Source organism: Patiria miniata, unplaced genomic scaffold (genome assembly GCF_015706575.1).
Source record: "Patiria miniata isolate m_02_andy unplaced genomic scaffold, ASM1570657v1 HiC_scaffold_29, whole genome shotgun sequence".
Taxonomy (NCBI): Eukaryota; Metazoa; Echinodermata; class Asteroidea; order Valvatida; family Asterinidae; genus Patiria; species Patiria miniata.
Window position 1 is genome coordinate 24,803,030 of NW_024037068.1, and position 71,628 is coordinate 24,874,657.

The 71,628-nt window shown below is 41.8% G+C and overlaps 5 protein-coding genes across 5 annotated transcripts in view; 2 read left to right on the top strand and 3 right to left on the bottom strand.

Annotated features, from left to right (window-relative positions):
* The first annotated feature begins 345 nt into the window (after positions 1-345).
* LOC119736088 lies at positions 346-11,313 on the top strand. The gene is made up of 10 exons (XM_038210094.1): positions 346-454; positions 1,281-1,598; positions 2,710-3,036; positions 3,297-3,587; positions 4,513-4,533; positions 5,570-5,821; positions 6,791-6,985; positions 7,491-7,527; positions 9,204-9,262; positions 9,907-11,313. Exons 1-10 carry the CDS (start codon positions 397-399, stop codon positions 9,999-10,001), a joined length of 1,653 nt encoding a protein of 550 aa, XP_038066022.1. The 5' UTR covers positions 346-396; the 3' UTR covers positions 10,002-11,313.
* A 264-nt stretch (positions 11,314-11,577) lies between these two features.
* Positions 11,578-19,368, bottom strand: LOC119735305. Its single transcript, XM_038209004.1, has 7 exons — positions 19,302-19,368; positions 17,396-17,412; positions 16,338-16,614; positions 14,833-15,006; positions 13,050-13,083; positions 12,842-12,891; positions 11,578-12,322 (listed from the first exon to the last, which is right to left on the bottom strand). Exons 1-7 carry the CDS (start codon positions 19,366-19,368, stop codon positions 12,204-12,206), a joined length of 738 nt encoding a protein of 245 aa, XP_038064932.1. The 3' UTR covers positions 11,578-12,203.
* Positions 19,369-21,546: 2,178 nt separating this feature from the next.
* Positions 21,547-31,567, bottom strand: LOC119735364. The gene is made up of 11 exons (XM_038209064.1): positions 31,390-31,567; positions 29,905-30,240; positions 28,746-29,054; positions 27,655-27,978; positions 26,374-26,655; positions 25,838-25,858; positions 25,200-25,445; positions 24,396-24,578; positions 23,527-23,572; positions 23,092-23,153; positions 21,547-22,871 (listed from the first exon to the last, which is right to left on the bottom strand). Exons 1-11 carry the CDS (start codon positions 31,460-31,462, stop codon positions 22,711-22,713), a joined length of 2,043 nt encoding a protein of 680 aa, XP_038064992.1. The 5' UTR covers positions 31,463-31,567; the 3' UTR covers positions 21,547-22,710.
* An 8,937-nt stretch (positions 31,568-40,504) lies between these two features.
* LOC119735306 (lactadherin-like) lies at positions 40,505-46,370 on the top strand. Its single transcript, XM_038209005.1, has 3 exons — positions 40,505-40,593; positions 43,577-43,751; positions 45,949-46,370. Exons 1-3 carry the CDS (start codon positions 40,505-40,507, stop codon positions 46,096-46,098), a joined length of 414 nt encoding a protein of 137 aa, XP_038064933.1. The 3' UTR covers positions 46,099-46,370.
* Positions 46,371-51,298: 4,928 nt separating this feature from the next.
* Positions 51,299-71,628, bottom strand: part of LOC119735591 — a 26,328-nt gene continuing 5,998 nt past the window's right edge. The window contains 19 exon segments of the mRNA XM_038209353.1: positions 51,299-52,893; positions 53,350-53,419; positions 53,638-53,723; positions 54,188-54,432; positions 55,681-55,831; positions 57,032-57,126; positions 58,867-59,062; positions 60,698-60,867; positions 61,799-62,155; positions 62,679-62,910; positions 63,812-64,092; positions 65,068-65,292; positions 66,039-66,211; positions 66,733-68,066; positions 68,829-69,170; positions 69,746-69,800; positions 70,484-70,606; positions 71,191-71,246; positions 71,417-71,597. Of these exon segments, the coding sequence (XP_038065281.1) occupies positions 52,822-52,893; positions 53,350-53,419; positions 53,638-53,723; positions 54,188-54,432; positions 55,681-55,831; positions 57,032-57,126; positions 58,867-59,062; positions 60,698-60,867; positions 61,799-62,155; positions 62,679-62,910; positions 63,812-64,092; positions 65,068-65,292; positions 66,039-66,211; positions 66,733-68,066; positions 68,829-69,170; positions 69,746-69,800; positions 70,484-70,606; positions 71,191-71,246; positions 71,417-71,597 (4,444 nt within the window). The 3' untranslated portion in view covers positions 51,299-52,821.

Here is a 71,628-nt window from a genome sequence, read left to right on the forward strand (position 1 = left end):
AGCTGTTCATACTTTTTAGCGTCGAGCCTTGCGCATCTTTTGATACCAAAAACATAAAAATCGGACCACGGGTAGCCACGCAGCGAATTTCCCTATATACGTAGTGTACACGGAGCAGGATTACCATTCGTGCATATGAATAATTAATTAGCAATAATTTCAAAGCCCTTTGACCTTTAGTCATGAAATTTCTTAGGTATGTTCATGATACGTTGTTCTATGCATGTGGTGAGTTTCATAATTTTTCGTGGCTCGATGGCCGAGATCTTAGAGGGGGGCCGAATCCCCCCCCCCTCCCGGCTGAGAGCTTGTCAAAATAGCCCGGCCCGGTTAATAGAGTCCAAACTCCACAATGACGTTTGTGTCGACAAACACTCGACCAACGTTAGTGGAAAGATGGCGCACGCCATTTACGCAGTAGTAGTGTTGTCACTGGTTCAAATCTCCAAACAAGGTTAGTCTGACAGTTTAAAACGGCAAATGCCTTGACACGGGAAATACGAACACATAGACGGATTAACTGTAATGTTAACCTGACACGACCTATTAGCTGAAGCGCAGACAGTGTAACCATCGAGAAAAAGAAAGGCAATTAAATTTACGCGAGAATTTCGCATTGTCACGGTAATATAATATGGGTGTATTGTGTAAACACAAGCAGACCATGGATTCAAAGGTCACATACAATTGTTAACACATTCGTGAGACAGGCATGGAATATTAGCACACCACCCTTATATGACCTATATGACCTTGTATTAAATGTCAGATAGTGTTAGAGGTTTATATTTTTTTGCACAGCGGTACATCACACGTCGCGTATACGCGTTACAATTGAAAAGAGGGAAATCACACCTCAGTACCCGAGCAACAGAGGATGAACACTCACCGTGGATGCTTTTTGTCACAGTTCATTTTAATAGCGAACTGACTAGTGATTGACCAGTGATTGATTTGTGCAGGCTTGAGACGATTTGTTATGACTTGTGATGCGACTTTCATTAACAAAACTATAACCATGCATAGGCCTACATATATATTATGTATGTTTTATGTGACCTCATGCCGACAGGCGACCGCCAGGCAACAGAAACATTTCAGCATTGTTTGCGTGTCATTTTGTCCAACGTTATGCCAACATTTTCAAACCATCCATATTTCAACACATATACAGTTTGCTGAAAATTGGCGTCACGCATACATGATCACAACTTCCAATTTCTGAATTAAACAAATGTGACATGTTTCTCAAGATGCCTTAACTTACTCATTTTGATTAGTTACTCGTGGAGACTGGGAGCTCTCCGTTACTACATCTCCATCGGAATCCATCCTCGAAGGAAGTGACGTCACGCTCACGTGCCTCATCACGAGCAACCAAGCCTCCACTGGATGGGTTCAGTGGCAGCACAGTCCGAATGGAGCTTCCTTTTTCCCTCTCACTGAACCAACATATACAGTTTCAAGCAACAACTTGACGCTGACAGGGGTGTCCAGGAACCAGACTGGCTGGTACCGATGTGTGGGGACCAGCGTCTGGACATCAAACTATTGGAATCCAAACACATTTTCCGACTCGACTGCTGTGGAAGTCTTATGTGAGTAGCCCCATAGTGTTTTTCACTTTTGTCCAAAGGAGTATTTCATTGACGATACAATTCAGTCAAATACATCAAGAACCCTGCCAAATCCTAAAGGCTGTAGACCTTCTTTTCTTGGTCATTCATTTGAAGAATTATTTTAAATGGTGAAAAGCAAATAAGAAAGAGGCTAATTCAAGACTTAAAATGTACTGAATAGATTTGAATATTGATGGCAACTCAACAAGCAATCGAGCTGAGTAATAATATGCCAGAGTTTAGGCAATTAATGGTTCATTTCACCTATACCAGGAGTACACTCTTAAGATACCGGATCACATTTGCCATGGAAGCCTGGTCATGTTTGACCTAATGTCAAAATGACACTTCAATTCCATTTTCGATTATATGTGACCTGGAATCCTTGCCAAAAGTGTCATTTGACTCAGAAAGAGTCCTTGTGATTCAGTTTCAAGTCAAATATGAATCAGGTTCCGGATCAAATTAAACGTGTATATGGGGCCCTCTTGTTCAGTTGGATCTGATTTTATGTATGTATTTTGTCAATTGACTGCTCAAACTTAGTGTGAGGTCGTCAACACACTTTGATAGGGCTACGGCTACGATCGATTAGCCTTGTGTAAAGCATGTCATATGACATAAAGTTTGGAAGACAGAAGGGCAAACCATGTCATAAAGAAACATCTATTATGTTGGTGTGCATGTTGTGAGATGAGAGCTCAAACTGAAATTAGTGAGGTCACCAACATATTTCGGGCTGTAGCTACGAGTAGTTAGCCTTGTGGTATAAGGTTTGAAAGACAGTACCTTCTCTAATATTGTAACATGGGAGTGGATTTCAAAAGCTTTTTGTTAACAGGATTGGATTCTGATCCTGTTCATGCCATGTTGGTGGATATTAGTGGGCACAGCAACTGTTATTACATCGTTCACTGTAATCACCTTTAATGAAGTCATCAAAAATGAGATAACCTCTATTTCCTTTTTAAAGTCAAGTTTTGAAGTGTTGCATTTAAATGCCATTGTAATGCTGTCACCATCAACACCTGAAAGATTACATTGATGATTGTCCTTCTCCCATTCGATTTCTCCAATTTGCGTCAATTAGATCCTCCTGAAATTACCAACAAGGACAGGACGTGGACTGGTGCCAACGACAACTACACAGCAACCTTGGAATGCATCGTCCGAAGTAATCCCCTCCCCAGGGTCACTTGGTACGGTCCAAATGACACCATTATTACCCATTATACCAACCCTGACCGGATCTTCCTGGAAGACACCATTACTGGTAGTGGGGCTGTGGGCTATCTCATCGTCAGTCACTTGATCATTACTCCAGTGGCGAACAGCACCGATTATGGGATGTACAGGTGTAGAGCTGCCAACAACATCAGCACATACGACGAACATGAAATAGAGCTGACAGAAACAGGTAAAATTCAGGTTAATGTCAGCACATATTTGACGCAGTGTTCTGAGCCCAGTGTTTTTGAGATGGATGATTTATTTTGATACCTGGTAGTCCCAGGTACGTTTATGTTACCCATAGGTGCAACCAAAAAGCTCACTGAAAGCCAACAGGTGTATGTTTACACATAGAGCAAGGAACATGCTCTATACATGGTTTACAAGCGATACAGCCTGTTGCTTAATTGGATACTGAACTTTAGTGTATTCGCTGTTCTTTTGAAGGAAAGCCAGAGCCGCCAAGAGACCTCCAAGTATATTATTCAACAGAGAACGACGTCTGGGTGACATGGGAGCCAGGCTACGACGGGGGCGAGGAGCTGTATGCACACTATATCAACATTCGCAAGATTCCGTGGGATTTCGACGCCGGTGGCTGGATCGAACGCTGGCCTCCGACGATCACCAAAGGCTTTTTCTCTTACCTGGAACAAGGCACGCTTTACCAAGTGGCCGTGTATGCACTCAATACGCACGGGGCCAGTTCATACGCTACAGTGGACGTGCGCACGAAGCGTAAGTACACTCGGACGCGTGCCCCAATGGTGTAAATCGAGTAAATGCATTTTTATTTTTAGGAAACCCTTTTTCTATTTAAAGACATGCGCTGTGAGGACGGTCTTGGATGTAAACAAGCGTATAAAACGAATGACATGTTCTACAGAATGCTTGATTACAAACAAAAGATGAACAACGAAATATCCTCGATTCACAATTATGTTGATACTTGCGCTGTGTGGCTGGGGTTGTGACCACAAAATACCCATTTTGTAATTATGTGTTCATATTATGTCTTTCTGGTAAGGAAACCAAGGGTTCCTCAAAAATGCCCTAGACTCTGCAGCTCGAAAGCCTGAAGGAACCTGTAGAGGGAAGACATTGTACAGAAATTACGGTTTTAGAGATAGGAGAAAAAGTTCAGATTCTGAGGGAAACCCGCGGAATCAGGTGGGGACTGAAAACCCAATCCACATGTTGCACAGGCAGGAATCGAACCCGGGTCACAGCGGTGGAATATGAGGCAGATTTTTTTTCGTGGTTACCCGAACGTCTGATGTTCAGAGCGCGGAGGGGAATTCATGATATGTAACACATGGGACGAGGTCGTTTTTTGTTTTCTTGATTTCAGACGTCATTTTTGTCAGTGGACATTTAATGCGAAAGTTTTCGTCTAAAACCGAGTCTTCGAAACATGAAGAAACCAAGTTTCATTCTTACAATTTCTGTTTCACTGATACTATTCTCGACCTTAAAAATTGTTTTAAGCAGCTATCGGCAGAAAAAGTCCATCTAGAAATGAAGCATTAAGCAAATATTATACGTCGGTGAAGGGCAAAACCTAATTTGATTTATATCACCCCGACGCTAAAAATACCCAACAATGTTGTGAATAATTTCTGTTTGCAAATTTTTTTTCTCTTCCGTGGTTCTTACGATTCAGCTGCATCACCGGATAAATTAGGTAAGTGTAATAACTGTATTGTTCCTCATCTCCTTGCCCAGTTACTTCATATTTAAATTGTCCATGATCAAACTTCTCGCTGATACTATTCTCGACCTAAGAAATTGTTTTAAACAGCTATCAGCAGTAAAATTCCATCTAGAAATGGTACATGTACTTAAATCATTTGGCAAACATTCAAAATTCAAAAGTTTACCTGATGCACGCCAAGTGTCTCCCTGATGTGAAATAAATTTCTACAAAGTGTCCCCAAAGGAATGAATGTATGTCGACGCAATACATGTTATCATCATTTTGACATCAGTCTAAAAACATTTTATTGCGCTTACTCCTTTCAACAACATTAACGACCTGATCATTGCAAATGTAGGGATTCTTTCATAAGGGAATAAATGTGTGTTCGGGAGGTATTATAGCACTCTGTTTAAGACCGGTGGGAGTCTAGATGGGTGATAATTACCCGAGGCGAATCACCCATCCAGACTCCCACCGGTCTTAAACAGAGTGTTTAATACCGACCAAACGCATATTTATTCCCATTCATAAATACCTTGTCGGTCAAAAATCAAATCTTTTCGGTCCAAAAAATTAAAGTTAAAAACTAGACGTTGCCAACCATTTTGTTTAAACAAAATTATTTCGTGTTTTACGAAACACCCCTCTGAAAATAATATGGAATGCCCCTCCACAACTCTTTACTTTATAAGGACATTGGCATGGGCGTCGTGCGTACTGCGCGATGGCGCGCAAAAATCAGCTGGGCTGTGTAGTGTGAATTTCGGACCATGAAATACTGAATCACTGGCAGTATTGCGCATGCATACGTGAGCAATGTGAACGTTCAACCAATGAAATGTTAAAAGGCATGGGAGTCCAAATTTCATGTGACACTGGAAAAGTATTTAAGACCAGCTAGCCATGTCTTTATCATCTGTTAAAGACCGGCCACGTGACGGGCTCTCGACCAATAGGAATGCGTAAACTGTCTTAGGTATTTATGAATAACAATTCTTCATGGGCTCTGCACCGCTTTCAGGTATAAGAGTGACATATAACCAGGCACACCGTATAATTATGGTCACCGGCATGCCAAAGGACAACTACGACGGGACCTGCCTGCGTCTCATAGGGTATGATACCAGCCAGGGTGAGTGGGTGAGTCTGAGACCAGACCTAGACTGCATTCAGCGAGACGGCGAGTTCGAGTACTCCGGTCCGAATTCCGGTCACATCCACTCTCGATACTGCCATGATGGGTTATGCAGTTCGCAGTCACACGTGACAGAGGGTAAGCTATTCCTCGATTGTGTGTGCGGGCTGTCACCGCATTATGGGGAAGTTTTTATTTTTAGGGTAATTAGGACCGAGTTGTTGGGACTTTCTGCTATCCCCATGGTGTCTTTGGTCCCACGGGCAAAAATGTATGCGTACATGTTTACACATTACAATTGCGGACGTTGAACAATAAAGGACAATAAGGTTAATATATAATTCCCGAGGGTCCGCGATTGACGACCGTGTACGAAATATATGGAAGGTCTTCCTTAAAGTGTACAAACAAAAGAGGGACATGAATAGGGGGTCACTATTGAAGGTGTTTACACACTTGTGTGGGTGGTTAAATACATGTAGATCCATCTGGGCACGCTATCACTTCCGTCACGGAGAGGCCCCCTTCAATGGTGGCGGCTATTTTTTTTTTTCAGATGACCGCCACGGGACAGTTGCATGACTGTGTGCCAAATGTCATGCTAGTATCATCAAGGGCACAATCCCATCACCTATAACTGCCGTACTGTTAACCAAGAGTAGCAATTGCAAAAAGGCACAAACAAAAGCTGGTGGAGGGTTACCAGGAAGAAGCTTTAGTAGGGACAATACAAATACACTAAGAAATATCATCCAAGTTTGAACTATGATCCAGACCGCGCAGCTCCAAATAGGCATCGTTCTCAATGGACCGATCCAGTAAGCACCGCCCCATGGTGTTCTGACCAATCACAGCCGTGATTTATGTCCGACGTGCGTGCGCGTAAGTCCGACATGCGTATGATGCGCGCGGCAGGAAAATGCAGTGTGGCATTGGAGAGGAGCACGTGTAAATTTGCCCAGTGCGCGGTGGGCGAGGCTTACTGGATCGGTCCATTAAACGGCAGTAAATCCCAGCCGTATCCGTGCCAAAATAAACCACCAAAAACGCTATATATAAGACACCAACCTTAATATCTTGCAATGACTTCTAATTTATCTTGCACAGACTATCCTACTACTGCCCGTCCACCTCTGCCCACCTGGCCCAAGCATGGGGGGAACACAGCCGACAATGTCGGGGTGATTATTGGCGTCAGCCTATCTGTCGGCATAGTCCTGCTGCTTCTTAGCCTTGGAGTCTGCCGGTACCTTGGGTGTTTCAGGGACTGTAATAAACCCATCTCTCTCCCTTCAGCTTCAGGTAAAGCCAAATGGAAAGCAAATTAATTTGTTTCTAAATATTTGCCCTTATTTTAAATTTTGTACTTAAAGGAAAAGTAACTATAGTTTCTGCCGAAGCTACTTTTTCCACATTTTGATCGAAGATTTCCAAATTATGGTGTTTCCTGGCTTTTTTTAAAGATTTTTTTTTTCATTCAAATTCAACAACACTAGCATTCAATGTCGTCCGAGAAAAATTTAACACGCTTCGAACAAAACAAATTTACTCATGTGCCATTCAATTAACTTTATCGAATTAACGAGGGCTATAGCGAGATTTCTCCGAATATTAATAGATTATAAAGAGGACTGGGCGAGATGCAACTAACAAAACTATTTTTTTGTGAGTCAAACGTATGATCACTCAATGTCAAAACAAAAGTCCATGGGGAAATGTTATAAGGGACACACTCTCTAACCCATTTTCTTTTAAGAAAAAAAAATGTGATGTGGAGGTTCTTTTTTTTTTCTTCTTTTTTTTACAGACAATGTTGAGCTAACGAGACACGCACCCCTGGCATCGTAAGTACTGAGCATAATGTGAGCGAAAATATATGTTCACATCAAGCAAAAACATGCAAACTTGTAATGGCTGACACACCATGTTATTAATCTAAGGCAAACAAAAGGAGTATTGATTGAAAACTAAGATCATTGATTAAAAACTAACCATAATTTACTGCCAAAAACATTTGTAAGGAAAAACTTTAGGAATGACTGAAAGGTAATTAAACGCATGCACAGGTGATGTTGGGCTAAATGATTACACGTCTGTGTATGGTGTGTTGACTTTAGCCTAACTTGTTAATTCAAAGATTGATCCCACCCCGTCCTCCTTCCCTAATTGAAGGGAGGGGAAAAAGTAACAAGAACGGGTTAGTCCCGACGGCTGTTTGAGCATTTTAATGATAGTAATATAAAAATAGAAGCTGCCTTGAACGATGTAAAAAGCGGGTACGTGCCTAAAAGAGCCTGTCACACTCACATTATTATGCGCTCTCATAAGAGACCTAACATAACAATCGCAGCGTGGACGCAAGAAAATACCATTTTCTGAATAAAGTGGCCAGAAAGTAGCTCAAGCTATGCTCATACTGCGTTCATCCTGCGCTAATGATGCGCTCAACTCGCTCTCTGTGTGCTCCTGTCAAGCCCAATTACTCGATTTAGTCGCTGCCGCTGCGCTACCACTGCGCTCACACTTCGCTCTGCTCGCTGTTGATACTTCCTAGTAGCCTCGCGTCACGCTCTCTATCCGACCAAAATACGCTCACGTGACGTCACTTGTGCTGTATAAATACCACGACATAACAGTCAATCCGCAGTCCAGTTTAATTTTTTCCCTACACTTCCATCGCAGTCGAATTACTTTCTTATGGAGACTACATCGACTGCCTTGCGCCTAGGCTGCGTCAATGCCACGTCATCGCACGATGCACATTCGCAGAACGCCCGAGTTGCGTCATTACGGCGCCCTGCCAGAGTGCAGAGGTGTTGCGATTGTTTTGGGCATGCTCAAAAACTTTGCGCTCATCGGAGACCATAAAGACCCTCAGTCGCCCATCAGACAACCTATGTAGTTGTCGTTGCGATCTAGTAGTTGTTGTTGCGCCCCAGCCATTTTTCAAGGACGCAGTGAGAGCGCATATATGATCGCAGACAGTGTGACAGGGCTTAACTATATAGAAAACACTTAATAATGTGCAAAATGAACAGCGCCACCAAGTGTCGGAAGATCCTACAATGCATTTCCCTTTTTTCATTTTCGGTGTCATTTGAATTTTTGACTTCTACAAAATCCGGACATTTTGACATTACGTGGACTCTTGGCGTCAAGTGCGTTAGTGAGCTGTTGTGGTTCTGTTCGCTGAGCCATGTACAATACAGTCGACAAGTCTGTATTTCATAGGAGTCCAAATTTCACACCAAACCGGCTGTCGATAGAAAATTTATCTTTCGCTATAGGCTGTCTGGACAAGGGCGGATCCAGTATAAAAAAATTTTTTGGGGGGGGGGCAAAAGTTGTTGGATTTTAAATGCTCTGGGTTTCCTCAATTACAGTTGGAATATGGTATAGATCATTAAAATGGCTCTATGGTCAAACGATGTATGCTTGTTTGCTTACTTCAGTTCAGTTGTTTTTAATGTTCTTGGTGGGGTCTTTAAGGTGTATTTACCTTTTCCCCTCCCAAACACAGGGGAGCAGAGCCGTACCAACATGGGAACGACTCACCTCCAACCTACACTGAAGCACTCGGTAAGAATGAATGACATTGCATAAAACCAAACCACCAGTATCGTGAGTATCGGGAGTCTTTAATTTATTCCTAAGGCAAGACTATGTTATGTTACACAAACGAGCAAGGCTTCGTAATAAAAAAGTTCCTCACAGGCAACAGTGCAGGTATAAAACACTTTTGAAGCAAACAAACATTACTCGTGGATTAGCAAATATACTGAACATTAATGAATGAACACTGTTAACTTTAATGAAATACCATACATTGTACCATCACGCATCATTACGACTTGTACAAAGCCTAACGATAGAACATAAGACATCTGAATGTTAAGCAGGGCATAGGTCATGACATCCAAGCTCACGATGTGGGGGCGCTGCTCCATTGTTATTACTGTTAACACATATGCCTACCTTCAGACGCTCCTTCCAAAATGTTTTGTCAAAGTCATGTAAAGAGAATGAATGTCGACCTTCAAATGTCATTGTTTTAATAACAATTTACTTTAAAATAAAGAACAACATTACTTCCAATAAAATTGTCCCTAGAGTTGCTATTGCTATTGAATGAACAAAAAATACTTACCCCCAGACCTTTAAAAACTCCAGCCCAACATAAAACCCAAATAATGAAGGTCCTTGATCTTTATCGTCCTGTGTAGAAATGATTGTCACTGCTGGCAATAGTGATAATCCCCCACCGGCGTACGAATATGTATCATCACTCACGACCGACAGGCCGGAGTATTTCGTGTAAGAAACATACAACCAGAAGCAACCAACTACCACGTGATGAATAATGAAGACATGCAACGCATCCTATGTAATCACTGTTAAAGGAACACAGATCATCTGCTTTTCCTGTGTTTTGTTCTTTCCAATAGTAAAACCACTCAAAGTCCAAAGAACCTTCAAAACCTAGCTTCTTGAAGTTTCAGCTGAGTGGATATTTAACACATTTCAAGAAAACAGTGAAAATCCATGCTGAACCTTTTGATCACAAGACAGAATTTCGTAAATAAAAACTCCGCATTCCAAAATTTCAGTCAATTAACGTTTGAAATCACCTACACTTCTTGATTTCTTTGAAAGGACAGCAAGCCAGACGGAATGATTTCATGGGGTGTTTAGTACCAAACAAGCCTTTCCATAATAATTTTGAAGGTTAGTTTTTGTGGATAAGAGCAAATGATCGCATATGCCTGTGTTATCGCTTTCTTTTCATATACAGTAGAAACTGCATAGCGTAGTAATTTACTCCTGTTGACATATGACTTATTTTAACATTTTATATGTACTCAGTTTAACATTTGACGGTATGCAGATATTATGTTGGTTAAAGTTGTTAAAGTGGGTCTACTACTCAAAAAAATGTCGGTCGACTTTCTACTCATCTTGTTGCGTACAGTCATTAAAACCGACGTGGGATTAAGCGCTGCTCCTGAAAAAAACACCCCTCCGAACCTCAAGTCGCCATTCTTACGAAAGAGCAAACGAAATCCTCTGAGATTTCGTTAGGTATAATGATAAAAAGTCCAGTTTTATCTAAAATATAAAGATAAAAAAGTCCAGTTTTTTATAAATTATCAAAGCAGTTATAACCCAAACACCGAGAACTTTAACTAGTAATAACTATTTGAGATATTCTTTTAGAAAAGGTGTAACACTTTAAAATCAATATCGTAAGAAATACTGGCGGGCTACATCTGTAAAAAGACCTAAATATATTTTTGTACATCTGTTTTAATGAATGGTTTGATTTATTCTCGTGTAAAAAAAATGTAATCATGATAGTTAACTCGTAACAGCTTTTTATGTGTGTAAAGGATGAGTTAGCGACGTGCGGACAACTTAACTCTATGTAAACAAATAAGTAAACAAACCTGTTATATAGTTTAGTATATGAATTAAAAAAAACAAAATACCATTTTCCAAGGTAGGCTTTCAATTTATTTTATGTCAACTTAGCATAATGGCATGTTGATTTTCAATGAAAACAAAACACCTGTCAGTACGTTTAAAAGTTGTCAAATGTATGACAGTACGAGATCATAGAAAATGTTAACAAACTAATAAAAGTTATGCTCGTTCTTACGAGTGTCATGTTTGTAATTTTGTAAACCCCTACATAGCTATAACGGGAAACTATATCGCCATGTAAATAGATTGATTACAAAATACTTATAATTTTGTGTCCATATTGCTATATAAATGCAATGTGGTTAGATTTCACCTCAAGTGCCATTTTTTTAATATGTCTTTTTATTAAAACCTTTAAAGGCAATTTTTTTTTGACAAAGAGTAAAGTTGACAAGAAAAAAGAGGTCAGCGTGTGCATATTCTTTTGCGTTTAATGTGTAGCTGTCACTTATCATTATTGATTCTACGCGGCGTCCTTTATATCTCATGTTGCAGGATTTTGACATTTTAACTTGAGCACTATCATCTTGAATCCATTAGTCAGAGTAGTCAAGAAATCTGAGTATCAAAAGATAATGGTACATATTACAGTACATCGTTTGTCAAATATACAGATTATGTACATGTCCATGGATAATTTTGTACACGTTGAAAATTAGTGCTAAGATTTTAAAATAAAAACAAAAAGAACATAAATTAAATATGTGAAGGTTACGCTGTAGACATATACATCAATAACAAAGCGGCTTGGACTGAAGTGATGTCACCTAAACAAACAACCAAGCAAAAAAAAAACCACTTTATATCAAAGTAAGTGCATTTGAAAGCAAACCTCATTGTGAACACCTTTAATAATAAATGCGGAATCTAAAGCTATTCGCGCAATCTGCGAATATATAAAATATTAAAAAATGTGCTTTTCAAGGACAGTCTATAGGCCTTTTGAGTTTAACGTAGCCTCTAGTAACTGCACACAATTCACGAATATGTTTAAGAAAGGCCCCTTTACAGTTTGGTACTGTTGGTAGAAAAATGAATTTTAGACACAATGTTCGTCCTCTTGTATCTCGTCTGTACATAAGCCAGCCGTTGGGGGCTCTCTAAGCAGTTCGTACTCTGGAGGGAAATCATCCATGTCGCCAATGTCGGAATCCATTTCTAGACGTAAAAATCATAGAAATGCGTCAATATCAACACTAATTAAAACTGACGCAATTGCGGGTCACGCCGTGTGGAAAGAAATCTCTTCTTGGAAGAAGTGTGGTTCTGAAAAGAACCAGTTGGTTGAGTGTAGAACTGGACTTTTTGGACAGTGTGCTCTGTCTGTCCTCAGGAGGGTGAGTACGCCACGTAAAAGGATGGACAGAGCACACCGTCCGAAACGTCGAGTTCTACACTCAACCAACCGGTTCTTTTCAGAACCACACTTCATCCAAGAAGAGATTTCTTTCTACATTGTGATACACATTTTATGTCATCCGCCATGCAAAGCTTCAAGTCATATGCATCACTAATTGTTGCGTTTGTTGTAGATCGTTCAACGTTTGTTTAAACAACTTTTTTAGCTGGTTAACCCTCTGCAAACAATTTCCACAAAATTAAGGGAAATGTAAAGTAAGAACTGTTTCTCTTTTTGAATTTGAATTTTTTATCTTATAAAAATTCAATCCTGCCTACCTATAACTTCTTCATAAGATGGTGGGGCGTCATTATCGAAACTGTCGTCTCTAAAAGAAAAGCAGAATAAAGAGATGTATCGATACTTAGGAAGATGTCAATATCGCACATTCCCCTTAATGAAATTTCAAGTAAAGGGCAAATAAAGCAAAAGTGGGCAGATTCAAAAGAGGGGGCAAGGAGGGTTCAAAACCGCAGCCGTACTTACAAGCTCGGTTCAGTCGAAGTTGGTCTCGACTCTCCTGCAAAAGAATAAAAAAGGTATATCTGTAAAAAATGTAAAGAGATACATTAGTTGTGGAAAGTATGGCCTACATCTTTTTATACACCACAATTCAGCGAAAAGCACTGCCACTCTCTGAATTGTAATTAACCCTGCGCAGCGTTTACAAAAAAACTTTACAACAACTCGTCAACTGCTGTCCTTTGGGCAGCAGGTACTTTCCCGCACTAGTACGCAAGACCCTATTCATAGCAATACAACAAAAAGCCACGTGCCAGACAGTGTCCAGACAGTTGCCAGACAGTGCGCTGGAAGGATAATTAACTGGCGGCTGTGGTATGCAGTTGTATGCAGTTATGAAGGGAGATGACTGTGTCAAATTACAGGTCTTTGTTGATGTTTCAATGAGACTTGGCAGGAGGCCTGGTCGAAAGTTTGTTGACACGGCCTGGGTGTAGCCCTGGCTGCAAAGTTTATTAAACCAGCTTATTTGGCAAGGGTCGAATGAGGATAAGATGGAAGGTGACCGTCATTGGCCCTCAATTTTTTTTTTCAAAAAAATTGGTTACCTGGGGCCCAAAGGGCAACAGGTCACTCTGCGCAAGGTTCAATCAGTTTGCTTGTATTTTTTTATCATCCCCAACCAACATTTCAAATCGAATTCGCTTTTTTTAAATGGAACTTAAATCCGAGAACCATTCCGTCTCCAACTGACGCATGCGCATTGTAAATGATTATAATTAATTGGAAGACATCACTGTAAAAGAATAACACAGTCCTTATTTTACATCCAAGTAAAACGATTCCATGTCGGTATAAAGTCAATACAATATTTAAGCTCCAGTATTGTTATAGATTTACATTATATTATGCTGGAGTTTACTATGCGACGCCCAAGACTGAATTTTGGACTTAATCCGCGACTAGTTATTGAGTTTGGCTTCGGACAACTGTCTAAATTCAACATAGGCGGGTCACGTAACAATAACAATAATTATTCATAAGATGCATTTACGTCGGGTTGATATAAATCAATATTAGGTTTTGCCCTTCATCAAAGTCACCGACGACGCTTTGCCCTTCACCCGCTGCTACTTGTAGGCCAGCTACATATGTACATCAGATTCGAACCAGCCAACCGATCGAGTGGTAAGACGTCTGCACTAGAAAGAAGGAGGCCATGGGTTCGAAGTATCTTTAGTTTTACCAACTTTTCACTCGGGAGGTAACACACTGAGTATACAGTGCCCATCGATGAAGGGCAAAACCTTACATTGAATAACAACAACAATGTGGTACTCATGCATCGCTTACACCAAAGGTCTCAAAGCACTCCACAATATTATTACCCCTGTTCATCAGGCCATTACACCAGTTTTTAGCACATGCTCGAGATCAGCTCAACCTGTTGTCTACCTTCTCATGTACCCATTCATGCTCCTAGAGAGAGAGAGGCAATAGAGGAATTTCAATTTGGCAATGAAACCGAAGGCTTCGGTACTGTGTTTTGTTGAGAAGATTTTAAAACGAAAAAAAAAAAGTCCTCAATTCATACATACAATGGCTTGGCACTGAGAGCCTCAGCTCAGTTTCAATGCGAATTTGAAATTCGTCTATTGTAGTTAAGTGTCTTGCTCAAGAACACATGCACCATGGTCCCAGTGGGGGTGGGAGCCCACGTACCGTGGCACAATGCTCCACATAACCTTCCAAGGAAAATGGGAGGTTTGTTATACCAAGCAATTTTCGAAATCATGCTATACATCACCTCGCACATTACGTTTAGCGCAGCCGAGCCGATGCCAGCAGCAGCAGACAGCCACCAGCGTTAGCACCAGGGCACCTCCGATGGTTGCTGCCAGCACCACCCGTGCGCTGACGTCCTGAAACAGACCGCTGGAGTCTACGGGGTAGGGAGAAGGTGTCACCAAGTATATTTCCTCTATCAGAAAACAAACAAACAAGCAGAGTTGTAGTCGAGTACTTTATCAGAGTACCGAGTGCTGCCGAGTACTTAGGTTACTGAGTACGAGTACAAAAACGATTACTTGTCCTTCCGAGTACAAGTACAGGTCTCCGAGCACGAGTACTTGGACTTCCGAGTACGAGTGCGAGTACGAGTACGTTATATTCCTGAATACGGCCATACGGCAAATGGTTCATTGTGCGCAATTGGCCCGGGCCCAGTCAGACCGATATACAGACCCACTCACGGCTAGCTGTTAATTGTGTTTGTCCGGACGTGTACAGAGGAAAATCAGGAAACTTCAATTTCTCTACAAGCCAATCAATCATTTCTAACTGAAAGTATCGATAAAATGAGGCCGTGGTAAGTCAAGCTATACCAATTCCCCCCGAGTACTGCTATTCCAGTACGAGTACTTTGATGATCGAGTACAATTTTGACATGTCGAGGACGAGTAATTTGCTGCCCGAGTACGAGTACCGTCATTTCGAGCACGAGTACTTTGACATGGAGTACGAGTACGAGTTCTCCAAAAAAGTACTCGAGTAGTACTCGAGTACGAGTACGAACACTACAACACTGTAAACAAGCAACGTTAAATCGCTGTATAGGCGAGCGCGGACATCCGGGAGCTTGTTATTAGGCCTTGTCTAGTTCCCAGACCCATTTTCTCAAAACTGAATGCCTCTGAATTGCTGAATGGTAAATTATAGCAATTGGTGAAAAAGCACTTGCTAATGAAAACACGTTTTCGCTGCCCTGTGATGATTTGGTGCGCACACTCAGATGACATTAATACGGAGGAGAGGTCTCATTGAACAGGTTATCCTTTACGACTGAGCTGAGGACTAGGAACGAGCTGTTATCTGATATAACGATAACCACGAGGACCGGGCCCAATCCCTCGGATTTTATTTATTCATTTATTTTTGGCATGCAGGTCTTATGAGACATGTCTTGAAAGATTTAGAGTCCAAAACAAGAGGAACAAAAAAAACCTCCGAAAAATAGTCTACGATGTTGGCAAAAGTGTGTCGCTGTTGGATAATCAGCAACGACAATATTGATTGATGATAAATTTTATGCAATTGGCCATCCACTGTAACATTTTAACAAATCCGTGATTAACCATTTCTATTCCCATAATTACTTTATGATAGTTTTCTAGCTGAAGCTGGTCAGAAAACACAACATTTTTGGAAAAACGCAATCGCACACCGTGAAATTTCTGTTAAAACTGTTGTTCTTCTTGAAAAACCTCGCTGCCATATGTCACTCGTAGAATTTCATTAGCTGAACGTTTTTACCTGTTTTAGTCAGCTGTATTTGATGGCCGTTAAACGTCCCCATGCTGTTGGTAGCGCTGAACCTGTACATCCCATAGCCGTTGCCTATCTGGCCCTGATCGATGGTCAGACGACTCTTGACAATGTATCCAACAACCCTTGCTCCAGTAATGGTATCTTCCAGCGATATCTGGCCAGTGCTCGAGTGATTTGTAACAGCGGTACCGTTTGGACCGTACCACGCCACTGCAGGGAGTGAGTTACCCTCGACGGCACATTCAACCAATCCGGATTTAGTCTTTTTTAATTATTTATCCACTGTCTGTGAAACAAACAAAAGCAGATGCTTTGTTAAATTATTAACCTATTGAAATCTGTACTAAACTTCGGACTCCACTTAATTATTCCTCATATCACTCTGGAAGCCATAAATGAAAACAAGATTCAACACAAGCGGCGATTATGTTCATTTTGTTTGGCTATTTTAGACGTTTGTGACGAATGTGTTTTTTTCCCCCATAATTTTGTTTATCTGATAGTTCAGGATAAAAATATTTTCTGGCATTCGGTAAAATCGCCCAGTTTTCAAGCAGTTTGTGGATCAAAAATTAAAAACCATGTAAATAACGTTTTTCCGCTCGTGTTCAAAGAATTTCGTCTTTCTGTTGAAAAGCATGCATAGGATATCCGAAATGACTAGGTAAAATGTTAATCCGGGAGACGTTACTGAATGAGATGTATGGACATGTTGCAGGTAACGCACACATTTTATTATTTGCATCACGGAGCCCTTACAGGTCTAATAAAGCAAAAACCTACAATGAACGATCGGGCAATTACATCTGAATATGTGTGGTTTCCTTCGTTAAATCTGAGGAGTACCGAACATAAGTACCACTCCGTCTGGTTCCTTGTGATGCTGAGAAAACGTAGTGTACGATCCGTATTGACATAAGCCGGTTCGACTAGTTCTGTCATGTCTAATAAACTAAGCCCGCAAAAGTCACATCATTATCCGCTTTACACGTCCGAATGACATCACTTCCTTCGAGGACGGGATTGGGTAGTCTCTAACCCACGGCAAACTTGGATGAACCTGTGGTTTGAGAATTCAGAGATATTCTTTCCAAATAAAATAGTTCCCCCCCCCCCCAGCTCACCTTTCCCAGACGACTAAAGTAATATATTTTTACCACATTCACAAAACCGTGCAGGGCATTGCAGGCTTTCAAACGCAGTTGTCGTCTAGCCTTTTTGATCCACGACACCTGTGAAACCTTTCAATTCAGCGAATCCTTATTCAGAAGTCCAATTTTCCTCATAATAGTCACAGGTGTATCTATAGCGACAGCGTTCATAAACATTCCCTTTTGTTCCTGTGTCTGGGTTGAATGTGTCACAGGTGTTCCAAATGGGTATCAAGAGACGCTTTCATTGCATTCTTCTCTCTCTTTTTGTTCGTTTTTGAAAGTCCCAAATATAACAACTTCATTCAGTACGTAAAAACGCATTCATTACAGAGCAAAATATGTTTTTCATTCACTCGCCCCGTATTTGAGTACATTGTCTTTTTCTTAGACAATAGACCAGAGTAGGATGATGCGTTATAAACAACATGATTTTGTGTGTGTGTAAAATCAAAGCCAAGGGGAAAACCGCTATAATTCGTATAGTTGTAAGTCAAAATGTCTATTACTTGCTTCATTATTTTTGAGTGAGACGATTCTGTGATCTGCCAATAAAATTACAGCCACTAACGTAACCCCTCTTTTTTTACTGAAATTAATATCTGAATAAATTAGGCTTAAGGTTTGGATGGTAGACATGAACATGAATGGGAGGTTTGCGCTAACACCATGTGAATGATATCTGCTTTGGGTTGTTGATTCTGGGAACTATCTCCTGCACAGAACCACACAACTCAAAACAAATATCATTCACATGCTGTTAGCGCAAACCTCCCATTCATAACATCTGGTTATTTCCCAATTGTTTCAGCCAGTCAGTGGCCGTGTCACGCACAGAGCCCCGTTTGACCTCAGTTTCTTGTCCAAATGTCACGCACGCATGGCCCAAACGCCTACGCGAGATTTTACGAGACTGTATTCGAGACTACAAAAAAACACGAAAAGTACCTAAATACATGCACTGTTTGGCCAAGATGGCTAGGTAAGTGAAAAGTTGAAATCCTGTGCTTTATTTTGATACCAAATATAACTGCATTTGACAAAAATAAAGTGTTGTTACGACGTGTCAAACAAAAATCATACTTTATAGCAACACAAAAGAGGGCCGATAGTTTTTAGGTGTTCATTCTATTTTTAAAAAAGGCCGAAAGAATTGGCCAGATTCATTAGAAAGATGATAGTCTACATTAGTCCAAAATTTCGGACTTATGAGGCGTCGGACCTATGAGGCGTCGGACTTATGATACGGTCCCCTAAGCAGATCCATTACCCCTTGTCATAACATCTCACATCCATAGTGTTTTGAAAAGTTCAGAGGTTCATTAATGTCAGTCCACTAATATATAACGTAATTTTAACATAATCGTTATGCGAACAAACGTGTTCAATCATTGTGTTTTTTGTCCTTTTTTCTGGTGAAAGGTAAGGGACACTTTTTAAAAACAAAAAATTCTTTCCCCGATTCAACGAACAAAAATTACTTATATATCGGAAGCAGGTTATTAATAACAAAACTTAAATGTCGAAAATTCAGCTCAGTTTATATTATCATACTGTTGAAAAAACTGTGAAAATGCATTTTCATTGTTTTCGACGCAGAGCCAAGTATCGTTATTCTCGCTATGATTCGATCCTAAATGAAGTGGTTGCTAATTGCTCCTTGTTCAAAATTGACCTCAAACTAGGCCCAATGATTTCGCGAATGCTATTATTAACTTGCAAGCAATAATATTACATAATATTTGGTATGTTTGCAAATGGTGTCAATTTCCTTTAAGTCTCGCCAATTGCTCCTTACCTTCCATCGCAGACACGATAGCTTGTAGCAATCCCCACACCACTGCGGTGCAGTCAGCGCACGCCATGTTGTCCTCTATTGTTGACTATCACGAGCAAGGAACACGATCATATTTTCAAAATAGGTTGACGTTTGGACTTTAGTCTGGTGCGTAAGTGCCCGCAGATTCATCGATTGTCATGTTGAAGTACGTTTGTTGTACAAATACTGAGCATGCACTGCGTCCATTGAGAGACAGATGTCATATAAAGCACCGTTGTATAAGGTTATAACACCAAACCAGGGTGACCGTTTTAGCCGAATTTTGACTAAATTTGACAGAAATTTTCGTAAAAAACGAGTTTGACAGAAAATTTGACAAATTGTTTTTTTTTCACAGATTTCTTGCAGAATTCTCCCAAAACGGTTATTTAACAGAAAAACATAGCAAATTTGAAAAAAAAGGTACATTTGTCTAAAAAGCTTCAATCTATTCAAGCAAACCCGTGCATAATGGGACAGGTTGCCTGGTCGAGCTGCTGAGGTTCACTGGGAACCGGATTTTGGCTAAAATTTACGCAACCACCATAACATCTTTATGTGACTACAGATTGTTTATAATGTAATTTGAACCTTAATAAAGGCAATACTACTACATCTGCATGTGATTTTAAGTGTTTGTAGTGTATTTCGAGTGCTTCTGGGGAATTTGGCGAATTTTTGATTAATCTGACAGATTTTCGAAGCGCATTTAGCAGAATTTGGGAACGACCTAACTGTCACCCTGATCAAAACACAATCCTGGACGATTTCGTTTCTTTGAAATGTTTTACTGCCCGGTATCAAAGGTCTGTGTCTTCATCACATAGAAAATGCTGCCTCCATTTGCCTCCGAACACATAAATCCGTCCTTAGTAAAGTGTGAGTGTAGCCTATAGAATAACACTGGCTCCTTGCACACGACCAGAGCCCCCCTTCAATGGCGAAAACCAGTGCACACGATACTGCACAAGGCAACTGCTCCGTGACGGTCTATCTCAACAACAGCTAGCACAATGCTTTGGCCATTGAAGGGGGCCATACGTGATAAATTTGCTCTTTTCACGCTCCGCCGTCAAGGGCGGATCCAGAACACAATTTTGGGGGGCCCAAAAAAAATTTGGTCCCCCAAAAAAGTGGGTCAAAAAATTACGGCGTGGGGGAAATTATTTTGGATTTTAGATGCTCTGTGGTGCGATCTGAGGCAATTTCTGACCACCTTAACCAATGTTTTTTTGAGGAAAAGATGGTGGTGTACTCATTGCCTGCCTTTATTGCGATGTCACATAAAAAAAAAAATTGGTTTCGGTTTTTTTGGGGGGGGATCCGCCCTTGTCCGCCATCAGCATGCAGAGCCTCGATCTGGCAACTTTACACAATGAAAATAGCCGCTTTAGTGATTCCCGTGTATCAGTGGCGGATCCAGAGAGGTTCGTGCCGGGGGGGGGGGGCGCAACGGCTCATTCGAGTGAAAAGTGGCCTTATTTTACAAAATGTTGGTCACTGCCGGGGGGCGCACGCCCCCGTAGCACCCCCCTGGATCCGCCAATGTGTATACACGGGAATCGCTGAACCCCGACACTGGAATCACTGAAGCGGCTATATTTATTGTGTAAAATTGCCATATCGAGGCTCTGCATGCTGATGGCGGAAGCGTGCAAAGAGCGAATTGTTTGCGGATTCGTTTTTAATGGCCTCATAAAATTGGGCGCCATCAAAAGAGGGCGCGTTCTTACCACTTTTGAGAGCCCAGTTGATGGGACATACACCGTGTGCGTACTGTACTGGTTCGTGCGCGAAGTACGCCCAACTTCCCGAATGTACCAAAGCTACTTGTTTGAATTTAACTTACTATGCCATGGTCTACTAGACTCATCCCGGCCCCCAATAACTTTGGATCATTCGACGTACGCAGTGGATGGACCTGGAACCAGTTTAGGTCTTCCGCAACTCTCCTTCTTTCGGCCGTTGAAGGAGTACTTATGCATGGAGCCCATAGACCCTGTGTATGGCGCGTTCCCTTTATTACAAAGGACAGTTTTGGTCATTAAATTTAATTTACATTGATAGTCCAGTGATAGTCTATTGATAGTCCAATGTGATTTTCGATGCAAATATTCTTTACTGGGCGCGACACATGTGCGTCGTTTGACTGTCGGTTCTTTGCCTTGGGTCTAGCAGTAGATGCGAGGGCAGTTTTTTTTTTGAAAATAGAGAGACGCACATGAGACAATCATGAGACTGACGTATTCTATATTTTGTTCAAAAATATACAAATCAAAATACGTTACCAAATTTATACATGGATAAAAAACAGACGTGAAATTTGCAAATTGTATAACTTTGAATGACTGTACCCTTATGGTCAACCTTAAAAAAAAAGCCAGAACAAATACTTCTCTGATTTCTTTTCAACAGCCTCAAAACCTTGCAACTTTACAACTAAGCATTTTTTGTTTTTAATTGGGGACATCATGATAACATAAAAGTCACCATCACAATTGTGTAAATACACGCTGAATGTCCCAAAAGATAATGTAACCATTCATGACTTTCGAATAATGGGGCACCCTATTTCCGACGCCACTATCATGCGATTCTGGGGGTTGTGTAAATTGGTGACTGTGAAAAAAAGTCTCATAGCGCTACGGACACTGCGCGAGCTGAGTTAGACATGGAATGAGGTCCAATTATGTCACAATAAAATACAGTGTTAATTTCCCCCACCGTTTTCACTCGTATCATGCCCCAAATTTGAAACTTTTTCTATCCCATTTTAGTTTTTCTTCATTAAATATTAGCTCATTTTTTTCGCAATGGTTCTGATAACATTCAAGCTGTTATCATCGTGAATGATTTTTGTGTAACTTTGTCTGCTGTTCTACTTTTGCTTTTGTCACGCTTAGGTTTGTTAAATCTAATTATTTGAAATAATTGTTTTGAATGTACTTAATACAGTAACAATATTGCTTTCACAGAAATTATTGCTTACAGTCGTTTATTATTGTCACGTTAAGCAAGCGTACTTGCATATTATATTTATTTTGCATTTTAATCTACGTGCTTTCCCTTGAATTGATGGAAATAAAATATATAGATAAATATAGCAATTTTGTTACAACACTGCCAAAATTAGGAGTAAAGGTTTATTGTGAATTTTAAAGCCCACGATGTATTCACTGAATAATTCTTTTGCATTTGTGAAATACTAGAAGCGCAAAGCTTGCAGCTCGGGATACACTGAATTGCAAACAGATATGAACTTTCCCAAAACGTATTTTGAAAAAAAAATTGAAGTAAAAAACACAGTGCAAATGGCACACACCCGCTTCCCACATTTATCATTTAAAAAACATGAATCAGTAGAAAAATGAAATGTGATCGTCTCTTGTCACTCATCGTCATCCTGTTCTTGAGACTCTCCATCCTCCTCCACTCCTCCTCCTTTTCCTTCTCCTAGTCCTACTATAGTGACCGCCTCAAAATCATCTTCTTGCTCTTCGTACGTCGGAGGTGGGTCCAGCTCAGTATCCCCATCGTTCTCTTCTATTTCTAAACCGAGAAAGGAGACAACAACTGAAATAAGTCCGCGGCTACTTCTTTCAATCCCTTGGCTTTAATTTACAGACGCGGTGGTGAGGCATTCAAATGTAAGCTTACATCTCATGAATTAAAGTCGATGCTGAGAAAGCTTAGGACAAAATAATTTGACCAGTAATAGGTCGTTAAAGTACTACATTTCCACATATTTAACCGAGGATTTCTACCTTACCTAATGCATCTTCGTAGTCTGGTGGAAATTCGATGGCACTTTCATTGTACACAAACGACCTTCTGTGTAATCAAAACGAGAGAGAGAAAACGTGCATATGAGTTGTAAGGGTCATTCTAATATCCATTACAAAGTAAATGGGAGAAATAATTGTTCTCAAAGGGTTTATACATGTACGTTTGATTCACCTTGTTTATACTAAAATACTAGAATTGTTTGGCTGAAGCTAATTGATACCAGTACAGTATTGTCTTCACAGCGTCTCCATGCAGTTACAATGCGTACGACTGGATAACGCGATACAATATTTATAAACTGCTACAAAACAAACACATTAATATTATAATGTGGTCAAAATGTAAACACCAGGTTTTACAGTGTATGGCCTGTCCAAGGCCGTCTGGCTATATTTCCGATAGCGTGACATTTACTTACGTGTTAGGCAGAACAACTGAAACAGTTCTGGCAATTGGTGGCAAGTCTGCAAGAAACATAAAGAAAATGTAATAATTATAGGCCTTGTTTTTGTTTTGTGGAAGATTAGGCCTATACAATGAGCAGTTGACGGCAAGACACTGAGATGTGCGCTAGGAAACAATTTGAACCTACGAGGCTCATTGATTTGCGTTTTGTTGTCCACATCGCGGGAGGGTGTGATTATTTGGCATGCAATTTACTGCCCCCAATAGACCTAAGACCTAATAACGTAATGGCTTTGTTTACACATGCGCTTGTATCATGATCGCCACATGAGACCAATAATTTGCCGAACTAGAACGAGTGAGAATGTTTGAATTATAGTGCACCTAAAATGAAACCCTTTTGTGGCTTTTTAGAATTGGAATGGAGCTTGAAGTAACGTTTAGTAAGGCCAAAAAAAAAGTCTCCGGTTTCTGGTATGGAGCTTGCCCAAAAAGTGGTGCGGCGACGCGACTTTTATTTTTTACCTGATTTTTTTGCTTCAAATGTCGGCTGATGACTGCAAATGGTGCCCGACTAAACTTAGTGCAAATATATGGGAGTCCAGAGAGGCAACATAAAGCTTATTCTCGACCATAACCCAATCTAAAAACACGTTAAAATTGTGCAGCAGCAGGATTCCAGTCAAACCAGTGAGTTTGGCGGTTTTTGAGACATCATCTTTCATTGAAAAAAAAAAAAAACTTTTTCAATTTGCCGACGCGCATGGCTACGGCGACGCGCGCGCATACCAGAAACCGGAGACTTTTTTTTGGCCTAATATCACTGCTCTACAGTATTTAAGCGTTGTCTGAATAGTGGGAGGTATTAGGGATGAAACTTACGTGGGGATGGAGCGGTTGTATGAGCCTGGTGCTCGACGGGACTATCACGTTTAAAGTAATGATAACAAGCTATGACTAAAGTCAGAAATGCCAACGTGCCAATTGTGGCTGCAACGAAGATCACGGTGTCATCTCGTGGGGCTGATGACGGCGCGTCGGTAGGCGATATGGTGGCAAGGGAACCTGTAGATAAGAATCGTAGCAGACTTTAAGTACGGTACAAGGCTGTGTAAAATCATCACAAGTCTATGTATAGGACTTGGTAGAGGTTAAAGAGGTAGGTCTCTGATCAGAGGATCCAAAGGCGTTAACTGCGAGCTACATCTCCCTATAGTGTGTCGAATGTGTTCTTTGAAGAGCCGGGGGCCGCCCGATAGTCCGAAGGTCTGCAAGTCCGAAGGTTCTTTAGTCCAAAGGTTTCATAGTCCGAATGCACCTAATTTCCACAAGAGGGAGTTCGTTAATCCGAAAATGAAATAAGGTTCGTTAGTCCGAACATTTGATGCAATAGGTTCGATAATCCAAAGGTTCATTTATCCGAAGGTTCAATAGTCCGAATTAAGAATAAGGTTATTATTTTTAAATTAATTTGCAGTTATTAAACGCTTTGAAAATCGGACCTCGTAACAACACGAATGTCATCTCTTGTAGTTGGCACTTTCTTGTATCTAGCTCTCGCACTGTCCGCGGCTCAGGGCATGTCCAATTACTGCTCCCAGCCGAATGGAATTTTAAGAGGGTAAACCTAAAGGGTATAAACCGAATTTCCATCTCTTTGTTTACCATTTTGGTATCTGCACTTACCTGTTTGGGCCAAAGTGGCCCTGCTACACCTGTCTGCCCGACAGTAACGAGACTGGATTCTCTCGTATGACCGAATGCTGTACACGTTGACTACAGTGTCGTGCTGCACGCATTGGAGCCCACTGATGTCGTGCACGTCTTCCAAAATCCAACCCTGGACACGCACACAGGTGTCAGGGTCGCCATCGTCTGGTATACCGGAGATACGAATCCAGTACTGTTGGTAGCTATGTTCGACTACGATATCTGTAGGAGAAACAGAGGCAGATGCTTTGAGCGTACTGGCCATTTTCAAGATATGATTCTGCTTAAATTCTTGGAAATTCTTCTCTTACCTAATTGTTAAGCCCACTTAAAAAAATGGCGGGAGAGGCCGGCCTCTCCACACAAAGCGGCCGGTAAAGTAAATACACGCCCTCTAGTTTTAAGGTTCTATGATCGACGCTTACTTTGAGGAAAATGAACTGTCATGTGGTGCTCAGCTAACTTTTCATCATTCAGATTAATCGCTGCTTTTGTGAAGCTGCATCTTTGTAAGAACATAACGAAGGGTAAGAAAAGGAAAGTAGAAGGTAATTTAGGATGAGGTAAATGATAACTAAATGAGATAACACACAGCGTCATGCGTCTGTACTTACGTAAATTTTGTGGCGTATCCGCTAAAATTTCACGAGGAGGAAAAGGGAAAAAATGGAAGATTAATGTCAAAAGATTTCAAAAGATCCCTGTAAGACCAATAGACATCATTATGATATTCAGAAATAAGACTCCGTGGAATTTGTGATGTCAATACATAAAACCCACTTCTGTCATTGGAAGAAGATTGTTCACTTATGTAAACCTTGCGTACATAATTATATGATGCTTTCAGCAACAATCAACTGAGCGCATCGAGGTATAATGCAATTTATGGTCATCCTGGTGTCCGCGTTGCTGAGTAAAGAGGTAAATATTGGTGGAGTGTCTCATTCAAGGCTTGCTTTCAGAAAAGTAATGATTTTGCATATGTCATTTTTTTATCAGCGTGAATACATGCGCTTCAAACAAAGCCAAAGCACGGATTCGGTCCAACGTTGTACCTGCTGCCTCCGCAGAAGAGGCTAATAGACCCCAAACAAGATAGAAGAAAACAGACAAGATAAAAGAATGAGGACAACAATAAAACAAATCTCACGTAGCGTTCTTGCCGCGATGGCTGCAGCTTGTCCTGGACCGATGGAGTTTTGGGGGAAGACCGACAGCTCGTATGACGTGTCCGGCCTCAGGCCACTGATTACCCTAGAGTGACCACGGCCAACGTGCACGTTCTTAAACCCTCCTTCTACATCACCACTAATTTGCAGGTAGAAATCCTGCGTCTCGCCCCCGTCATAGCCTGGCATCCATCGCAGTGCGATTGCCGACTCGGTGGTTTCGGCGACTATTATTTCCAGGTCGGTCGGCGCCAACGGTTTACCTGAAATTATAGTATTCCGACATTTTTATCGAATAAAGTCTTTGTGATCTCACAAATACCTGCAAACAATTCAGCCATCGGACTTCAACCAATCAGTTTGGAAATGTTTGCTCAACACTGGTAGGAAATCGCTGTATTGTTGAATAATTATGGTAACAATTGACCAACAATTGGGAAGAATTTACCCGAATGCCGGAAGTTGGTATGTTGACAAACATACCGGGCAATTCCAACCCATTTACCAAACATTTTCCCAGTGAGTACATATTGCACGATTTTTGTTTGTTTACCGCTTCTTGATGAGGAACTTGTGTGCCTAGTCTGAATTCAAGTACTTTTCATAGGCGTAGCCAGCGGCGGGGGGGGGGGTATTTACCCTCTACCCCCAATATTTTGTAAACACTGCCTTTTTCCATTCATATGCCCTTTTTTCAACGGACTTACCCCCCAATAATTTGTAAAGAATGCCCTTTTTTTACGAAGTGCCTCTTTTTCTGAACTAGTGCCCTTTTAAAAATAGAAGTGGTGCCCTTTTGTGTCGTCTACCGTTTTGGGTGCCTTTTTCAAAATTTCGCACATGTATCCGGCCTAAAAAGCACCATATATTGGCCGTTTGTGTGCATAATTGTCGGTTTTGAACAGCGCCCCCATCGAAAGATAGTACCAGCCCCCCACCCCGCTTTTTGATTTTACGGAGGCCAAGTGTCCGGAGAAAAAAACCTGTCTACATTTCACAACGAATGTGCAAGTGCCCTTTTCACACAAATTTACCCCCCTCCCCCCCCCCCCCCAATAAAAATGACCGTGCTACGCCCCTGTTTCTTGAAAGTTGCCTCTTGTGAAAAATATACCAAACCTTTTCAATTTCAACGACAGGACAAATCGAGTGGTTTTGCGTAGTAAATGACTTCGGTTCCCCGGATCCAAAATAGGAACTTGAATTTAATTTGGAGCAGTAATATGTTGTAATGAGCGAAGTACCACTACATAGTTATATACCTGTTTCTTTCAACTGGACTTGAAGCTGTTCAGACATTCCATTGTTGTTGTGGGACTCGCACCTGTAGACTCCGTAGTCGACAGAGGTCACTACGGGATGGAGGACGAGACGGCTGCTGACGCTGTATCCAACAACCCCATCCCCCGTAATGGTATTTCCCACAGACATCCTCCTGTCTGTATTATTGGTTAACACCTCATTCGTCGGACCGTACCATGTTACCACAGGGAGGGGATTCCCGTCGACGATGCATTCCAAGACAGCCGTGTAGCCCTCGTTCGCTCCAATCCAAGCCCTGTCTTTGTTGGTAATGTCGGGGCCATCTGTGGGCGAAAATTTACGCAAGAAGCTTCTGAGTGTTGAAAATGTGAAAGTAAACGTTGCTCGCCTAAATGCATCAGCTTACAGTCAGTGTAAATTGATGATTGACCATAGCTTGGGGAAAAATACATTCAAAATGAAATACGATTTACCACGAAGCAAGGGCCATTTGTACGGTTGGTTGACAGAGCGGCAACCCCGGCAAACTTCGGCCATCTGGATGCGTATCAGGTAAAAGCTTATTAAAACTACAAGTCAATTTTTTTGCAAGCGCACTCCTAACTTTGTTACCTATTACCTATCGCAATACAGATCACTGAGCTACAGTCGGGCCTACACGCATGTCATTGCCACAGTAAGCCTATCATTGTTTTATACATATCCTCGTCGGCTAAGCAAAATATTGTTTCTTTGTAACTGTCCCGCCCTAAACCGTGTCTCGGATACCGATTACCTATGCATTCGGGCGTTCCATTTGTAATTATAGAGCTTTAAAAAAATTGTTTTGCCTTTCAAACTTTACAATGTAATTGAATCTTCAAAAGGCAATTGGTTGAGTCAACATTCAATTATGTCTGAGATGACGACAAAATGTTCTTTGTAATCTAATAAATTTGTACGAAGGCAAGGAGGATGATTACACTTTCAGAAGATTATCTGCAAGAAAATGCATGCACCCAGGCAACAACATGTACCTTGCAAAAGCTGTTGGAGAATTATTTTATACCCAAAACCTACATAAACTATTCCAGAAACAGTTTCCACTTACAATGAACAATTACGGAAATCGCTGCAGACAAGGTCGGTGTCCAGTCTAACCAGGGATTCCAAAAGGTGTAGCCAGCGCACCGGTACCAGCCAGTCTGGTTCCGGGCGATTTTGGGCAGGACCAGTGTGCTATTGTTTGGCGTGTATGTCGGTTCACCTAGACTGACCAAGCTATCTGGCTCGAAACCGCTCCGCCATTCGATCCATCCGCTGAATGTGGGATTGGCGTCTGGAATACAGGCTAGCACGACGTCGTCTCCTTCTTGGAAGGGGCTCGGTTTCGACTGGGTTAAGGAAAACTCCGCTGGATCTAAAAAGATACAAATAACTCATTGGCTGAAGGGTTCATATTTTTTAACGTATGAAACAGCAGAGAGAAAAAAGTCGATTTCTCACAGGTCTCACTCGATGATCGAACACTTTTTTTGCAGGTATTGAGTTAAAGAAACTGATAACAATACGTAATGGACATTTTTTGCTGTGAAAATAAAAGGTACATTCACTACTTTTTGTGCATTTCATTTTGTTTGAAGCAACAGAATTGCCACAATTCTTAAGAAAGGTGCCTGACTGATTATATACTTGTTGATGTTTCAGCTCAGAGGACCATACATTTTGAGAAAACAGGAAAAACGTTCGAACAAGTCTTAAGGTCTGACATTCTAGCAATATTTGTTTCCTTTCAAATGATACATTTCAGGCGGAATGTTTTCACTGTACCTCTTGGCTGTCCTTGGACTAGCACAAGCAGTGGCGTAAGTTTGTGCCGGCAAAAGGGGGTGGGGGAATGACCAAAATACAAAAATTGCCCGGCCGTGAAAAACTGTAAAGCGTGGGGGAGGGGGGGGGGGGGCTGGACACCACATTACACTAGGGTCGCTCTTCAGGATATAGATTTATATCAATATGTATACTCTTGCTTTAAATACATTAAAACGCCTTTGTACTTTGTTTCTCTACTTGTCAGTGTTATTGAATACATTTTTTGTTGTTGGGATGTTCGAAACATACCGCGAAAACCGCATTTTTTTGTTTCTTATCACGAAAAAGTGGGGGCGGGGTTGATTCAATAGCCCACCCCCGGTCAAACAAGCGGGAGATATACACCCCCATCTCCCGGGATTTACGCCCCTGAGCACAAGTAATAACCATTAACTTACACAACACGTCCAGCCGACAGCTCGCACAGACATTCCCTCTACAATTCGTCTCATTGTCGGCAGAGGCACCACAGCATTCAAACACGGTGTCGTTCTTTGACGTGATAACAAAGTTCAAATGCGAAACCGTCATATGCAAGTTCTGTCCGTCGGGCGAGTTCGAAATCTGGTGTTTCGTGTTCTGCTCGACACCCCCGACAAACCACGTCAGGTTTGTCGACATGGAACTAGAGTGCGACACGCACTCTGCGACATATTGCGAGTTCAATTCTCCTTGCATTATTCCGTTGCTGCACGTTATGTTGCCGGGGCTGATAAACACATAACTTTGACAATCTGGCGCAAGAGTCAAACAAAATAGTGCATTAATGAGTTTTCAGTTATAATTTGCATTTCGATAGAGTTCCACAACCATTTATATAGGATATCAATTGAAAAAAAACACACAACTTATGTACTGTCTTAATTTCAGGTTATTAAAATGGAAAACGCTCAGACGACAGAGAAAATATGTCAGGAAATATGGTCAATTGTTTGCGTTTTTTCATCATTAGGGGCCGTCTAATTCAGACGGTTTAGGCCTAGTCGCCTTCTAACTTTGTGATAATTTATGTCATGTGAATCTGAGTTTGGCATAGCGTACTGCAATATAGAGAGTCAAACTTGTTACACTTTTTTTTTTAGATTGTGTCCTCTGTTAATTTCGGTCGACATCTCCAAGTGATGACGACTTCTTATAGTAAACAACGCATGGTAAGTTTTAAGCTATAACCTGACTGATCCTTTGAAGGTGAACCATTCAATTGAGACGCCCCGAAAACCACTGTTCTCATCCTTTCCTTATTTGATTCTCACAAAATACGCAACCTCAATTCCAGGGTTTTCAGCAGTGCTTTTTGACATCCGAAGAGGCGTGGGCGGGGTTACATCCGCTGTTAAAAATAGTTTTATTTGCATACCAGTTTTCATCGTTTTTTATGTGATGCAATTCAGCACTCTATAGACTCGTAAAACTATAGACTTATAAATCAGCAGCGACAGTAACTTCAGCGAAAGGAATGACAACATAAGATCAACGAATAGGCCTACAGCTACTGCAGCAGTATCAGCATTAAAACTGCATCATACGTAGCAACAGCCTCAGCATATAGTAAACTATCAACGACACTGTTAACGCTATCAACAGCAACAAGATGCAAAAAGAAGCAACTTCAACCCAAGAGTAAATTGGGAAGGTAAGGAGTATCGCCAGCCCCAATGTCGACAGCAGTAGTATTTATTTTCAAAACGTCAGCAACAGAAGGCCCAGACAACTGCAGTTCAAAAGCTTACCAGCAATGATATAATTTTGTAAACAGCTGGTTATTACATAAGCCCGACTCAATCCAAATACATGTATTATGCGGCCCTCAAACATGAACATCATTTACTGAAATATAATTACCCAGCAGTTAACATGCATATCCCCCTATTTTTTATACCTACCTTCTGCAGACGACCGTACATAAATCTGCAATATTCCTAGTACCAGTGTCGTGTAACGACTTAACTTCGCCATTTTTTTAGAGGTTCAATGCCACACGCACACCCTCGGCCATCAATGCTTACAATGTTTGTGTAGAGTTTGGACTCTGGGTCATGCATGCAGCTTGCATGCATGGCAATACCTATACGTCACCAGCTCAGTGTGTAGTATTGTGTCGTGATGTGAACGTGACTTTCGACCCGGTATGCAGCTCGGGTTTACTGATGCGTTTGTTGGTGTTTAGATACTACATGTAGATTGTTGGTACAGCGTTTGACCTTAAAAAGAATTTCTGTTTGCCAAACTCGTGTTATTGAACTGTACTACCAATCGTTCCGAAAAGGAGAATAGTTGCTATTTCTGCAGTGCCTGCGTGTCATGGGGTGATTTGAGGCAGCGCTTTTGTTATGCATTGACCTCTGCACAATGCTTGACGAAAGCTGCTATAATTACAAGGTTTGATTTTATTTGTTTGTTATTTAAATGGTCAGCTCCTTTCATAATAATAATTAGAGATAGCCCCATAGATAAACACCGGTAAACCGTTCTCAAGGTTATCCTGAGCTTCATACGATCTGGAATCAAGAAACTTATTGTAGTCACGTGTGCTTATTCTGGTATATCAGCACCGAATGGGGGCGCTCTGTTAAGGATAATACTCGAGGAGCGCGCCGTTCGTGGATGAGAAACCCGAGGGCTATTCATCACCCCGAACGCAAGGGCGGATCCAGGGGGGGGGGGTCAAAGGGGCCATGCCCCCCCCCCCAAAAAAAACCCCCCAAATCATTTGTTTTTTTGTATGTGACGTCGCAATAAAGGCAGGCAATGAGTACACCGTCATCTTTTCCTCAAAAAACATTGGTTAAAGTGGTCAGAAATTGCCTCAGATCGCACTACAGAGCATCTAGAATCCCAAAAATTTGCGGGGCCCTTAAGCGGGCCCCGAACCCCACGCCGTAATTTTGTTTACCCATTTTTTGGGGGGACAATTTTTTTTTGGCCCCCCAAAAATTGTGTTCTGGATCCGCCCTTGCCCGAACGTCGCCTTGGTCAAGGCGTTCGTCATTTTTCGTCCGTACGTGGTAAACGATCGGCAGCATATCCTCGCTATGCAGTGCATTAAAAATACAGCGCGAACAGATATGTTCCTAATTCAAATTCGAAACTAATGAGAAAGTAACATGCCGTTGGTCGTTCTTTGTGCAAGTATATACAGTCTCATTGGAAATCTAATAAAAACCTGAAGCATTTTGTTTTTAATTGACAGACTATGATGGAACCTTTGCCTTAATGTACAACCAAAGGTCTCACAGATCCTGCTGACAGTGTTCTGGTTTAGGCATGCGGTAGCCAGACTGGACATCCTGCTTCACCTCTGAAGAAGAACTTGCTAAGTTCGCAACGTCAGGCCACATTAATTTTAAGATTTAGTTCTTATTCCGACAGTAATATATTTTAAAGCATATTCATTCCAACAAACACCTCGGTACCGAAATCTGCATCTCGGCAAAAGAGATTGTTAAATAATAACGCGATATATTAAGGCGCACGCCGTTGTTCGTGCTCCGTAATTCTGATTACGCCCCCTGTTGTGAAAGTGGACCGAAGTTGTTTTTCACGTTTGTGGGTTGGACGGCGACACGTTGCTGCGTGCAAAAAGATACGGCCACCCGAGAAAGTTGGTTGCCCGAATAGTGGGCAGCGCGAATTCGGGGCACTGGACGATGAAGTTTATTAACGTTTTGTGTTAACTTTGGGGCGATCAATATAATAAATGCAGCAGTTTTTGCGCAGAAGTATTTGCTTCATATATACAAGGTTGCCCCAACCGCCAGCCTTGAAAAAAGACTAGTAAATACTTGAAATCTGAAGCATTTACTCCTTTTTATTCATGTCAAGCCACGCACGCTCATGCAACTCTATTATCAAAGACAAGATTGAGAAAGAACAAAAATGTGGCGTGGTATACGGAATCCCATGTCAGTCATGCCAACTATCCTACATCGGGGGGACGGGAAGGAAGTTCGGCACGCGGTTCGAAGAACATAAGACCGAAGTAGAAAAGCTAACATCCGCAACCATGACGAAGGCTAGAAAAACAGTGGCTGCTTAATGCGCCGCAGCATCTTGCAAACCATTATAAAGGTGCTACATAATGGTTCTCATATTTCTCATGTACTTCATTTACCTGTCTCCAATAATAGACATAATTTCCAGCGCCTTGAGTACCTAATTGTTGGTAGATACGTGCGCTATATAAGACTTCGGTATTATTATTATTAACATCAAGAGTAGGGAAAGAGACAAAATTGGCCATAACAGAACACGCTAGAGACAACAATCACGTGGTGAATTGGGCAGATAGTGAAATTTTGCACAGGGAGGGCGACAAATTTAGACGTTGGATACGGGGAAGTCTATGGATAAGGAGACGATCGACGATCAACCTTAACAGAGATGAGGGAGGGTATGAACTGTCACACATAATGGCACCCCCTCATACCCCAAGTACCACCACGGGGGAGGACACACGCGGCCAGACCACCATCTAGTGGCCGCAACAGGAAACAGCACCACCAACCGACTGGTGGTGCTTCGTTCTGAGGATGACTAGTGAAATTAGTCAAAACGTAAACGAAACTACGTAAGTAATTGGCTGTGGATAGAAAATTCATTTACAAAGTTGAAATTTTACCAGCCTGATGAACTTCTTTCATGTAATGAGCACTGTATTGTTTGCAAACCAACTGTGCGCAAAATACTGAACATTATACTATTCATGAAAAAAAAGTAAGACTGCTGCAAACTGCTTACTGACTGGATGGACCTGAAATATATAAATCGAAAAATTAATGTGGCCTGACGTTGCGAACTTAGCAAGTCCTTCTTCAGAGGCTAAAACCATAATAGGAAATAGTTGAAGATGCTGTATACCGTAATGACGTTTAGTGACAGCAGATCGTCAAGTGTCAATCTGTGGTGTGTATGGATACATCCACGTTTACTTACTTTAAAACAAATTTTCAATTTTGCACCAATAGTTTTATTTTGCAGTTTATGGCAATGAATTATGCACTTCTACTTTATATGATTTTTATGATGTGAGGTTAAAATGTTGTGATGACTTCGTTTATTTTGCTTTCATAACATACAAGTGGTATAATAAAAAAATATATAATAATAATATATTTTAATAATGCTAAAATATCAATATTGTCCCAAGTTGATGTCTTTTCATTGTTATTAATATTACCCACTTTTGAGTTTCTACACAATTTGCACTGTAGTGCTTTCCTGGCCTTCAACCAAATGGCCTAGGTTCATATCTCATCAAATCCCACATGTAGATTGTGTTCCCATTCCTTTGTATGAGAACGTATCACGAGTACCTTATATTACACGATGCTTGTGGCTTAATTTGATGCACTGGCGGATTGGGGAAACGGGGGGGGGGGGGGGTAGAGAGAGAGCTCAGGAATCGCCCCCCCCCCGAAAGAAATTGCCTAATTTTCTTTAATACTAAACTAGATGATGTTATTTATTCAACCCCTCTTGAATTCGTAAATTATTATCTGGGGTTGAAGGAAATGCAATCTCTGTTATTAACAGCGCGGGCACATTCCATGCACTCAGTGGGTGATAGAAAACGAACACTTGGTGACGCTGTTCGTATCAACATTTATGCATACGCTCGTTGTTCGTCCCCATTTTAGTTTTGATTGCCACATGTTTTTGGATCAAGAGAGGGCTGGGCAATATCTAAAGTTGTCCAAAAGTGAAGAAGAATTTCCCCTTGGCATATTTTCCAAGCGTTTCTATCGACTTCGTTTTCCAGGAACGGAGGTTTTGACATTAATAATAATATGTAAAAAGAAACCAAATACATGTTTCACATCTCTTTACGCCTTTGAATGTTTTTTATCAGCTTATCAAGCAGTCATTGCATTCCCGTCAACACCGTCCATTAAACCCCCTGCTCCCCATCATCAATTCTCCAGCCTCGCTAGCTCGCCTGCTTCTCGGGAGGAGGAAAGTCAAGTTCATCTGTAAGTCGTAATCTTAAAACAAAAAGGGAAGGAAAGGCACAATAGAATTGTCAGAGCGCTGGTCCTGAATTTGCACGCCCATGTACATTAAAAAAAAACCTTCTAGCTTGATAAGCAATGACGACTACTTCAGGTTAAAATTGCAATTTTCATATTGCAATTGTTTATGCGTTGCTGGGCGTATTTTTTTTTGTAAGGGTTTCGTATCTAGGTCATGCCTCGATACAGGGCTAGGGCTCTTGCAGTTATTACAGGACGTACGCGTGAAGCGATGTATCATATCGATTCCTGTTCGATCGGTAACTGTGTAGGTTAACGTCTTCTGTCTAAAATTACAAAGCATTCCAGTTTGCATGCTAACTTAATAACTGGTTCGCTTCACGCCCCACATGTGATTTACTCCGAGTTTTAATATCTTGCAATTTCACCTCAATACTGGGCCCATGGGTGGCTGAAAGGTTTGAAAGGTTCATTGTTGAGCAGGTTTTCAACGTGTTCACAGAATTCAGGCTACACGAAGTGAAGCGGATCTGCCAATTTATCGCTTCCTGAGCATCTCCGACTTGCGGTCAAGGTTATCGTTTAATTTTTAGGCCAACCTTCTGCCTAGGCCCCTAACCGATTTCAGCCGCATGCAGAGACCACTACGCGCGCAATACCACGCATGCAAGCGCGGTCGAAGCAAAGCCCCGCCCACACGATGAATCTCAGCCAATCAAAAAGGTCTGGCTCCTCGCCAGAATCTATCTCTCCTCCCTGACTGGAAGACAATGACGTCAAAATTTGGTCTGCGAAGCTGCTGAGGCGCGAGCGTTGCGGTTTTATTTGTCCTCTGATGATCTTATTATCACTCAGTGCATCGATGAGGATGGACGGAGCAGTGGCGTTGGTTATGATGCTATTATCACTGACAGGTATAGGCTTAGAGTTCGTTCTTTGATTTGGTAATATTCAAAGTTACAAAAACCAATTCTAGTAAGCGATGCACAATAATTGTACATCAGTCATTCAAAATATAAGCCACAGTTCAGTTTAGTTCGCCAACAGATTTATGCAAAGATGAAAGATTACAGTTAAAGGAAGTTGAATTAAAGACCCCAAAATCAGCTCTGTCTCCATTCCAGGCCAGTCTTTAATGCGCTCTTATTCGTTTGCAAAACATTTCCAAAAATTCTTGAATTTTGGCTCTTCAACAATTTGCAACAAAACAAAAACAAACAAAAAACAGAACAGTCTCAGAAGAACAGTTTTTCTTATTATCACGATATTAATTTGTGATATTAATTCGTCTTCTTTCAAAGTGTTCTTGGATGGTGTGTCGAGCAAGGCGAGGGTGTGTTACTTCGGTCCCCCACCGGAACCTGATCCTGATAATCCGGATGACTGGATGAAGCAAGTCATGCAAGAGATACGGGAGCGTTGTCCGGGAGGGAGGGGACCCACGCCACCTGGTAAGTTTACGCTTCGGCCTACCAGACCACACGGTTACGGTGCAAATATAGCTAGCTGTGTTTCAAGGTTTACAACCACGTATAGGATTGTCTGCCAATACCCGGCAAAGTCTACCTTCCAGTTTCATGACGAATACCTTGCACAAAGTGAAGACATGACTGGTGTTTAAATTCCCCGCTGTGGTATTCCACCTGAAATGTTGTCGTTTGGAAGACAACATTCATCTGGTTCCAGGTTTTATACATGTAAATTGACAATTCTCAATTGAATTTGATGACGTCAAGGGTGAGATGTTTGGGGGAAGATAAATCCTTTCATTTGTTTCTTCGTTTACCACCAACAGTTGACTGTTTGAGCCCGGTGCCCCTGGGACTTGAAAACGGAACGATCCCTGATGATCACATCAGGGAGTCTAGTATTCTCGATGCCTTCTATGGTACAGGTGTAGAGGCGAGGCTGAACAGCGGTAAAGGGTGGATACCCACTTTGTAAGTATTATTTCACACTTTCAAACTGATAGGCCAGTTCTAAACGCCATTTCACTGCCGCGCAGAAGCCAAGCTTATATTAGTGAATGGAGCCCGGCAGCGATTTTTTCCCCCAAACGAGGTCGGACAATATCAAAAGAGGGCGCCCTCACTGCGTTATGAACAAGTTATATAATTATAGCAAGTATTTATAAATACCTAAGACAGATTACGCATTCCTATGGGTCGAGTATGGCACGCCAAAGCGGAATTTATTCAGCCCTGCACGGCAACTGCCAACATTATGAAATACATCACAACTTTTTTGAAAAGTATCTCAACATTGTAAAAAATATGTCAACATTGTAAACAATATTTCAACATTTCAAAAACGTATGTCAACATTAAAAAAATATATGTCAACATTTTAAAAAATATATGTCAACATTTCAAAAACGTATGTCAACATTTCAAAAACGTATGTCAACATTTAAAAAATACATGTCAACATTTCAAAAATATATGTCAACATTTCAAAAACGTATGTCAACATTTAAAAAATGTCAAGATTTAAAAAAAAATATGTCAACATTTAAAAAACTTATGTCAACATTAAAAAATATATGTCAACATTTAAAAAATATATGTCAACATTTAAAAAAAATATGTCAACATTTAAAAACAAATATTTGTTCTGATTAATTAACTAGGAATTACATGTCAACATTGCCAAAACTACCTACTACTTGTTGACAAATATATGTGTCAACCCATCCTGCGACAAAGTTCACCTAAAATACGTGTCAAAATTTCGTCCAAAAATATGTGTCAACACTACCCGATGAAAAATATATGCCAACATTCACGTGACCGCCACGACGGAGTACATGCGCGAAGTATGCTGCGCTAGCACCGGGTGTCACGGTCTCACTTCTCCGGCGTGCTGGATTCTCCGGGTGAATGCGGCGGATAATTGAGCACGTTACAGTGCACGTTACATGAGCACGATACATGCTCATGTGTCCGCTGTGCTTACTTTTCCTCGGGCGGTGCTATGGAGTCTACCAAGTCCACCCAAGAGGGTGCAGTGAACTAATTCAAGTGAGAATCTCTACTCGAGCTGATTAGCATAAAAAGTGACCCCACAGTTTCTTTTGAAAACGGAGACCGTTTGGCTTTAAGAAAACCCGGTGGAATTGTGTAAATATAGCCAAGGATCAACTCCCTGGTTTTTGGGCTTCCGTCTGAGGGCAGGCTTGATAAAGTTACGGTTGAAAAATGGGTCCTATTTGCCTGAGAAAGTAGAAGGATGCCACTTGTAAAACGGCTACATGCAGGCTTGGGAACTATCACTTTTCGGGAGGTGATTTTGTTTTGGTGTGAATATTTAAAAATGTAATCGGCTAATCTACCCAAAATTGAAAAGAAATGAAACAATGAAGTACAAGACAATAATTTAATTTTTGTTTGAGAAATCCCAGTGATGTCGGCTTGCATGTTGTTTGGCCCTGAACTTTGTTGATTTTACACTGTTTTCAATGGGGCTTGAATTGGTTCAGTGCACCCCTAAGGGAATATTTGGAACCAGACTAAAGCTGCTGCAACCTCATTCCGCCGAGAGCTAGAGTTAATCGAACTCATTGGTCCGTGAATCTTGATAAAGCTTGTATTCATAGATTTTTAAAATGTTGACATATTTTTTTTTGAATGTTGACATATTTTTTAAAAATATTGACATATATTTTTTAAATGTTGACATAAGTTTTTGAAATGTTCACATATATTTTTTAAAATGTTGACATATATTTTTCAAATGTTGACATACGTTTTTGAAATGTTGACATATATTTTTTAAATTGTTGACATATATTTTTTAAATGTTGACATAAGTTTTTGAAATGTTGACATATATTTTTTAAAATGTTGACATATATTTTTTAAATGTTGACATATTTTGTACAATGTTGACATATTTTTTAAAATGTTGACATACTTTTTTAAAATGTTGACATATATTTTACAATGTTGACATACTTTTCAAAAAAGTTGTGATGTATTTCATAATGTTGGCAGTTGCCGTGCAGGGTTGAATTAATTCCGCTTTGGCGTGCCATAGTCGAGAGCCCGTCACGTGGCCGGTCTTAAACGGATGATAAAGACATGGCTGGCTGGTCTTAAACACTTTTCCAATGTCACATGAAATTTGGACTCCCACGAAATCCGGTGCCTTTTAACGTTTCATTGGTTGAACGTTCACCTTCCTCACGTATGCATGCGCAATGTACTACAAGTGAATTAGTATTTCATGGTCCAAAATTCTCACTACACCAGCCCAGCTGCGTTTTGCGCGACATCGCGCAGAACGCGCGACCATAAAGGTGAAATGCGCGACGCGCACGCCATTGTGGAGGGGCGTTCCAATATAGTCAGAGGAGTGTTTCGTAAAACATGAAGTAAAATTGTTGGACAAAATGGTTAACAACGTCTAGTTTTTTAACTTGTTTTGACTTTTGGACGGAAATGATTTGGGTTTTTTTACCAAAAAGGTATTTATGAATGGGAAAAAGTATGTGTTCCGTCGGTATTAAACACTCTGTTTAAAACTGGTGGGAGTCTGGATGGGTGATAACTACCCTCGGCTTCGCTTCGGGTAATTATCATCCATCCAGACTCACACCGGTTTTAAACAGAGCGTTTAATACCGACGGAACACACATTAATTCCCTTAATAATGGTGTTTAAATCACCGACGATTGGCAGCTGATTCGTGGACTGGTTGGAGGTAGCCCTACTTCTAATCAGAATGATCCGAGTTCGAACCCCAGTCAGCGTTTTTCTCTTCTTCTTATTTTATCTTTTTAATAACTGGAGTGAGGAAGGAACACTTTTCACAAAACGTAAGCCTATCTTGGCTTTTGTTGTGGAGAACAATGCATTAGATAAACACCGAGCTTATAGTCAAGCTAAATGCATCTGGAGTTCCTTGCCAATTTCAAAAGTATCCTTCAAGCTGTCCAATTCGCTTTCTGCGCCATCAAGTACGGTATAGGGCCTGCAAGTAAAAGGTCATGCGGTGTGCTTCCAGGACCCGTCTAGCTTTTCGACGGGTAATGTCGTTTTGTAACGCTAAATCGTCAGCTAAGTACTGCCACGACACGTACTCAGTACAGTGTTCCCGGTGTTTAAATGTCAAGGACAGGTAGGCAGTATCTGAATAAGAATTGTGTGTCCATTAAATGCCTATGACACTAAAACGAGGGCTGGGCTTTCACTCCGTCATGCTCTAGTTTTTGAATGCGACGCTTATACCTGACCTAAAGCCCCTGTCACACTTTTGCGTGTCCCAATTCCTTATGAGTTCCTTATCAAAAATTTTCAATTCGCAGCCGTACGATCAAAAACGTCGATTTTTTTTGATTACTTTGACTTATGTGCGACGCACATCTAGCGAACAAGTAACACATTCAGCGCATCCACTGCGTATGAGATGCGTATGAGTTCCGTATGCAGGCGCAAGTTCGCTATTTGTGCGTTTCTCATAAGTTACGAATAAGTACAATGCGCTGCCCGCTTACACTAACCCCTGGCTGTGATGATGACGTAAATGGCGCTGAATGGCTACTCACAGCGTATTGCGTGCGCATTTCGAAGATTGCACGCCGGGCGCTCCCTAGCCTTGACCAAGGCTATCAGCTTGTTCCCATACGAGCTTGTTCCCGCTACCGCACACCGCGCGCGCCGCGACACAATCACTAGTTGTACTCACTGATCTCTATAAAGACTGGATAGCTAATAAAGAGCCGCACAATGTACGAATTTGACGCCATATTGGTGAGACCGGCTGGTGATCTACAAAGGACAAGTTGCCGTCTTTATAGACAGCATGATTTCTTTTGTAACGTCGCGGCTCACTTGACTTATATTTTGGCCACCACCACTGACCAACTGACCAAGGTTTACTACAATTTTTCTAACGTAGTGGTTACTTTTATAATGCCGCAAATCACTTTTTCGGCGTTTTTGAAATAATAATCACTACGGAAATGTGTTCCTTGTAGAACATCATAATATGTGTACGTGACCAAAATGCGCGTCAACTGTTGATACAACGCGCGCGTATTTACGCGTAGAACGTTCGTATTATGCGCGGCCATCTTCGTGAGACCGGGGGCGAATTGGTCAATATGCAAAGTCTACTGTGTGAATGTTGTATGCATATCCGCTATCCAGTCTTTATATAGAGATCAGTGGTTGTACTATACCGTTAGCCTCAACGACCCTTGCGTGTGCTGTGTGTGCATGTACGTACGCCCCACACACACTTCCGCAAACAGCCGTACAGTAAGTCGAGGTTGGTCGGCATTCGATATGAGTTCGTTCAGCGTGCGTTGTATCTGCGCTGCAAGTACGCTATGTATACGTCCAATATAGGAGGTCAGCGTATTACCGCGTATGAACGGCTTATCCCCCATGAACACATAGCGTACTCGTACCGCGCTCGACCGATGCCGGACCGATGCGCTGCGTATTTATAACTAATGACCTGCGTACGCAGCGTAGTTTTGTGCATGCCCAAAACTATCCAGCGTACTGGGCCCACTGATCTCTATATAAAGACTGGATAGCATAGGCCGTGTCCGAAACAGGCTTCCAGAGCTACGGCTACGTCTATTGTCAGCGCGTCTCCGCGTATTTTCAAAGGGCACAGACCTAGACCTAGCTCTAGGCAGTTGATTCGGATGCAGCCTAATACAGAGCCGCACAATGTACGAATTTGACGCCATATTGGTGAGACCGGCTGGTGATCTACAAAGGACAAGTTGCCGTCTTTATAGACAGCATGATTTCTTTTGTAACGTCGCGGTTCACTTGACTTATATTTTGACCACCACCACTGACCAACTGACCAAGGTTTACTACAATTTTTCTAACGTTGTGGTTCCTTTTATAATGCCGCAAATCACTTTTTCGGCGTTTTTGAAAATAATAATCACTTCGGAAATGTGTCCCTTTTAGAACATCATAATATGTGTACGTGACCAAAATGCGCGTCAACTGTTGATACAACGCGCGCGTATTTACGCGTAGAACGTTCGTATTATACGCGGCCATCTTCGTGAGACCGGGGGCGAATTGGTCAATATGCAAAGTCTACTGTGTGAATGTTGTATGCATATCCGCTATCCAGTCTTTATATAGAGATCAGTGACTGGGCCGTACCATGCGTATGCCTGCGTACATAAAACTTACACAAAACGATATAGATACAAATGAGGTGCGTATTGTGCGTACGACTGCGTATGAACAAAATGTCAATGCGCAACTCATAAGGAATTAGGGTACGCAGACGTGTGACAGGGCCGTACTGTCTCACTCGTACCGCTCGTCCTGCGAGCGGGCAGCGCATTGTACTTATTCGTAACTTATGAGAAACGCACAGATAGCGAACTTGCCCACTGCATACGCAACTCATACGCATCTCATACGCAATGGATGCGCTGAATTCGTTATTTGTTCGCTAGATGTGCGTCGCACATAAGTCAAAGTAATCAAACAACTTCGACGTTTTTGATCGTACGGCTGCGTATTGAAAATTTTTGATAAGGAACTCATAAGGAATTAGGATACGCAAAAGTGTGACAGGGGCTTAATATACGATCTACCATGAGAGTACGGATCGTCTGGTCGAAGAACCAGACTAGGCTGACACACATTTCTCCATCAGATGTTAGGCAAAAAAAAAGGCTCCGGTTTCTGGTATGCGCGCGTCGCCGTAGCCATGCAAAAAAGTTTTTTTTCAACGTAAGATGATGTCTCAAAACCGCCAAACTCACTGGTTTGACTGGAACCCTGCTGCTGCACAATTTTAACGTGTTTTTAGATGGGGTTACGATCGAGTATAAGCTTTATGTGGCCTCTCTGGGCTTCAATGCATTTTGCACTACATTTAGTCGGGCACCATGATTGTAGTCATCAGCCAACATTTGAAGAGAAAGAAAGAAAGAAAAAAAACATATTTGGGGCAAGCTCCATACCAGCAACCGGAGACTTTTTTGGGGCCTTAGAAGCACGATGTTATACACATGGGGTCATGTTTCCGGTCTACTTCCGGCCTCACGAGCCGTTTTACATAAAAATTGTGGTAACTTTATTGTTCCTCATCCTCGTCACTCCGCGCACAGTGCCCACGTCAATCCCTGGATCGAGGTGGATCTGGCTGAGAGGACAGTGGTGTCAGGCGTCACCACTCAGGGTTGCCGCTTAATGTGGGAGTATACAACGCAGTACAAGGTGGCGTACAAGAAGCAGCCCCAGTGTGACTTTGACTACGTGAGAGATGCGAGCGGAGAGATTGAGGTAAATATCACAGCCTGCTCTGGCTATACACCTCACAAATACCCCGTCAATGGTCAAACTTTGCCGGTGTGGACGGTAATTCTGTCCCCCGGTAAAAGTGTCCGGGGGGACAGAATTACCTAGGTAAAAGTGTCCCCCCTGTCCCGTTAATTCTGTCCCCCTCCAGGTAATTCTGTCCCCTCCAGTTAATTCTGTCCCCCCTGGTTTTGCACGCATAAGTTGTTATATTGATGTTATTATAATAAATTCAGCGCACAGGTATACATGTTTAGATTTTTCCAGCCTTCATCAATAATTATCAAAATGAAATTAACGTTTAGATGTTAATCAACCGATCTATGTTTCTGCAAGAAGGCACGCGTAGTAATACTCAACCTATCGCTAGCGCGCGCACGCGCATTAGCCGCCGATACACGTGTGACTGTCATGGCGGACTTCAATGAGGAGAATTGGCAAAATTATACGCGACACGGGTCACCGCGTCGCAGGCCTGCTGCTGGTGCACTGTTGTCCCCGTCCCCGGCCGCGGCCCTGGCGCGGCCCGTAGGTGCGGTACACTTGCGCGCAAGCCCACCATGCAAATCGTTCGCTCCTGAAGTCGTCATCCAAACGGGAGTTGTGCTTTGACGTAAGCACCATTCCCGAATTTAGCAAGGCGCCGCGCAAAAACAGTGAATAACTTCACTAATATACAGTCTGGGTGCTAGACTTGTGACGTTGCACGGGGACACATTTACCAGGGGGGACACATTTAACGTCGTGCAGGGGGACAGATTTACCTAGAGGGGGACAGGTTTACCTAGGTAAAAGTGTCCCCCGGACAGATTTACCGGGTCACGACCCGGTAGATCTGTCCAGGGGGACACATTTACCAGGGGGGACAGAATTACCTGCCACACCGGAACCTATACAATTTTTTTTGGGGGGGGGGGGGGTCGGGAGGGGTTTGCTGCACACCACCTTATCTAAAGCCCCTGTCACACTTTTGCGTATCCTAATTCCTTATGAGTTCCTTATCAAAATTTTTCAATACGCAGCCGTACGCTCAAAACATCGATTTTTTTGAAATACTTTGACTTACGTGCGACGCACATCTAGCATACCAGTAACGAATGCATCGCAGCGCATCCATTGCGTATGAGATGCGTATGAGTTGTTATCTGTGCGTTTCTCATAAGTTACGAATTTAGGGCCCTGTCACACTTCTGCGTATCCTAATTCCTTATGAGTTGCACATTGACATTTTTGTCATACGCAGTCGTACGCACAATACGCACCTCATATGCACCTCTATCGTTTTGTGTAGGTTTTATGTACGCAGATATACGCATGGTACGGCCCAGTACGCAGGATAGTTTTGGGCATGCTCAAAACTACGCTGCGTACGCTGTTACGCAGGTCATAAGTTATAAATACGCAGCGCATCGGTCCCGCATCGGTCGAGTGCGTTACGAGTACGCTATAGTGTTCGTGACGCACCCCGTCAGCATATGAGCGTACTTGCAGCGCAGATGCAACGCACACTGAACGGCGAGCGGCGGAAATGCGGCTGGAATACGCTCAGAAGTGCGTCAAGCATGCGGTCGTCATTAGTCGGGTGCGTCCGGAATACGCTCGGCATGCGCACTGCATACTGACCTATTCGCAGCCCGAAAAATAATGTTGTGCACTGCATACGCAACTCATACGCATCTCATACGCAATGGATGCGCTGAATTCGTTACTTGTACGCTAGATGTGCGTCGCACATAAGTCAAAGTGATCAAAACATTTCGACGTTAATTGAGCGTACAGCTGCGTATTGAAAATGTTTGATAAGGAACTCATAAGGAATTAAGATACGCAAAGGTGTGACAGGGGCTTTAGGGCGCAGTTCAAATAACTATCCATTATAATGTACGCATGGTCACACGTGTCGGAACCTGTCAAAGGGTACTCGGTAATGTCACTGCGTTGTTACATGGTGGCCATAATATTTTGAAAACAATTATACACCCTTGCTAAAATCTAGTTTTACTTGTAATAAAAACATAATGGGGAACATCGACAATGGCACCCCCCCAAAAAAAAAAAAGAGGACAATGGGGGACCTTTCATCCCGTCCCCCGCTCTCCGCCCTTGTTTGCGCGAATCACATTCGTCTAATACAATGAACAAATGTGAGACTTTCTCCACCTTGGACTCTTTATCATTTCAGTTGTTCACCGGCAACACGGATGGGGCTGGCCAGGTCTCCAACATGTTCCCTGAAAGCGTGATAGCGACGGTACTGCGCATTGAGCTTACTGCGCTTGGTAATGAAATGTACTGTCTGCGAATGGAGTTGCTTGGATGTCGCCTTGAATAATTTACCCGACTCTCCATTCACGTTGATCAGATCAACAACACTTGTAACATTTTATGGCATGTAACAGGTTTGGGGGGAGTGACTTCTCAGAAATTAGTCGGGTGCATTCTGCGCCCAAAACGTTAAGCGCATGTAACCGTGTGAGAGCTAATATTATTTGTTCTGCTTTGTATTAAAAACAATCTCGGCACAGTCCCTGGTATATACGGTCAAACGACGTTTCTATACGCAAAAAAACAACAAACAAACAAACAGATTTTAAATTTAGAAGATAAGAAAACGAATGATTATACAGCGTGAGTAAAAAAAAAGAAAGCCCAATTCGTAAGCTTTGTTTTAGTACAAGAATCATGCAAATCACTCATGTACCTTTGAAGTTACGGAATTTTAAACACAACCACCGTTTTAAAGTTCTGTCCACGGATCAATAGAAGGTAAGTGTTCTTTCAGCAAAATGAAAACAAATCACATAGGGATGTATGTGAATTGTATTGTTTTGCTGAACGAACGCACACTTTTTTTGTGATCCGTGGATAGAAATTAAACGGTGGTTGTGTTTAAAATTCCGTAACTCCAAAAGTACATTAGTGATTTAAATGATTCTTGTGCTAAAAGAAAGCTTATCAATTGAGCTTTCATATCCTAGATTTTGAAAGTGCTACATGCAGAACTTCACTTAAAAAGAATTCCCGACAATTTGGTTTCGCTTTTTTTGTGTTAACTCACCCTGTCTTGATAGTTCATGCTTGTACATGTATAGTTAAACGTAGTTGCTGTTTTTTTTCTCTTCTAATTCTCTTGTAGTTTGACACAAAGCCTATGAGCGCGTTAGGATGACGTCACTGTAATATTCACGCTTCAGAATTTGGTTTGATGTTTGCTTTAGGTTACAGGTTCATGCATTGTACAGCTTAAAGGAAACGTCGGGAGGAATTCAGGTAAAAAAAAAATTCAATAGGTGATCGTGCACAAATCCTGAACACCCGAGCTGAAGAGAAGATTTTACGATATGGGCTCCGTGCGCCAACGAAAGAGGGCGCCCTTTTACCTAGCAACGACGTCCCACGGGACGTTTAGCTGGTTGACGCGCACCGTTCCTTGTGTGTGACCATGTGTGTGACGCACGTACACCAGGGGATTTGAACTATGTACACGCAGTGGTGCGGCCGCGCGTCGTTGCAAAATTGCAGTCAGGCAAGATGGCGTCGGTCGGTCACCCCCAACTGTACTTTCTTTGCCGGTGAGGGGGTACTTGTGAACGGAGCGGATAGAAAATAAAAACACAACATTTGAAGTCAGTCTGCATGAACAAACTTTATTTCCAAAAAAGCAGGAAAACAATATCTGAATAACAAAACAAAAATACAAACTCGAAACAAAAATCATACAATTAAAAATGAACATGGCAAATATTATACAAAATATACAAACAATACCGGACGCTTTATGCGTCTTTCGTACTTTCATCCCGGAAAGATTCATAAAATCAAACAAGCTGAATTTCACTTTGTGTAAAAACAAACAAACTGAATTTCACTTTGTGAAAAACTTCAGGGTTACCCTTCGATAAAACAGAAATCATAGTTTGACCAAAAACCTAAGCTGGACCAGAGTCTTTCAAAGAGTCAGAAAAAAAGACTGGCCCACTTTAGCGGCCAAAAAAAAAGAAGAAAAAAAAAAATGAAAATCACAAAAATAAAAAAGACGCCCTCTTAAAAACTATGTACGAAGTTTTCTCAACAGGAGGTAGTGCAGCTACATGTAGATCAAAGCCACTATTCAACACATGTCACTTGGAAAGAATACGTGAATAAGTAATTCAACATAGCAACTTGTGGAACAACACAAAACAGTCCTAAATAAAAAGTCTTGAACATCATCCTCACGATTTTCAGGGGGATAAAGATAACACTTCGGGCAAAGATTGCACTACCGCTTTCTTACAATAGATTTCTCTTAGCATAGTACCTAACATCAACGTAGTGCATATTTGTCTTGTTCCGGTAAATCATGTTCATTAACTGCTATCTAGCTGAAACAAAAATGCTAAATAAATAAAGTAAAACATAAGAAAACATTTCATTTTATTGCTTTGTAAAACGAACTGAGGTCGGTAACAACAGACACTGTAGATAACATTAAAGTTGTGCTACCCGTGTTCTTTAAAAAACTCGATTTTTCCCCTTTCTTAATACATTTTAAACTTTTTTTTATGTTTTACTCCAACAAAACAAACCGTCTGCAACCGTCTGAAAAAAAAAGGAATATTTTCTATCCATCCAATAGAAGTAAAGTATCACATTGAATATAGGTTTTCCCGGCTATTTTGAACGATTTTTCATTCAAACTCACCGACTCTAATGTTCAATTTTGTAAAAAAAAATTAAAAATAAAATCACACGCTTCTATCAAAATCAATTAGTCATTTACCATTCAATTTTAAAGTTTGGCCACCCTCTTTAGTCATTGAGCCGAGAATATTCGTCATCACAGATCAAAGTCTTTTAGGCCGTTGCCGAATTGCAGCATTCAGAGATCAAATTCGTCTTGAATAAATCAATTAGACGAATTTGATTTCTGAGTAACAAGGTTTGGCGTAGACGAGACGAAATTGAATACTCTGGGACGAAAACGTGTGCTCATTGTTTGAATTTGCTTGAACTGAATTTGAAATTGTCTGACAAAAGACGAAATTAAACATTGGAAGTGCACTAAATTACATCGATGTCGATGGACATATTATACATTTGAAGATTGGAAACGGTGTAGTGGTATATCGTGCGAGGTCCATATATCGTGCGAGCGAATGTGCCAAATTGTGCTTGGAGACACAAGGAAAATGCTTTAGAGCACACCTGACTAATTTACTGTATACAAGTTTTAAATTGATTGACCAAACTTTGAAACTGAATGGCAAATGACTAAATTGTTTTGGTAAAAGCGTGTGAATTTTTTTCTCGGACGAAATTGAATGTTAAATTTGGTGAATTTGAATGAACAAATGTTTTAAAATAGCCAGGAAAACCTACACTATTACAATTAGTAAATGGGAAACATATAATATCCACAACATTGATTTCAAATCAGTTTGGAAAACGAAATTAATTTCTTGTAGTAAAGGAATTCATTTTGCTCTTCTAATAACATTCGTAAGAACTGATTTAAAAGAATCAACTGTCAAACTTTCAACACATTCACTTTTACAATGCAAATCTTATTAATTTAAAAAGAAAATAGTCAAATTTCTGGGACAGCTCATTCTCAAGTTTTTGAAAATTCTCGGCAAAACAATATTTTTTTCAGTCTCAAACGGAAAGTTCCAATTATAAATAATAAATTGTCGACATTAACAATTTTAATGTATTTCATTTTCACTGTTTAAAATATCCATGGCTTTGGACAAAACTATTCAAATTTTCATTTGAAAAACATAACACTAAATTCCCCAGACTTATATATTTTGATGATACTTTTATGGAACACTTCAAGTTTCAGTATCAAAAATGGTTCTTGTAAAAATCCCATTAAGGATTTCTCTCTTCCGCCATACCTTACTTTTGGTGAAAGGTTGAAGAGTTTGCACAAAATGCCTTCGTTGTGATGCCAAATCTTTTTCGTTAAGGAGTCTACTCTTTTTTCCCCGCTCAAATAAAGATTTTTTTAAACACTTCTCAAAAAATTCAAAAAGTAACATTCTAAAATTTACGAATTTCTATTTTTTTTCTCTTAAAGTTAGTTTCTTTGTAAGAAAAAACAATTAATACTGATTAGCAGACGGATTTAAAAAATGTTTTGTTTATTCTAGAAGAAGATCGGAACATTAATTGATTTGAATGGTCGTAACTTAATATGGCTTTTTGAAAGCTATTTGGTTTCAGTGCCATAGACCCACCCATCAAGCCCCGCCCCAACGGTATTTTGACCAATCACGGCCACGATTAACATCCACAAAAGTCCTACATGCGTGCACGTGCGCATGATGCGTGCAGTTGGAACATGCAGAGTGGGCGGGGCCTAATGTTTCATTCTATTTACATTGAAGACAAAAAAAAGCAAGGAAGCAAATCTGCCATTCCATTCAAAAAGTGCCAGCATAAGGCATTTTGTAAGGCACATAGTCCATGACATACATGTAATAGTGAACCTCCCTCAGCCTTTTATTTCTACAATTATATATAATGGTATAACCCCGTAACAATTAAAGATCTGTAACTCATGAATTCGGGCGATTCACAATGCAGTGCGCCACCAAGAGTTTGCCATGGAGAGTTCATTTTTCAAGTTTACGGTTGACACAACATGGCCCATTTGAGCGAGTGTCAGTGGACAACATGAGCTAATTTGTTATAGATTGGGGCATAGCGTTCTGCCGCCTTACAAAAATCACCATATTGATAAAATGAAAAGAAAAGAGCAAACATATATTCGAATCATACTTTTACAAACTTTCTGGCCGGAAAAACCAACAATTTCAAATGTCCCGCGCTGCGAATTTGTCGACCGTCTCCCACAATGCACTGGGAAAAATGAACTCTCCGTGGCAAACTCTTGGTGGCACACTGCATTGCGTCTCGCCCGAATTAAAACCACTGGTGTATGTATGGACTCTAGGTATCACCATGATCTCATCAGGGGTATTATGTATATGACATGTAATATTGACATTTATGCAGTATTCTGGCAGATACCAGTGTTGTTTCCAAATCCATCACAAAGTGAGCAACAAGTCCAGTCACAAGGAACAGATCTAGAGAATGAAACAATGACCAAGGAATGCCTCTGCCACAGTTCATTTAATTAGCTTGTGAGTTGACTTGAGACTGATTGACTTGTGATTGACTTGTGATTGACTTGTGAGGATCTGCAACTCTGGTACAATGCTTCTCATGCACACCCTGAGCCATTCCTACCGGGTACATGTAACCAAGGCATCGTTACTGTACGTGAGATTAATGTTAAACAAAACAAATTAATCTACAAAAATAATCAGCAGAAGGTTTGCGGGTCACCGAGTGCCCCAGAGCCATGTAGGGTCTATGGTGTATGTTTGTATTTGCCTATAGGGCTCGTTCAATGACGGCCATCTCTGTAGGAGAACTGCAACTACGTATTTTACGCAATCAAGCACGCAATGCGCAGTGTATAAAATGTTCCAAACATGTGCGCTTGTTGCTCGAAATGTGTTCGAAATACGACGCAGCCGATGTGCGTTATGCAAGTTGACGCTCAAAATGACGATGCACGTGGCAGGTCTGTAGGAAATGACGTCATTTGAACGAGACCTATAATAATACAATACCCACTTCTTTTGTTCTGTATATGCTTGTACAGGTAAAAACACTTGAAACCCCCAGAAATTCCAGATATCAAAAGGGATTCTTTAACAATTCTTTAACAAAAAAATCTGGAAAACTGACAAATTTCACTCCTTTTGGGAGGCAATAGGAGAATCATGTGCAACTTAAGCAAATAATTTGAACTAATTCATAATGAGCCTTTTAAAGTTGAACGAAGAAATTGACTGGCACGGGTTTGAAACTGCGGCCTCCGAGTTACCGTTCCGGTGCTCTACCAACTGAGCTATGAGCCTTATGTTGGCGATTCCTCAATATTGTTGTTCAAGGGGCGCTTGTCATTTGAACATTTGTAATAAACAAGCCTTATCCTCTCTGAATGATCCCCGTTTGCTACTTGCCAGGTCTGCATCGTGACTTTGGGCATGATCCCTGGCTGCATGGCATAAACGGGTTTATGGCTTCTGAGTGGCACCCCATTACCAAAGACATTGATGAATTAGGGAACCCCCAACATAGGGCCGGATAGCTTAGTTGGTAGAGCACTGGAACAGTAACCCGGAAGTCGTAGGTTCAAACCACGCTCCAGTCAATTTGTTTGTTGAACTTTAAACATTATTGTAATACACCTAGTCAGTTTCCCTTTGTGGTTCATTTGATAATATAATTTATAATGCTGACTTTTTGTGTAACAATAAAGAGAAATGTATGTACACAGTTTTTCAAAGCTGAGAAGATTATTAAAAGTAGAGCATTTAACCAATGGTTGAACTGACTCTTTCATTTTAAGGCACACAAGTCTTGGTCAAAAGACAGATTCAAAACAGTCACAGCACTTTTAGGTTAAGGACACTTGGACGGAAGGATGCATTGCCTATCATGCCATAAAAAAAAAAAAAAAAAAAAAAAAAAACACAAACCTTTTGTCAATAGTGGTGCAATTAGGAATTATGTTTGCAACGTAGAACACTTTCTTCTTTATTGAATAGTATTAACTATTCAAACACAATACATACGTAGAATTTGAAAACTCTTTTCAGTAACCACTATATGAAACTATACAATACTTTTTTTCGCTGAATAGGCAGTACCTGAATATTATACATCTGTAATATATAAATCCAAATTTAAGCATTCAGAACAACTTGGTGTGTTATGTTCAAATCAAGGACGGAAATAGCTTATACAACTCTTGCTCAATACAACACAGAAATATCAATCTTTTTTTTAATATAATTTATAGCACTTAATGTAATGAAAGACGGTGTGAACAAAACCAACATATACATTCATCTTATACAACCTTTGCACTTGGTCTATTATTTACAAAAAAAAAGAAACTGTTTCAACATCTTGAAAAACAGAATTTCAATTTCAAATACTTGAAAAACAAATTCAACTTGAGGAACTGTGGTCCAACTTACTGACATCAACAGGGGACGATTTCACCCTGGCTTCGCGGAACAAGCTCGTTGAAGAAGAACTCTAAATGCCTTGATGCCTGTAAGAAGAAATGGAATACTTTTGCTATCACCACGTTGGGGTCTACAACGCATTTACTCACAATTTTGGGTGCTACAGTGAGTAATAAGAAGGGCCGTTTGGGGCAGTACAGTGACAAAGAGGGTTACCATTTGCGGGCAGGTGTGGTCTATCGGTAGAGCACAGGATTCATGATCCTGAGGTTGTGGGTTCGAGCCCCGCCGGCCATGCGTGTTGTGCCCTTGAGTAAGGCACTCTACCTCAATTACTCCTCTCAACCCAGGTGTTAAATGGGTACCGGTATTATTCAATGCTGGGAAGGTAACAGACTCGCTGTGGAGGAGGTGTGGCGATCCCCCCACAGCAGCATATGAGTCTGGCCCAATCGCTAATGAAAGAGAGATGGGCACTCCGTTCCTGTGAACACAGGTTCGTCCCCTTTAACTTTACCCTTTTGCCATTTTTTGGAGCCTACCTCTTTGGGATCTTTGGGTCTGAGGATGTGCTCTCCGTATTTACTGATGACAGACTCCTTGTCAAAACAGCTGCATCAAAAGAAGACCAAAACAAAAATCAATACAATCACAAATTAACATTTGTTGATAAGCAAAATTTTATGAAAAGTACAGTTTGCCCAGTGCTTCTGGTAGTTGTCAAGAAAGTTTGCCATTTAAACATTCAAATGATTCTCTCTTATCAGCAGCAGATTTCATAAGGACATGTATTGAACTACAGGTTCTTGACAATAGAACAAATCACCAACCTTCCCAAAAGAGCATCAAAGCAGCTGACAGCGTTGTCTCTCTGCACAGCGACCACAATGCTGGGCCCGTGACAAAGAATCTTGGGCTGAAATGTAAACATAATTAGGAATACTCTCTGAAAGATAACACAACAGATTGACCCTCGAAATTATGGACATGACAACATTTTTCCCCCCTCACAATATCGCTGACAAAAATCAAAACAAAAATGAAAATCACAAACCGAAAAAGTAATAATTATACAGTTGAACAAAGAAACTGAACAGAGCAGCATTTGAACCTGTACCCTCCAGATTACCAGACAAATGTTGGCGGGTTTCCAAATTTTTTCAATATCTTTGAAAAATAATTTCCCTGTCTTTGAACAAGTTTCTCTTCCTGCTTTATGAAAAAAAATAAAATACTACACAGAAAATAGCCAAGGACAAAAAAAAAAGAAACAGAGAGCTTCAACAAGATACACTGAAGACAGAAGAAAATGCCAGAAAACTACCCCCTCAATAGAAGGCCTAAAAACAAAAGTAAAGGGAAAAATGCCTAAAAACACACCAAACTGGGGAAGGCCTTGGTATAGACGCCGCTGTACTCCTGAGCCTGATCCTCATTGAACCACACCATCCGCATACCGACAATGGTGAAGCCGTGCACCAGCAGTGCATCCACGACCTCAATGTGACCCCGGTAATAACCTTTGACCTTGGTCAGCAGGAGAGGCGGTGTCAGCAGGAGACAGTTGGTCTGGCAGAGGGCGCTGTGGGAGGGCAGGAGGAGGTCTGTCGAGCTGGTGCTTGAACCTGGGGATGATAACGGTTTGGTTTCAGGGCAATTCCGTAAAATCAAATTCTCTGCGTACGTCCGACCACATGGTGTACAAGGTTCTTTGCACATGATGTTAAGGTGGTGGTACCTTAGCTTGTTCTGTATTGTGGTACCTTTGTTTGGTCTATACTGTTTTGTACTCATTACATGTCACATTAGTGATGTATAACATTTACTTTTCCAAAAGTAACTCATTGAAGTGTCTGACATGTACGTCCGAATTAAATTGCCCTTTAGAGGTTTGAAATGTATTTACCCTAACACCTAGGTATTGTGGCTTGAAACCCTGCTGAACGCAGCAACATGCAACACTTAATAATTTGGTAGGCTTCCTTTGGGATCAATGCAAAAGATCCTACACATGACGAAAACGGCCTTCTTAAGAAAGTGGCTAGTTCCACACACCACGTTGGACCTCTGTGGGGGGGTCCTTAAGTAAACAAAGCTCCCTTCACTGCTCCACTGTCCCACAGAGATAATCACTTGAAGGTTAAATGAATTACGACCTGTTTTCTTGAACTATACTTTCTGGTGATTGTGGTTTATGCTAGCATAGCAGTAAAAGATCGTTCTCTGCCATTTATTTATCGATTTTTACAGATCACCATATGAAACAAGTCAACATTTCAGGTACGTTATTATGATAACACTTTTGTCGGCTGACAGATTGAATTTAGCAACGAAATATTATGCTTGAAATCTCTCAGACAGAGTGACCTTCACTCTTTTATGGAACGAATTAAATGATAAGTGCTGATAAATTAATCCCCAGGGCAGACTTTCTAAAATGGTGCGTCCCAACCCGAGTGGCCTATATGGTTGGTCGAGTGGCCTATATGGTTGGTCGGGTTGGTCTTAAGAGGAGTGCTCACGTCATGATGCCTTTCACTGTGGCTTCAGTAGAGAATGAGGCATCCCCAGTCCACAGTAAAACAACAAACTTACTTAATAACCTTTTAAAATTCTCCTGGGGAACAACAGACCTGGAACCAGTTAGTTCATCGCATTTGGCTCAGTGGTACAATTGCTGCATTAGTAAGAAGGCTGTCACGGCTTGAAGGCCCACTCATAAAGCTTTGTGAATTGTTGTCTCTCAAGTTCTGTAAGAGACACTGTCTATACAATGCTTCTTAAAATCGTTGACTAGCGAACCACTTATACATTCACGTTTGCCTGAAGTCGCATACGTTCAGATGGTACATTATTTGAGCCTGTTTTTGTACCTGAGCCTATGGAAGTCAAGGAATGTGTACTGGTGACGGGAGACAGTAGGCTGTCGTTAGAATCCGTTCTGACTGGGTATGGCTTGGTGACAAAGCGTCGATGGCCAGCCTGCTGGTATCCCATGACCGAGTCTCTGGCTGGACAGATGATCTGAATCAAAAACAAAAAAACCAAGAGTGCAAGAATAAAAATATAAAAAGAACACAAATATGAAACAAATTTTGAATTTACTTCACCCCTCGGCAAAATTCCATATTATGAATAGTTTGGTTGCAGTACCCGATGCTATATCAGATTCGAACTAGCCAGCCGACCCCGGCAAGCTCTGCGGTCGAGTGGTAAGACGTCTGCACTAGTAGGTAGGAGGTTCAAGTCCAACCCGAGTGATTCTCTCTCACAATCACTCGGGACAATACTGAGTATGGGGTGCTGTGGTCCAATAGGTACTGTGTTCGACTCGCGTGCCATGGTACATGAGTTCGAATCCTAACCTTGGGAACATGGTACTTGTGTTCTTGAGCAAGGCACTTTACCGTTATTGCTTTATCCTTCAGATGGGACGTAAAGCCATAGGCTCCGTGTGTTGTGTAAAAGAACCCAGTAACATTTATCGCTAAGAGAAGGGCTTAAACCCCAGTGTTTCTGGCAGTGGCTGCAATATGCACCGCACCACCTTGTAAACCTTATAAGGTGCTTCATAATGGGTCTCATATTTCTCATAAACTTTATGTACCTGTCTTTAATATGATAGACATAATTTCCAGCGCCTTGAGTACCTAATTGTTGGTAGACACGTTCGCTATACAAGACTCTGGTATTATTATTATTATTAAAAGTGTATATACATGTACTTTGACGTGGCTCACAATAACTGAGTTGCTATTATTTAAGAGCGAGTCTTGAACAGACTTGGAGGGATTCAGGTTCATTTTTTCTTGGAAACTCTCCTTGGCAGCTCTTGACTAGGCCTCAAGTCCAAAAGCGATATTCTGGGTTCCCAGCACTTTATGAAAACAAAAGTCCCGGAGTTTTCCTGGATATTTCCCTGAGAAATCTCCAAAATTCCATGAGAAATGTTTCACTTTAACAAGGTTGCTGGGAAGTCAAGAGGTGGTTGCAGCGATGTAAAGTAATATTCACACTGCATAAACACTAAAATTTATGCCAACATAGCTTTTTAGTGTTTACAACTGTTTAGAAATGTTTGATGAGTTTTAAACACTCTTGGGGCCAAATAGTATTCTAAGCTTTTTATCCTGTACTTAAAAAAAAACAGCGTATGTAATCGTCCAAGCTCTCTTTTTCAGTTTTGAGACTCGTTGAAAAAAAAAACCGATGATTTATTTTCACCTTATCAGCCTGTAGATCTGCAGTCTCCCTGCAGCATAGGCCATCGGGGAAGAGAAACTTTTGCTCGTTGACTGCTGCTTGGTAGCTCTCAGAACCTAGAACAGAAAATGGTATACACATGCGGTACTGCTAACTGTGGAGAGTTATAAGTGGAGAGTTATAAATACCTTGGCCAAACACTGAAGATGGAAGACACCACGAGAGAAAAAGTACAAAGTAGGATCAAGGGAGGATGGAGGTGTTTTGCAAGGTACAACAAATAACCGACAAGGAAATTCCAATATCATTTAGAAGGACTTGAAACCAGTGTGTCCTAACAACGATGACTTATGGGGCAGAGACATGGGCAACAACCAAAGAGATGGAACAAAAATTGACAACAACACAGAGAGCCATGGAAAGGAGAATGCTCAATCTATCATTATGGGACAAAATCAGACATACCTTCATAAGACAAAAAACAAAGGTCAAAGATAGAGAAGATCAAGGAAATGAAATGGAGATGGGCAGGGCACTCAGCAAGAAGACAAGACAACAGATGGACCAAGAGACTCACAGAATGGCAACCAAGGACAGGCAGAAGAAGAAGAGGTAGACAAAGGAGATGGAGAGATGAAATCACCACATATATGAACACGGCAACATGGAGTAGAATGACAAACAGAAGAGAATGGAAACTGCTTGAGGAGGGCTTCATCCAACAATGGATGACCACAGCCTGATGATGATGATGACTGCTAACTGTGGCATGGTAACTTTTAAGAATGAGAATAAGTTGTCAAACTAGGAAGGGCACAGAAACTGACACCATTTTGACGAAGTGACAATTCTGACCGCACTACAGCAAAACCAAGGTTTGAGAAAATCACATTTCAAGTTGGTTGATTTTTGAAATTGCGTTTAATTTTGTATACATTTCTCCCCCAAAAATTGGAAAGATATAATTGATGCAATTGCCCAACAGTTAAATAGCCAATCCTTGTCTCTATTTTCATTTTAAAAAACATGCGTAATTAAGGAGATAATAACTAAATAGATTCAGCAGTTCATCAAAATGGAAAAAAGAAAAGAAATTAGAGCATGAACACATTCGTCACACATACGTAGCATGTGTTTGTACACAGATTCAGCAGGCGCCATGTATATTTTTATAGATTCGCCGCATGAAGCATAGAATGCATTTTCGTCACTTTGTTGAAATGCAAATTGTCAACATTACGTACTATAACAAAATGTAAAATCAAAGAGACGAGGATTCGTCACTTCGTCGAAAAAGCAAATATGAGTTGCCACACGTTTGCCACTTTGTGTAATTATCCTAATTAACAAACAGTGCCGTTGTGTGTCTTGAAATTTGGCGGATTATGTTTAAAATACCAGTATGGGGCGGATTCGTGACTCCATCGGATCGGTGACAAACTGTAACATACTGATTCCGGGTCCCTCCACAATTCAGGAGATAGTCTAGTAGGAGTGGGTGCATTTAGCATCGTCTGGTATTTAAAACATTTCAAGAAGCACTGTATACTAGGACAGTGGTGAAGTTTGTGACTGTTCTTTGGCTGATATTTACTAATAGCATTTACATTTAAAAAACACTTTTTTTGGGGGGGGGGGCTGTCCACCATATCAGGGATGTGTCATTACTTTTCGACCAGTCACTTAGCCGATGTTAGGCAAATTTGCTGAGGTTTTTCATGATAAGGAAACTCTGCAAAATGACCGACTTCAACAAAACTGCACTTTGGGGAACAAATAAACAAACAATGTGTTCTTATCCCCCCCCCCCCCCCCCCCCCCCCCCCGCCCCCGCCCTCCAAAAAAAACCATCATACCATGAATTCCATTATTGATGGGGTCTGCTCCATACATGCCCCTCCATAGGAACTGGCTCTGCCGTCGGGCATCCTGGGGGTTGGTCGGTCCCAGCAGGTCCAGGAGCTTACGGACGGCGTTCTCTCTCTGCAGGCACAGCAGCAGGACCGGGCCGGAGGTCAGATGCTCCTGATGCATGGCGCACAGCATCTTATCCTAGTCAACAGCAACAGGCACAATACAGAGATGAAACTGGCATATGGCAAAAAAAAATCGGAAAATAAGCCGAACAAAAATATGTGTCCGAAATCTGGGCCGCGCTGCAGTTACACACATGTACATGCATGTACAATACACTTCATGCCCAATTTCCGGACACCAACTCCTACTTTATTTTCGATTCAAACAAAATTTTACGATGAAAAAAAAATGGTCAGTGTTTTCATTGCATAAAATGCCTGAATTACGGTTAGAGTAAAGGAGTCATCAATAAAGAAGTTCACTTCTTACTTGAGAAAATTGAGGAAAAAGTCCGAAAGACAAGGGCACTGTTCATGGTGCTTCAATCATGTCCATGATTCAACCACACAACTCCACTACTCCACTTGCATTCATACGTGGGGGGAAAAAATCAGGCATTATTGTCTTTCTCTTCCAACAAATGCCAGTGAAATGTTTCGCTAATGCTCTCTTCGCTATCCTCGAGATAATCATCACGATTTTTAAAGCATTACATTTGTAGAAATTGTAAATTTGAAACCTCTGAAAATTGCACAACATAATGATTTTATCCACTGGATCGTTCACAAGGCTACCGTTCCCGACCGGCCATGTGCTAGCGGACGGTATGGTGCGGTACGTACGCTGTACCATTGCATATTCGCACACACGTGCGACACAGTGATTTTCCATGTCACCTGTCAATGTTTAACCTTTTGTCCAGCCGGAGAAGGCTCCGATCAGTGTTATGGCCTGTGTTTCTTCCGTTAAAACACTCCAATAACGACTGGTGAAAGAGATTAAAACTACGTTCGCGATGATTTTAACGTGCCATTTCCATCGACTTTCCATCGACATTTCTTCGAAATTATGATTGAAATAAAATGTCATTTTGTGAAAAAATCATTACAAAATCAAATTTTGTGGGACACACTGTAAAAAAATCGGACAATTTGTTGAAAAATCCAAAAAGTTGGATTTCCGATTAAAATTGGAAAAGTTTCATCTCTGACAATATAAATAGGCACATTTATACATGTACACCACAAATAAGTTTTATTCACGAGAAAAAAAAACATACTCTGGGTTCAAGAAACTCGACGCTTGCCTTTATGATTCCCACTGTTCAAGATTTCTTTTCACTTTATAATGCAATCAATTTTCTGTTGTTTAGTTCAACTTTGAGTCTTTGTCACTATTTACTTTTAGCTACTGATCAGAGGTGTTTTTCTTGATTTTGTAGATGATTTTGTTCTATTATTTTTTTCTACCTACATATTATTGAAATTTCTTGTTCATTTATCGGGTTTGCCTTGTTACCATGGTTTCTGTTACATTCATGTTGTTGTGCTTATAATCCATTTGTCTGTATGTTACTCACAGGGTCCATACCCAAAAGGCTAAGCATTTTTATGGATTCCGCATCTCTGTAGTATTTATTATCTGCTTATAATTACCTTTGTTCTCATGTAAATTAAGAGATGAAATAAAGTCAAGTCAAATCAAACAAGTTTTGAGGGTTTTTTTTTTTTGCCTTGTGTTCGGAGAAATCATTGAAAGAGGAAAACAAAATTAGAATACTCCTGTTTATTACTTGACTTCCAAGTCATGAGAAGGTCCAACAACACGCACCTCTTTGTCATCCTTGGGGACAAGTTCCTTGGCCTCGTTGTCACCGATGACCGTCAACTTCAGGGCCACCAAGGTGAAGTTCTGCTGTGCTATCCGCTTCAGGATCTTGGACAAATGCTTGCGGACGGCCAGGGGTTTGATCACCGCCACTGTTGTCAGCAGTCGGGGTCCTGATACGAGAGGTAGCAATATAAAAATGAAATTATGATTATTGTGCAGAGGTGCCATATACAGGAGACAAGTGGTTGTGCGTACTCTGCTACATACAAGCTAGTACATTCAAGAACTGTATCCATGTTCCTGCATAGTGTCTACTATGGCACATACGTATAGGGTGATGTAGCTTGTATGCCAAATGCCAAGTTTCTGTTGCATAATGTTGCTGATTACAGTGATGAAACTGGCCTTTGGGAAAAAAAATCTGTGTCCAAAATCTGGGCCGCGCAGAGTTACACATGTACGCATTTTTTGTACAATAAACTTTGTGCCAAATTTCCAGACACCGCCTCCTATTTTAGATCTGAACAAAATTTTATAGTGTGGAAAGTCCAAGACATTATCGTCATTTTCTTCCAGCCACCGTCAATGAAACTATCTGTTATGCTCTATTCACCATCCCCAAGATCATCATTTTTACAGCGCTGCATTTTGCACAATACAATAATTATAATAATAATAATACTAATAATTTGGGAGGATAATCATCCTTACTTGCAGCTGGTATGCTGAATTGCGAAGGACGCGGCTACAACGTGGTCGGGCCGCTGGCACGTAAAGGCGCCTATGGCTGCCTGCCACATCGACCCATATATGACCACGGAGCACAGCCTGAGATCGAAAGTGTTTGATTTTTCCGGAGGGAGGAAAACCGGAGGACCCAGAGAAAAACACTTGTGGCACAGGAGAGAACCAACGCACCAATCTACTCACATGCGATCCGCGGCCAGGATTTGAACCGTGGTCACCTTGGTGACAGGCGAGCGCTTTACGCATGGGTGGCATGGACCTTCCGGTCTCCATGAAATAGATGGAGCTCTATTAGTGTGTCTTAGACTACTCTAGAACCAGCTTTACTAGACTTGCCTAGTCCAAGGATCTTACCAACTAGCATGGCTTTGTAGATGGACTCCTCCACCACCAGCATCCCCTTGCCTTGCTGCTTAGTCCCGCCCTTCACTTTCCCCTTTTTGCCCTTGGATGACGGCGACGACAGAGAACCCCCCTCCGTGGTCTCCTGGTCGGCCCAGGCAAAGCGGGCCGTGGACAGCTCTTCCAGGCTGGGGCTTCGCAGCGGAGGCAGGTAGGGCAGATTGACCCGCATGGAGGGGTCGGCAAAGAGCTCCTGGTCGCGGAAGAACAGGGTGGCCTGCCGGAAGGCGGCCTCGGCCGACAGAGATACAATGCGTTCTAGATTGGCGATGCCTTTGCCGGGCAGGGCACCGGTAACTGGCGAGGTACCTGTGAACATTTAAAGGGGCTATAAATGAGTATAATGGAAAAACAGTTTCTGCACATATTCACGACTCTGAATTTATGAACATCATAATATTGCTGCTGTCTTCCCTTTTTGTTACACACTCTTTAATGTGCCTTAAGACTTTACTGTGAATATAGGAACCAACAATGTATGCCATTGAAAACGTTTGTAAAATTTGTTCATTAAAACCAACAACCCAAGGTAATCAACTACAGTTCTAAAACTGAAATATTGCAGCAACTAAGGATGCTTTAGCAACAATTTACTGCTGCATACACGCACAATCCAAAATGGCAAGAAATGCCCTTAGAACCGGCAATACAAAGACCGAAAATAGGACACAACAAAGCATTTCAAGGACCCCATTTAAAACAGTCCATAATTACATGGGACATTTATATCATTGAAACTGTAGAAGCAAGACTCAATACTTATAGTGGACTTATCTAAATTTCTCTCAAAAAATCTTTGAAGGCTCAAGATTGAAGTTTGACTGTAACCTACCCAGGATGGAATGTACAAGCTGCAGAGCATTCAGCCCCCGTACGGCGCAGACCAGGGCAGGGTTGGACGTCAGGGCCTGCACGCTGGCCTGCCAGTAGCGATCCCCAACCTCATAGGGAGTGAGTTCCTTGGCCTGGGAGGCAGTCAGGGATGCTAGCCACTTGATGCCCAGGAGCTCCAGACCCTGACCGATGGCGGAGGTGGGGGAGGGAGGGGGTTGGTTGGGTGGATTCTGAACATTGCAAGAACAGGAAAGGACTCAATGAAACCGTGCAAGCAGTGACAATTTTTGTTTGCACTGGCCTAACCACACACAGACTGGAGGAGACCTCCGATGAATTCTACGTCTATAGCATTATTAAATAAATACAATGTATGTGTGAGTGACTTGGGACTGACTTGACACTGTCTTGAAATTGACCTGTAATTGCCGTATGATTGACTGAACTGCCTAACAACCGTCTTGTGACATGACTACTGATTGAGTTGTGACTGACCTCTGACTATGTCTGATTGACCCGTGTTTTGACTTGTGACCAGTCTTCTGACCAGAACTGTGATAAATCTATTACAACTCTGTGTAACAGGGATCTTTCTAGTGGGTAAAGCCCCAGAAGTTAATTCCAGGTGTTGCCAACCATTTTTCAGGGCCCTGGTCCCCGAGGTCACCCCCTTGTGAGACTTATAATGTGACTTGTGACTGCACCTTGGACTAACTTGTGAATGCCTTGTGATTGACCAGTAATTGACTTGTGTCGGACCTGTGACCATCTTGCGACATGACCACTGACTGACTTGTGATTGACTCATGATTGCCCCCTGACTTATTTTTGACTGACTTGTGACTGACTTGTGAATGACTTGTGACTGACGCATGACATCTAATAAAGACTGACATGTGACTGCCTTGTTATTGGCATGTGACTGCCTTGTTATTGACATGTGACTGCCTTGTTATTGACATGTGACTGCCTTGTTATTGACATGTGACTGCCTTGTTATTGACATGTGACTGCCTTGTGATTGACATGTGACTGCCTTGTGATTGACATGTGACTATCTTGTGACTAACCTGTGACTAACCTGTGACTAACATAAGACTGACTTGACAACATCTCTGTAGGGTTACTTACAAATGGGTACAGGCCCAGCAGTTTATTCAGGGTGTTGCCGAACGTCTTCAATGCGCTTGTTCCGGAAATGGTCACCACCACCACCTGCTCCAGCTCCGGGTTGGTGTAAAAGCCACCGGCTGGGGACGTCAGACCAGAATGCAGGAGGTTGCCGCTCGGAAGGCTAGTCAGGTCCCCACCCAGGTGGGTAAGGAGGGACTCTGAGTAAGGCACCATGTGGAAGCACAGGTTGGCAGTCAGGGTACCAGTTGGGCTGTTTTCTTTGATGGTGGTAAGCATGCCTGAATGGGAATGACAGGAAAAATTGTGTTCGACTTTTAAAAATGTAACAATGAAGATCTGTCTTTTGAATAACATCACAAGTACCAATTACTGCTGTGCATCGTTGAATAATTTAGTAATCAATTGTTCTAACTAGGATTTTACCAAATATTTGAAACATGACAACCAAGTTATACAAATACTTGCTCAGTGTCGACAACTGGCAGTGAGTTTATTCCTATGGCTAGTGAACCTTTTTTTAAATGGTATTATTTGTTTAAGAGATTGCTTTCATTGTAAAGCCCACCCAGAAAGAAAACAAATGATGGCAAAATGGCCATAATTGACCCGTGCAACCCAAAGTTATGGCCAAATATATCTCCATCAAATGACATTATTTTGTATAGGAAATGCTTACAAAAATGGTAATTTTTTTGTGATATTGAATAAAAGTGCAAATAAACACTTAGGTAAATTTTAACTTGTTTTTTTTCCACTGTTTATCACAAATACTATTAATTTCAGTTGGTTTTGAGTTGTTAAAAATCATAGTATGCAATAAAAATGTTATAAATGTACTTTTACACTAAAAAAGACCGACGGCAAGGTTGACAAATGACTAAGTCAAACCAAAAAAGCGGGAGAAAATCTGGACCATCGGTAGAAAAACAGCGGAAAATAAAATGTGGCACGCTCAACAAAAAGGCGGAAATCTGCTAAAGATTTAGTGGAGATTTCACACCCCTGAGTATTCAAATTACATCACGAATATTTTTCATCATCTTCTCAAGACCGCTCACATTTTTCAAATATTGAATCGTAAACATGCTATTCAGATATTTGTTGGATAATCGAATATTCATATATTTGGCCCAGCCCTAGTAGCAATGCGTATGTGCCACCATCAGTGTTTAAAACAAGTTTGAAAAAAGCAAATTTGTCCAATTTTTCCTGAGACAGTTTTCTAGCTAAATACCCAAGGTGGTTAGATTTACCTTTCATGCACATGTACACCATCATTGCTTCCATCAGACCCGCCCCATGATGCATGCCATTCTCCTTCCTCAGCAGCACCACCAGCGAGGGCATGGGGGAGGGGTTGGCCTTGGGAAACTCCGCCTCCAGCTGCTTCTTGAGCTTCTGCTCGTAGTGCTGGGCGGGGGAGGTGGGCGTGGTGCAGGACAGCGGGTTGAAGGCGCGGACTTGTGCCCCCATCAGACCTGGTCAAATGTGGCAGTGAATGAGCGATTTGATGCGCCGTGTTTGCAAAATGGGAGGGGCTTTCAAATGTCCACATGCAAAATGAGAAGGGCTACGGGAGGGACTTTGATATCCATTTATGCAAGATGGGAGGGGCTAGGGAGGGACTTTGATATCTATCTATGCAAAATGGGAGGGGCTAAACAGAGGAGTGACTTTGATGTATTTCAAACAGGAGGGGTAATAGAGGGACTTTTATATTCATGCTGCCAAAATGGGCAGAGAGAAGGGAGGGTCTTTGACATTTATGAATGAAATGGGAGGGGCTACAAAACTATACAATTACACCAGCCTCATGCACATATATTCATGTCAGCAGGTAGGGCCTATATGTGATGGGATCAAGCTACATGAGTCGTTTGTCGACCCTGGTCCAAAAAAAAAAAAATTGGTAACAGATTTCAAGATGCTGATACCATCTTTAGTTCAAAAATTATGGAAGTCGGAACACCAACAGATGTAATGAAGTGATGTGATGAAGTGGCCCTATTTTGGCCTGTATCTCCACATAAAAATTCCCGACAAACGACTCATTTAGCGTGATCGCATCATATATTTTGAATAACAACAACAGGAAGGTTTGTGGCTTGCCGTTGGATTGAAGGCTGGAGGACTTGTGAGTGCCATGGGATGCACTTTGAGGGGCCAACATAACCCACTATTGCCATTTTCATCATTCTGAATCCCTGGAAAATTGAATACAGACCTAGCGCAGCAACCCTCTTGTTATTGAGACGCAGTCTGCGGATGCCCCTTAGCTGGTAACCCCTGGTCTGGCAGGCCGACAGGATGGATCCTATGCAGTTTGGTGGCACGATGGGAGAGACCACCAGGAAAACGTCGCTCTGAGTGGTGGCTACCAGCATTGAGGGTGGTTTCCTGCAGTACCAAGTCAATTTATTGAACCAATAAAAACCCGTAAAGCATTGTATTACATTGCTTTTATTCCCTCAGGAATAATGCGGGGGCGATTTGGGGCAGTACAGGGAGTAACGCATCACGCATCGGTCTGGTGCTAAACAGCTGATCGAGACCGCTGGTCAGGTTGTTTTTCCACATAACTGATCATTGTATCGAAGGCAAACAAATGTTCAACGTTTGATCAAATCAAAAAAATATTTGTTTTTTACTTTTATAACAATGCAGGTGAATGTTCTTCTTTAAAACAGTGCTTTCAGCTACATGTACAAATGTTTGTTCCTATTTTGGCAAGAAGTAATTGTAACTGTTTGTTTGAGCTAACAACCTTGAAGTCTAGTAACATTTTTCCTAGAATGAGAGACTTTGGAGCTCTGATTCACAAAAAAATAATTCAGGGTTTGGTTTGGGCACTTTCTCACTGCATGATCAGCCAGTCACTGGAAAATATAACTCAGTAAGAAGAAGTGTAAGTGCCTTACCTTATGACTTCCAGGCCTTCTTTAGCCCAATCACCCAAGTCAGACTGAGATCCTTTCTTTCCTCTCCTGCCTTTCCTCTCCTGCCTCTGCTGGGAGGCGGAGGCAGCTGTGGATCCGACGTCTACCACTCCACTCTCCGGGACCCGTCCTCCAAACCAAAGGGCCAGCTCATAGCTGACCCTGTTGGGATTGCGCGGACAGTAAATAGGGACCTCCTCGCGAGTCTGGCCGCCGAAGAGCGCGATAAGAGACTGGGGATCGGTGCGACGAGCAAGCTGCGGGTCTGACGGCCCGATGGCGTCCAGCCAGCGGGTTCGAGCCAACGCTCCACGAACAGCAATCGCCAGGATCGGGCCCACCTTGTTCATGTGCTCCAGAAGCTGACTGCCATCCAATTCTCTGCGTCTTTCTGCCCTGGGGCTGTGGTCAGCTGTCAAAATCTCCTCGGAGTGGTAGAGCAAGCGGACTCCGGCAATATCCAGGCCTTCCTGAAGGACACGGTAGAAGAAGCCCATCATATGTGTGGGATGGCTGTAGACAGACTTGTAGACCAGGCTCATGGTGTTCTGGACATCGGTGTAGTTGTCGTACTCCCCGCTGGAAGTCTGCTCCGAGATGACCTCATCTGAGTCGATGGTCTGCCAGAAGAAAGCAGCCTCCCCAGACCCAAAGACTTTTTGCACTGACGCCCGATCTTGATTGACTGTCAGCAGCATGGACAATGGCTTGGAGCTGATGTGCGGCAGGGACGGTACATAGGATCCATCCTCCAGGACTGTGTCGTAAGTGGTCTGGTCACGGCCATCAGTGATGTCGCCGTCCCGGCGGATGGCGCAGGCGAAGGTGTTCTCCACCCAGGGACAGACAGTCAGTAAAGTGTTGATGGTCAGGAACTTGGAGAGGTGGGACTGGAATAAGGTGCTGTCCCTGGTTCCCTCCTTTCCAAGACCCTTGGTCTTCCGTTTCAGCAGCTGTTGCTTGCCCTCACTGAAATTGGTTGGGGTTACCGCAACATTCAACACCAGCCCGCCATCTTGGTACACCTGCTGGAGCCCCACCACCCAGAATGGAAACAAATCGGCCTTGGGAAGCTTCTCCACTTTGAAGCCTTCTAAGAGGTAATCGAAGCTTGGCGGGACCAAGGAAAGCAGCCAGGACAGAAGCAACTGGTAGGTGACGGAGATGCGTCTCTCGCTGGGTGAGCGGCTGCTGACAGGACACCGCTGAGGTATGATTTCACCACTCGTAGATAGTTGGACTGTTAGGAGGGCACAGTCATGATTCTGCCGTAGGATGGAAGGCAGGCAGTGAGGGGATGTAGTGTAAGAGGCCTCCTAGTTAATGTAAAAACCAAAAGAAAATTGGAACGAAATTCATCATTAGATATATGCCATTAGTAGTGAATTTTGTGGACAGGCTCATATTGTTAAGTTCAATTTGTTTTTCCTTTACCGAAATATTTTCCAAATACTGTATACATACTCAATGTCGTCCCCAGTGATGGTATGAAAAAGCTCAAAACTACTCGGGGGGGGGGGGGGGGGGGGGGGGGGGGGGGGGGGGGGGGACCTCGAACCCACAACCTCCTCCTTACCAGTGCAGACATCTAACCACTTGCCTACCGTGCTTTGGTTGGTTCGAATCTTTTATAGCAGCAGGTACCACATCCTAACTATTCACATTAAAGATGGAATTTGAGTTGGGGTGATGTATGCTCCATATTAGGTTTTGCCCTTCAACAATGTACTTCTTTCTATCATACACTGTAATATGTGTTTTGCTTTGTTCATGTAATACTTGCATCAATATATGTACACACAATCAAAGTTATTCCAGTCATCCCACTGGTTGGAAAACTATTTGTCAAGGCACAGGGAGAAGTATACTGCAATTCATGGAAGTTAACTGCAATTTTTTTCGGCCATAAAATTTACTTAGAACCAGGCTTTAACCTATTAGTCCCTGCACCTCCTAAAACTGTCTGTTAGTCTCTATGCTGCGCCAAACGCCCAAGCTCTGTATAGAATTATGGGTTCAGTGGGAAGGAATACAATGTGTTGCAAAAGCAAATGTGTGGTTTAATGTATGAGACTTACCATGTCATAGATGATTGGCGTGGTTCTTGCGGCGGGCCTTTTGCCGGAGGCAGACACGCGGGGCCGGAGGACCTCCAGACGCTTCTGCAGCCGGGTCCTAGCTGCCCGCTCCTGCTCCCGCTGCTCCCGGAGCTTCCTCCGCATCTCCTCTTGGAGGAGCCGCTCTCGCTCCTGGGCCTTGTCGGCTGCGGTGGTGACGGTTGGGGAGGGAGGTGGCGTGGCGGGGAGAGCCTCGGAAAGGGTCTTCTCCATTAGGGTTAGGGTCTTCTTGGAGATCACTGGAGGGGATGCTGGAGAGGCTTTGTCTTGGGGTGTCTTGGCATGGCTTGCTGGTGCTGGTGTCTAGACAGACCATAACAAGAGCACAAAAAGTTACTGTTAAAGTTGAACGGGGGAAGGAAGTCCAAGACTTGTGGAGTGTCATGGCCTAGCGGTTAAGAACACCGGACTCATGCTCTGGTGTTTCAGAGGCAACAGTGGTGTGGGTTCGAGCCCGGGCGGACACTTGTGCCCTTAAAAGACACTTAAAAGGGCACGGCACTTAACCATTATTGCTTCGTCCTTCAGATGGGACGTAAAGCCGTAGTTCCCGTGTGTTGTATAATGTATAAATGCACGTTAAAGAACCCAGTACACTTATCGCTAAGAGAAGGGGTTCGCCCCGGTGTTTCTGGCATGTCTGGCAGTGTGATTATCTTCAGCCATGAAGTCTGCACTTGTAAGGAAGAATAATTTTGTTTTCTCTGTGAATGAAATAATTGGCACTGATTATCACATCTGCCAGCACAAATTGAAACCCTGAATTGATCAACAGCTAAGTCATCTTCTGATCAACTGTTCAATGTTTGTTGTACTGCTATACAATAATATATGTTTGTCCCTGACTGTTCCTTTTCTACCTCTGTTTTGGATCTTACCTTGTCGGTTTTCGGCATGATCACCCTGGGTGGTGGGGTGGCTCTTGATGATACTCTGTATAAAGCGGGAGAGAAGAGTTGAGAAAAAAGTTACATAACATTCGCCATTTGGTGTGTTGGAGACTTGATTTGTCCATGGTTCAAACTACTTAAAGAGAAGTATCCAGCTCATGGACACAAACAATGTAATCCCTTGTGAACACTGAATCTCGCTCTTTAACCCTAACCGCCCTGAATCCTTCAAAATCCTCTTTGCCAAAGTGGAGGAATTCGGAGGAATGAGGTTATGTGGCAAAAGTGTGTTACTGATTTTGTACGATGCACTTTGTCAAGGTATTTGGCCGGACCTTGTGTTGTTTGTGCTCAGCCATGCATACATTTAGGGAAACATTATACTTGAAATCCTCCGCACTGCTCCAGGATGTCACTGGCTCTGCCTCAGCCTATTGACAGTGATTGCCAAAGAGAACTTTCCAGGATTCAGGCAGTGGTCACCCCTCCAAGGACCACATTCAAGAAATAATGGAGGAAATTGCAGGATTGAGGCTATATATGCTATTTTTCCACGAGGCCAATTGGAGGATTTTGCAAGATTGAGGCTACATCCTAGCAAAAAGGCCTAGGGAGTTATAAGCTATTAGCAGTCCGTTGCAGCGAGCTTATCATTACCAGACCCTATATACATGTGTAGGGTAATTTTCCTGGTAAAAGCAAAGACGTGTTAAGTCAGCAACTGACCCTTTCTTGGCTTTGGTGGGAGGCGGGGAGGAGCCCTTCAATCCTCTCTTTCTGTTCTCTCTCCACGCTTGCAGGTCCTCCTCTTCATCATCGCTGCTCTGGCTTCCATCAGACTCACTGCCCCTGAACAAATCAACACCTAGTTTAATAATGGGCTTCATAAAGTAAAGTGAGACCTGTGCGATCAAAGTTAGACGATGTTAAGAAACCTTCAGCACAAAAGCAGTGGCAAATTATGTCCATTTTGTTCAAATCCTGCCAATTTTCTATGTTCACTCAATTTTACATGAACAGTAAAAGTATGAAAGTCACTTCTAAAGTATTTCAAATTTCCCAACGAGATGGAATACTCAAACAACCAGGTGGAACCTTGCACAATACATGTGTCTATGAGCTGCAGCTTTAACTGCACCTCTGGTTCTTGTCCAAGTATTTCTCTTTCCATATGGTATATTCACAGACTTCTTAAATCCAGACATTTGGGAGAGAGTTCCATACTGGGCCACCACTCACATTCCCTAATATGATCTGAAAAATACCAAAAGTTGTAAATCTAATGAAGAAACATTATTTAAGGAGTGCAAAAATTCTTAAAATACTTATACTTTTTCTGTCATGGCCCATAGACTTAGTGCAGGAGGTCTGAGTAGTGGCTCAGTATGGAATTCTCTCCGACATTTGAGATCCAATAGGCAAAGCTGACTCACCCAGGTGAATTCAGCTTCAGAATTCTCTTCACAGATTCTGGTACAACGTCTGGAACCTAATGAAACAGAAAGTATCATATACTCATTATATTGTTGTTTAAAACAATAGAACCCATCATGTCATTTCAAAAACCAAGACCCAACCGTGCAGGTCCCAAATGCTAAAACTCATCCATGGCATTAAAAAGCAAATTTACGATATTAAAGTATGAAGAGAACTCCTTACCTCCACTTTCTTAGCTACTGTGGTCTCTCGAAGATCCAGAAACACAGTCTCTGTTCTCTCTTTTTTGCTGGAACTTGTCCCTATCCCTATGCTGTGAGTGGAATGTTCCATTGGGGGCCTGTTTTGAGTTGACACACCAATGGATGTTGTTGTTTTGTGCCTGTACACTGGATCATCCATTCTGTGGGAGGGGGAAACAAAAATAATGTCAG

Bases quoted from the DNA above. Each gene is read 5' to 3' on its own strand.
- LOC119736088 (XM_038210094.1), top strand. From the start codon at position 397: ATGGCGCACGCCATTTACGCAGTAGTAGTGTTGTCACTGGTTCAAATC. The intron at 455-1,280 runs GTTAGTCTGACA...CATTTTGATTAG, and splicing joins GGTTCAAATCTCCAAACAAG to TTACTCGTGGAGACTGGGAG. The intron at 3,037-3,296 runs GTAAAATTCAGG...GTTCTTTTGAAG, and splicing joins AATAGAGCTGACAGAAACAG to GAAAGCCAGAGCCGCCAAGA.
- LOC119735305 (XM_038209004.1), bottom strand. From the start codon at position 19,368: ATGGCGTGCGCTGACTGCACCGCAGTGGTGTGGGGATTGCTACAAGCT. The intron at 15,007-16,337 runs GTAAAAACGTTC...GTTTTCTGATAG, and splicing joins AATACAGCTGACTAAAACAG to AGGAAATATACTTGGTGACA. The intron at 12,323-12,841 runs GTAGGCAGGATT...TTTTACGTCTAG, and splicing joins ATCTTATGAAGAAGTTATAG to AAATGGATTCCGACATTGGC.
- LOC119735364 (XM_038209064.1), bottom strand. From the start codon at position 31,462: ATGGCGAAGTTAAGTCGTTACACGACACTGGTACTAGGAATATTGCAG. The intron at 25,859-26,373 runs GTGAGATTTGTT...GTGAAATTTTAG, and splicing joins CATCGCGGCAAGAACGCTAC to CGGATACGCCACAAAATTTA. The intron at 22,872-23,091 runs GTAAGGTAGAAA...TTCTCGGTTTAG, and splicing joins AGACTACGAAGATGCATTAG to AAATAGAAGAGAACGATGGG.
- LOC119735306 (XM_038209005.1), top strand. From the start codon at position 40,505: ATGTCGTTTTGTAACGCTAAATCGTCAGCTAAGTACTGCCACGACACG. The intron at 40,594-43,576 runs GTAGGCAGTATC...CTCCGCGCACAG, and splicing joins TGTTTAAATGTCAAGGACAG to TGCCCACGTCAATCCCTGGA. The intron at 43,752-45,948 runs GTAAATATCACA...TTATCATTTCAG, and splicing joins ATGCGAGCGGAGAGATTGAG to TTGTTCACCGGCAACACGGA.